This window comes from Cyprinus carpio, chromosome A13 (genome assembly GCF_018340385.1).
Source record: "Cyprinus carpio isolate SPL01 chromosome A13, ASM1834038v1, whole genome shotgun sequence".
Classification (NCBI taxonomy): domain Eukaryota; kingdom Metazoa; phylum Chordata; class Actinopteri; order Cypriniformes; family Cyprinidae; genus Cyprinus; species Cyprinus carpio.
The window spans coordinates 3,298,114-3,370,202 of record NC_056584.1 but is presented as its reverse complement, the minus strand read 5'-3'; the positions used below and the strand labels follow the sequence as shown (position 1 = coordinate 3,370,202).

The following is a 72,089-nucleotide window of genomic DNA, read 5'->3' as shown; positions in this document are numbered from 1 at the left end:
TTTGACTGTCCCTCTTTGCGATACATATTATAATGCATCCCTTGCTCGAATAAATCAGGTTATTAATTTCTCAGCGAAAAAACAAAACGTACTGAACTTACAAAACATTTAAACTCTATTATGTAGATTTTAACAATATAAACAATATATATTTTGCTAATCGTGGAACATAAAATTGAAACTGCCCTTTTTCAGCATGTTAACAGAGAGTAATGTATTTAGGGTTTATTAACTATACGAGTATGACTATGGTACTAAATGTGCATATTACTTTTGGCCTATTGCACATTAGTAGTAAAGTATTTAGCGTAATTCTTACAGTGTACATTGTAAACCAGTGGTTCTGCTACTTATGGTGGGCTTGATCCAATAAACCCTCATCAATTGCAATTGTAGTAAGAAAGTTGATAACCAGGGTTAGCCAATTCGACTGTCCATCATTAATATTGGTCCCTGTATTGGCATGATCACTTTCACAGGCTAGTGAACACACTTTGTTAGGTTTCACGTCATGCGCTCAGAACATTTCCTGAAACTCGTGGTATGGGGTTATGTGATCCTAGCGTCTTGAGCTGATAGAGATCACCCACCTCTGTGTTCAGGAGTAGCCGCTGTTTCGTCGGTCTTCTTCTGTCGCCTGGAGCTTTGGCAGATTGGCGCTCATTGTACCTCCTATCCTCCAGCTGAACGCGCAGACGCTGGAACGCGCCTCTGGAGCCATCAGCCTCGTCCTGTATCCGGTCCCAGACGAGCCGGTGAAACTTGTCTGAGCCGAATTATGTTCAAGATATGGTGCTTGTTATTCTCCCTCACTACGAAGGTCGAACGTGTTTTCATGCTCTTCTGTCAACGAATCACTTCCGCTACACCTTCAAAGCCAGACACTGACTTTTCTCACAAAGGCTGTGCGACCGCGGCTGAAGGTCAGCACATGCCCGAGATTCTTTATTAAGAAGCAATACGTCGCAAAAGCAAGACTTGGACTCCGTTATCTGTGTATTGTTTTTAAAAATAAAAGGCAAAACAAAAACGTTCTTAAAAAACTGACAAAAACAACAACAAAACAAACAAAAAAAACAACATATCCGATTGTATTAAAATATATTCAGTTGTGTTAAAGGTATGAAATATTTTTCTTTTTCTTTTTTTTTTTTTTTGTTATTGACGACTGCGTATTGCTAAAAATAGCTTGTGTGTTTATTCAATAAATGGTTCGGTTGTTTTGTGCACAACTAAATAATTTAAAGTGTGTAATACTGACGTTCATCACCAAAATGAACAACTATAACTTTCCGCTTGTATCTGGCTGCTACATAGAATAAATACAAGTATAGGCTAAATCACAAGTAGCCTAATAACACGCGATTCCAGAGTTCATTCTGTCTAAAGCTGCACAGGTTTATGTTGCTGTATGTTTAGTTGACATAAAAGCAAAGAACATGTTCTTTGACAAGAAAGATTGACAATTGATAGATTTGTGTGTTCCACCCATCACACCAAATTACCATAGACCATAAAGAATTGAAACAAGACATTCACCGACAAGAGACTGAATGAGCCAGAAATTTTTGCTATTACTAAGTGTGTCACCGTAATGTTAGAACAAACGACCGACAGCATGAAAGTGCCTTTTAACTGGCAAGACACAAGCGTTAGCCCTATAAAGGTAACCAATAAAAGTTAGGTTATTTTTGGTTTTAATTTGTTCTAACTGTAAGGGAATATGTGGCAAAATTAAGCACCATGGGCTGCAATGATAAGCACATCCAGAAATTATATAATTGGAATCACTTTCAGAAACATCAAACAACAAAAAAACCAAAAATAAAAAGAAGAAAAAACAAAGAAACATTTACAGCCAACCAGAATATTTCCTGTTGTAAAGAGATTAAACATTTAAAGTGGCAGACAACAAAACTGTATAATGATTTATAATCGTTGCTATGGGAAACCATAGCAGACAGCAGTCATACACTAAAAACCACGTCAAACACCTTCGCAACCAATACAGGGCCATTGGACAAAACAGAATGCTAAACAGAAAAAAAAAAAGCGAAAGCGTGCTTTTAAAAAATCACCATGCATACGTTGTATTCTTTATATTAATCCCTAAATAACCGTATAATTGCTTGTTACTAGCAGCCTTCTGATGTCGCATTCTGTACTTTGTTGCTAATAAAACCCAAGGAAGCCAAAGCATACATGAACGCCAAACGATGCTTTCCTCTAAGGTCCGCGCAGTACCAACGTTGAAACATGCGCTTCATACACGTGGTGTCCTGTGAGCGGAAGAGGTTGAGAAGCCCTGCTTTCTCTAGAGGCACAAAGAGCGGCGACTACAGGAAAGATAAGGGTGTCCTATCGCTCATGGAGACCAGAATCACTCAGGGCAACATTCAAGAGCGCCGCGCTAATTTCACTGGCACCGCCAGCCGCACAATTCTTATGGCATGTGAACACCCAGAGAGTCAGCAAGGGCCCGAGGCGCTTTGAGCCACAAGGTCACCCTCACCTCTGAGCCGGGACGCGCTCGCGGCCATGAGGGGCATAGTCTGGTGATTCTGGTGCAGAAGACATGTTATAGATACGTCTGGATGTTCAGCAAGGTTCAATGTTGGAGGGAAACAGAATCAAAAATAAAAAAAAGATTGAAAACACACACTTATGAAAAAAAAAAAAAAAAAAAAAGTCACCATAAGAGACACAGGAATCAAGGGACGGTGGACGTTAACGATCGGGGTAGACTGCTGAAAGTTCCAATTTCATTACAGAGGAGACCTGCACACCAGGCGAATGCTTCCCTTGATTCACTGTAATTGAAGAAAACCCTAACATGTTTGTGCTCATAAAATGTTGTGCCCTAAAAATTTTTGTGCACTAAAAAATGGTTGTGCCTGATCACTCAAAACCCATTGAGGAACGAAGTGTGCGAGATCTTTCATAAAAAAAAAAAAACATAATTACTTCACCTTTTTGAGCCTGTTACTCAGCTTGCAGGTGATTACTATATGAAGTCAAGTTAAACCACACAGCAGAGGACACGGGCACTAATTGTCCTAATTCAGCAAAGTAACCACTAATGTCGAACAAAACAAGAAATCTGAGATTGAGGTGGATAAAAAACAAGATGCTCTTCAGTGTTATACAAAACCGAGAATTCTGGGCACTTGATTATGTGTACGGTTACAAAACTCAAAAAAAGAAAAGATACCAAAACTGTACGGACGGCTCAGGATGGTACCCCTATCATCACTGATGGTTAGTAACTGATTACATGTACTTCTGGGATAACGCAATCAAATTCTAAAGCGTAGTGCTACTGTTCAATTTATATATATTTTTAACATTTTAAAATACTCGCAATCACGACTAAAGTGTTTCTTTTATCGATTATTTTGAAATACATATTATTTAACACAAATAGACACTTCTTCGTCTTTCATATGTTTAATGATCCTTTCCTAAAATATCCTATGCCACTTTTTTACCATTTCAGTAACGTCTTCTTCTAGTCTTTGTGGAACCCCAACATTAAAGATCAGTTCACATAGGTCAGACTGGGCTATAATTTAACAACAGACAATTTGAGAGGCCACACACGCATTTGACCACCGGGATATTAACAAAAATTCAATGTTAAGAAGATGTTTTCTCAACATTTCCAACGTAAAACTGCATCAACTACAGTGTACCACATTTCAATTTTTTTACTTTTTATTCTCAATCCCCTGGGATTAGTTTAACCGATTTGTGTCTATTGGAAGGCTTTTTTTTTCTTCTTCTTCTTTTTTTTCTTTGCAAAAAACACATTAAAATGCACAAATTCAATTATGTTTTTTCTTATTATCCATGTAATTACAGGGATTCCCAAACTGTTTTGTCAGCTGAACCTATATTTACTTGAATTACTCCTCCCTTTTAATGAAAATACGTTGCATGTTCACAAGTTCGTCTGTCATTAGTTAATGTTCCATGGCATGCAAACAAACAAATATTTCATCTTATTTAGCAACACACCCTTTTTTTTTTTTATGATTTATTTTTCTTTTGACATTTTCCTTCAAGAATCCAGTCCTTGGAAAACACTCAAAAATAATGTAATGTTTTAAAATGCTTTAATGTTGTGGGTAACAATGAATGTGAATATATTTTTTTCGCTCTTTGTATTTTTATATTAATATATTATGGGTATCTTATTAAACCAGTGTGATAAATGAGGTTAGGTCAAAAGTAATCAACTTTTTAAATCAAAAAGATATATTTCCTAAAATCTGTAATTTAATAGATTGTGTACTAACTACAATTTTTGTCACGTAATTGGAAATCAGCAATGTGCAAAGTAATCTGCTCAGGCTCTGCCTCGTCATACTGTACTAATACAGTCCGCAGCGGTGGACCCACAACACTACACATTTATGCATGTCTCGTTCATCAAACTCACCCCCGATTTATAAGCGTCACTGTGGCTTCTCGGAAACAGGGTTTGGCCTCACTGCTTTAAGATAGGCAGGACAATAAGGAACAAAGGTGTACCTGTTTGAAATAGTACCCACAACCGCTAGTTTTTTTACCTTTTATTCCTGAGGTTGCACAATTGAAGTTGAAGTATTATGGTAATGGATCTTATTGTGAACGTTCAGATCAGAAGTAGTGGTTTTTGTTGTTAGGGATGTGGACGCACCGATGTACCGGAACATAAAGTTTCATCCAAACACACTTTGCACATTCATTTACTCTTTCGTTCAATAGATGTCAAATTCACATGCTGTACAACCGCAAATGAATTTAACTGCAGCCAGTTGCCTTTAGACACGGGTTGCTATGAAGCTGCGTAAAAAAGCCTCGTTCTCAAGGCGCCTCCCTGAGATTTACGTAACACAAAAAAGAAAAACATGTACTACAAAACTTTGGGGTCCTCGGAAGAGTTCGTTTCTTTCTCAGAGGCTAAACAGTACAATCATTACTATGCAATGGATATATAAACTGAAGCTACTATATAATATATATGATATATAATATATATAAATTATACTATATAATATCTATATATTATATTATATATATAGATTGTACTTTCAACTGAGCATTAAGCACTACCTTGCGATGTTTTCCACCCTCATAAATACCATTAAGTACACCGCAATCACTGCTATAAATGTAAGTTGCCAAACAAAGCAATATTTTGGCTGCTGTGTCATAATGTCCTAAATGTTTTGTGTGTTGGAAGATGTGGTGTGTGGATGTGTTTTTGTGCTTCCGCTGCTGTTCCTCACATCTTCTGAAATAATGGTACCCATGTTGCATTTATAAACTTCTTGGCATCTATAATTCAGATCGCTTGAGCTATGTGAGTGTCCACAGCGTGCTCACAGTTGCTGATTTAAACATATGCAGCATGGACCACACGACAATAGGCCTGTTCACTGTAAGGGCTCAGAAAAACACTACTGTGCTGACCATCACATTTAAAATATGGTCCACCGTTCTGTCCTCTAGTGAACAGATGTAAGCTCCGCCAAAAAAAAAGCACCACCTCTCCAACAAGCAAGCCATAATACGAAAACTTATTTTCTGATAATATATAGCAAAAATAGGTTGAATATGAGTATATTCATTTATCAAAAAAAAAAAAACGGTCCCCACATTAGTAAGGGGGACCACTTCCTCACTATCCAACTATTAACTAGTGCCTTTTTTTTTGTTCCTTCCTCAATAAGTCCATAAATTTGCCCGCTTATTAATAGTTAGTTATTAAGTTTAGGTAAGGGTGTAGAAATTAAGGGATGTAGAATTGTCATGCAGAATAAAGGACTGATTTAATATGCACTTGTGTAAGTAGGCAGCAGAGTAGGGGGGTGAGTGGAGCCTTCTAATTACACAGGCATTCTGTTGTAATATTCATGCTAATAGCACAGTTACGGAGGCAGGAGGGCCAAGGGGTCGGCAAAAAACGTGAAAGAACGAAAAGCGTTTGCCCACAATTTCGTGCTCCTCCTTTCCTGAAATCCCTGAAAAAAAAAAAAATGCTTCAGAAATCTATTTGTATGTTAACCTTCCTGCTGTATTTGGACCAGTTCTAACCCAGCAGAGGTACATTTAAAAAAAAAAACAAAAAAAAAAAAAAAACATTTAAAAAAAAAAACAAAAAAAAAAAAAACACCTGCTTGGGATTGAATCTATGGCAAGAAGAACACAAAACATGCGCTTTGAAAAAGCTCAACAGGGCCATGTTTAAAATACTTTTATGATACTAGCCTTCATATTGTTGCAAGGTGTGATCTTTTGTAGTAAAATGTAATTTGCGGTAGTTTCATTTGGTGATGTCCTATTAAAGTAATAGCATCCACACTACATTTGTGGTATTTTTACATTTAAAAAAACATCAATTAATGAGTGGATTTACCATTGGGTTGGTCGTTCACTTCACTTGCTTGGTGTTTCTGTCTTTTGCTCACCTGGAACAATATTTCTCAGAAGAGCGTTTTAAGAAGTGCATACTAGGATTTTGTTGGTCGGCTCTCTTTAAAAATATTACCTTTTTTGTTTTGCACTCGTCCTTTGTGTGGGCGGTGACGTCATCTTTGCAGTGGACTGCATAGTAGCTTGGATTTGGTACTTCAAGGGTTTTTTCAAATAGAAACCTGTGGCGCGCTTTGCCTGCCACCATATTAAGAGCAAAGGGACTCGTATCCTCATAATCATGTTTATGTGAGAGAATTTTCTCTTGAACAATGAACAGTGCATTTTTCCTTCTTTCTTGGCCTGGGTGCTGTTAGCATCTTCTTTTACCTTTGCACCCTCATTTTGAGCAGACAATACAGAAGTGGGTTTTAAAGCATTTAAAGCACCATACTCTCCAGGGAATGGCATTAGAGACGGGCTGATCTTATAAAACCAGAACCATTCAGTATTGGACAAGCAAAAGCAGATGCTGGCCAGCACATTTGTAAGCTTTTGGTCAAACATGAGTGGTTCTGGCATTTCTGATCATACTAGAAATCCCCAATCCCAAGGGAGTTAACTGTAAATATCTGTGCCAATAAAAACATGTTATTATGCTGGGTAGCTATAAGTTTCACTACAATACAATACGTCCATTACAGTCAGTTGACCCTGAAAGCAAAAAAAAATAAATAAATAATAATCAAAAAAGGGTGTCTACTATAGCAAACTCTTTTGATTTTACTGAAAATGCGATGCTGCTATAACAAAACAAACTGGTACCAAACACATAGATTTAAGCTTTAGCAAAATTTGCAAGTTCTTGCATATGTTTCTGGCCTTAGGCTTCATGCAAAAAAGTTGGTAGCTTACAGTGCAAAAGGCCTCAAAGTAGTGTTGCATTTATAAAGAATGGTAAGTCACCGCTGAGTCGGCTGTCTACTGGTGATTTTTAATCACTGCTGAGGGTTTGAGTTATAGTGTGCTGACCATAAGAGCAGCCCCTGGCCCTGTGGTTATGGTACTTGAAAAGCATCATCTCTTGAGCGTGTTGGATTATTGCTTTATAATTCGCTGAGAAATGGAGTGGTCAAAAAAGGAAACAAGTTTGTTTGTACCTCTTATTTGAGCTGTTCCAACACCAAGCGTGTGCCGCGCTGCTCTTGATATTCACATTCATTTCTGTATCTGTAGGACAACAGAGAGTGTGTTCATTTTCAAGCACTAGTTCAATCATGTGTTGCATTAGGTTTATCATTTTCAGAGGCTCTTCTTTCTATCTGTGACCTGGGGTGCACTACAACATTCAGTCAGCAAATCAAAAAAAAAAAATCCATGCACACTGGTTCTTCATGAAGAAGGTTGTTTGAAACCTGTGTTTAGGGAGGAGATTTTTCTAGTGATCCCACCTGTTGAAAATTCACTGTCATTAGTGGGTCCTAAACTCTTAGTACAATTAACTATACCCTATAATCAGACAAAATGTAGGCTGTTAGGAATTTGTAAATCCCAAACCCTCAATCCAACCATGATCCTAATATTTGGATGATGGGAATTTTTTTTTTTCTAGGACTAAACAATGGGTGATGGCCCATAACTATGACATTTCACCATCGGAGAAAAAATAAATAGGTAGTTGTGACTTTTTATCTCCATAATTAGACTTTAATCACAATCTGAGAAAAAACAACACAACAAAAAAAAAATCAAAAAAAAAAAAACTGTGATAATGTTAACTACCGAATTATAACTAAATTGTGAGTTTAAAAAATCTTGTGTTCATTTGATTGTTATTTTATCAAGCAAGAGACCGAAACTGTGAGAAAATTCTGACATAAAAACAAATTCTTATTGGGAGGACAAAAAAAAAAAAAAAAATGTCGCCCCATGAATGACAAATTATGTTATAAAATGTAACTTGCTACGTAAAGCCCGACATGTAGGGTTTCTGGTTCCTTTTGCTGAATATTACACATACCTTTTACAAGTGCTCTGGCTGACTGACTTTACATTACTGCAGTTTAATTGGTCCAATGTTGACAAGTTTCTTTCCCTCAATGCCTGTAGGACGACATCTTTCTACTATTGTGTCACGGAGCGCACACTTGCGAGAAGAACTAATTACAGGATTCACCAAAGTTTACCAGGTAGTGGCATCAAATCTTAGAAATTCACAGTTTTATTAGTAAACCGCAGGCTGTAATTTTTGCAGCAGCGTTACTTAAACAGCTTTTTTCTGTTGTCTGTTTAATGGTATAATCTATTTCAGGTAAACCGGCCCCTATACCAACCTGTCCTCCAACCAATACGCCCGTATAGGTCGTTTGCCAAAATCCCTGAAATATGACCCATCATAGCATATACTACAATTGTGCCCCTTTCACTAGTTCACGCTTACATATTATTAGCTGAGGTATGGAATGCATATTTGGCGTGCTGTCCGGGAAGGACTCCCGAGCTCGGGAATGGCCCAAACCTAGAGTACCCCCCATTCCCCGGTTAGTTGTAAATGTGAACTTGAAGTGAGGAGTTGGCGCAGTGGCGGAGGGGATGCTGATAAACCGTTAATGGGATAGAGGTAAGTCAGTGGTATTCCATACTGTGGTATTGATTACTTGATTGTGGTCCACTGGGTTTGGAGTAAAAAAGTAAATGATTGTAAACCACACTAACCTACTTAATAAAACACCACTACAACAACAGGACGTTTTCATATTAATGTTTTGTACTCTTTTATTTGCATTATAATTTGCGTTTCGTGTAGCTCAGTTGGTAGAGTATTGCGTTATACGATGATATGTAATCATGTGACCATGGGTTCGATCCCACAGAATGCACGTGCTCATAATAAGTATATGCACTATCAATCATGATTTTGCAATGATTTCTGTGAGGGTTAGGTTTAGGGGACGGGTTAGGGGTGGTCATTCAAACGAATTAGCCACCTAGTAAAATATGTACAAATTACCGTGAGATCGGTGTAAAAAGTCCACACATTACATTTAAATAAACGCGCATTTTGATTGGTAATGACAGTTATACGTCATTTCATGACGACAGACGCAACATGTCATTATTTTTACACCCGCTAGGCGATTAACTTAAAAACGTAAATATAGGTCGTAATAAGGTGCTTGCACAAATGACCTATATGGTTGTTTTTTGTTGGAGGACAGGCTCCCCTATACAGTAATTAAAACCTCTTTACATGTACATGTCATCAGACAGTCCCTTTCATGCTTGAATATTGTCTGATGTAATTAAATGTTCTTGTGTTTAATCTATTAGTAAGTCGTTAGCAATCAACCACAGCCTATACTTCTGTTAAGGCCATTTTCTAACCTCCTGTTGTACTCATCCAGCATGCGTTCGGCGTCTTTGAGCTCCCTCTCCAGCTTAGCTCGGTTCCGACAGCAGTTCCCTGATGCGCTGTCTGTTGACGCTGATCTGCTCGCTGAAGGCCTCCTCCAGCCCTGGCGCCTCCTCCACATGCGCTGAAGAGTCTCCAGCTGTTTGCGGAACACAGCGTTGCGCTGCTCCAGCACGCCGCGCGCCCGGTTGATGTAACGCGCAAAGCGGGAACTGTTCACCTGTTCAGCTCCTGTAGGCTTTCCCAGCCCTGGACGGTTGCTGTCGAGGGCCTGCTGGCCGGAGTCGATTCCGTCTCTGGGCTGCTGGGCTCCTCGAAGACATCAGTGTGTTCGTACTTATGCTTTCGCCCCACTCCCCGGTGTACCTCATGCCGGTAGCTGGTCTTGAACATACTGCGTGTGTGATGGTTTCCACCTCCGCAATCTTTGGCTTAGTGCTTTAGTGGCCCTCAGCACCTTTAATGTGTGAAAACTGGGGTGCTCACCCTCTGCTGTCTCATGCTAGACTAAACTCTGCCCATTTGGGCAATGGGGACAAATAGCTAAAAAACTTTTCATCCTGGTGTTTCACATGATATCTTCTATGGATTCTTCCAGTAGAGTCCCGTGCACAAGGCCACCATTGTTGAGGGCTTTGTTGTGTTGAATGATCTTTTGAGATCTGCTTTTGTTTCCAGATCAGCAGCTCTGTCTGTGATCACAATGATGCGCTTCCACGGCTTTCTGTTCGACAATGAAAAATTGCAGGGCTTGCTGTTTCAGAGCACTTCTCGACTGCAGGAGTCTGGAAAAGGCATACGCACTGCCAATACTACTGTTAAGTGCATGTAAATACATCAACTGATGCACCTATACTGATAAACCTCTTTATGTGGCTATACATGGAATATCACACTTTGTGCATGGGAATAGGATTATAATTCTTATTAAAAAACGATTTTCTTTCAAGAAATCTGTATGGTCACACTTTTACATTAGGTGGCCTTAACTACTATGTACTAACATTAAAAGGTTGGGGATACAAAGCTGTTTCATGCATTCATAGTTGTTTTTACCACATTTAAAGAGTTGCATTCTCATGCTTAGCATGGACAAAGTTTTCAAAAAATAATTTGGACATATGACAGAGTATTTCTGTGCCAAAAATCTTACTACTTCGGGGTTTGTACAAGTTTCGGAGAGGGATCGTCTTCATGACGTAGACGAGGGTGGAACTCCTTATATGGGGGCATTTCTTCCAGAAAACCACGCTCGTGCACGCATCGACCAGAGCGAGAGCGAGAGATTCACACCATCAACATGCTTCATCTGGTGGCAGCGCTGCATGGGGACTTGCTGGGGAAGAAATGTCTCCAAAGAAATGTTTTTGGTTGTAAGGGAAATATAACTTTGTTCAGCTTCCTAAAGGACCCAGTGTTATGTAAACAGTGGATATGGTTTGTTTTTTTTCCGGAACAGCAATGGAGTTTTCACAAGTGTTTGTGTTGACGAATGTTTTATAAACAAGTCCCAGTTCGATGCTGGATTTGCACATCGTTTGAAACTGAAAGATGGAGCGGTCCCAGCTATAAAAGGTTGCGGGTCATGATTCAGAACTGTTGTTTACTAATAGTAATTATACTGTATTGTATCAAATTGTTAAGGCCACCTAATATAAAGTGTGACCAACAAGTTTAGTGATTATGTGTTAATAATGATCATAAAACAGCATACTTCAGGTTTTTTTAAAGTTATATAAGTTTTATGAGTTATAAAATATATTCATATGGTGACCAATAGAAAGCGAACATTATGGAAGTTATAATCTCAACGATTGTTAAAGTAATGGGTAAAGGGTTATTCTTAAACGTCCTAGCCCATGGTAAACTCAAGTTCAAACACAGTCTCTGTGGTTCATTGCTTTATTAAATGGCATCAACAGAAAATAAAGACATCTAGCAAAGCAAAGTGTATCAAGATGTTTGCTTGACAACGACTTGTCTGAATGTTTCAAAAAGTTTGAAGGTCAGTTTGAAAACGGAATGCCTTTTATGGGGTTTGAATGCTTGGTAAGTTTGAAGAGAAGATTCAAGCCTGGAGGACATATAGTAAATCTTCTGTACTATTAATACTTTTGCAGAAAATTTAAAAGGGATTTAAAGTTTGAATGGAAGTACAGGGCAGAAGATATTGCATTTGGCTGGAAAATAACCCTACTTTATAATTTGTAAAGTAGAATTTATTTGCAGAACTACATTTATTCATGTAGTTGCTGCCAGTTACTGACTGACATAAACTTGAAAAAACATGTATCTATATTGTTGATACCATCAGAAATGATATGACCTAATTTCAACTATAAACAAAACATTGTAATGATTTAATATCTCTTTTTGATAGAAGCTCAGTTTTTGGTAAGAAAATAAATCCATCCATCCATTCTCCAAAATGCTTGTCGTATGTTGTGTCTATCCCAACATCTCATGTCAAAGGCAGGGAAACACCCTGGATGCATTGTCAGTCCATCACAGATTCATACACACTCACTCCTGCATGCAATTTATTGTCTTACAGGCAATTTAATGCATGCCTGTGGACCTGTGAGAGTAACCGGAGCACCTGAATGAATGGGTGCTCAACAGGAAAACTCCACACAGAAAGGCATCCAGGAATCAATAGTTTCCATTTTTGTGCTTACAAGCTCAATTTATGGTTTATAATATATATTAAAAGGAATTATTATGATATGATAAAAACAATTATATGATCTGAACCAACAAATATGTTATGGACGTTTAGAAACTGCTAGAATTATTTAGGACTTTCTCTATTCATTCCAGTGTATTTATGGTCTATGGTCTTTGGTCTTTATGGAACTAAGGAAAACTGAGGGCATATAAAACACACAGGTAAACGATAAAACTTAACAAGACACGTGGTAGTTTATCAGTAACCACTGAAAACAAACTAGCAAATGGAACCAGAGGAACTAAAAAAACAGGAACAGAAACCAAAGCAGAATGTGATGCACAGGAATAAATTACATTTTACAATATATACACAATGAAAGAGTTCAATATAATTACTGTTTTAGTGTATTTTAATCAAATAAGTGCAGACTTGATAAGAGACTTTCAAAAACACAATTATTCCAACAACACTTTAGAGATAGAATTTAGAGTCCACTTTTGTTAAAAGCGGTTTGGAGCTAATCAGCTGTATGTCTGGCACACCAGGGGCTCTGTGGCTGCTGCTCAGGTGAAGCAGTGCATGGGTGAGTCATCCACAACAGGGCTTTGGGGTCTCTGCCATGCTCTGATTGGAGATGGAGCTCCTCTCTGTCATTATGAATTATTATCACACTGGAGCATCCTAAAGTGGTTGCTCAAAGCATAGGGAGGCAGAGCTGCCCTCTCCTGTTTTATGGGAGGAACAGTATGCTTTCCAAATGAACATGCTCTCTTCTGACATCGTGAGAGACGTGACTGGTTAGAAGCAAAAGGGAGGGCAGTGTACAAAGGTGTCGAGTGAACAGAACTGTGTTTAATGAGTGTTCATTCTCTTCCTTGTGCATACTGTGTTGTGTGAGTGTGTGTGTAGCTATTGAATCCTCACTGGGAGATCAATGGTGTTTTTGTCATTTGGAATTGATATTCCACAATGTGGAATATTCTAGTGTCAGACACTGTTAGCTTTCACAGTTATACACAGAACTTTGCCAAAACATGACAGCTGAACAGACAGCAATTTTCAAAGAGTGATCAAGCACTTTCAGAGCACTTGTAGCATGTCCACAGAGCAACATGAAACGCTTGTGTAAAGGGTTGCATTGAATAGCACATAGAGCTCTATGATGGTCAGGTTTTGGCTTTTATAACACCCTAAATAAATGATACTATTGTGTACGCTTCATGGGCGTAGGTTAAGAAAAATATCTGTACAAAATTTGAGTGTCTTTTTGTACCTGCTATTTAAAACAAACATCCTACCTTAGTGAAGGGCTAAACCTTGTGTTAAGTATTGCAATGCCTGACAGTCTCTCCTGGCTCATTGTGTTTTTAGTCGGAGCAAGCAAGAAAATTTTCTGACAATGCACTGTTCACTGGCACAGTCAAGAATAGCTTTAAAAGGTTGCCAGTGTTTACTAGACTAGCTTTGACTTTTTGAATACTGACAATTGTTGATCAAAACTTGCTTGTCCTGTCAATATAACGTTAAAAAAGTGACAGTTCTACACTCGTCTTCTCTTCCTTAGAAACAAATAAATGACAGGTCCTCTTCGGTGCACATACTAGAGCTGAGGATGTTGTTAAGTGCAATTAATGTGTTCATGTCATTTTCCTGAAATCGCTCATGGATCTCATTTATAGTATCCAGTGCACAGAAATGCAACTCCTTATGATAGTCCTGAGCTGAGGCTGGATTCGATCCATGCACCGTTGCTCTGTTTGTTCTCCTCCATGGATGTTGAGGGCCATGGTAGTTGTTTTTATTCGCACAGCTCGACCGTGAACTCCCAAAGCTGCTGAAAGTGGTGATCAGTTCTCATTGCTAAAAGAGCATATGTAATCAGTAATAAGTAATATAAGTGGCATATGTAATAAGTTGCTGTTTCATTCTCGCCAATTAAAATAAAAAAAAATAACGCATGTTCAATTTTTGTTCTGTGAACCAGCTCTCTCTCAGGACACACGTTGTCTGTGGAGGCTTGGCTAACCACTCCATGGCTGACATTGGCTTCACAGAGGGATTTTTCATCTTCTGAACAACTGACATTTGTCTGCTCAATTACCAGTCCTCCATCATAAATATCATTTTTTTTTTTTTTTTTGGAGAGGCATGTTATCCAGCATAGTTTCCTCTGATTTTCATACCAACAACAATAAACTAATGTGAATAATGCTTATTTTGTTCTGCCGACCCCTATCAACACGGAGATGTACAATACATATTGTTAAACAGTATTTTAACAGTAAAATCTGAAATTCCGTGATGGCAGTATGGGGGTCCAAGCACCCCAAAAGGGAACAGAGATCCCAAACTCAGCAGGATGGTCCACTCAGATGCACAGACACACATCCATCCAACCAGGGACGGACTGGGAGTAAAAAAACGGCTCTGGATTTTCTCCCAAATAGCCCCACCACAAGTACAAGCAGTCAATACTATCTCACAATATAACAGCAATCCTATCACATTTAGAACAAATAACATCACAAAACCCATGGTGACCCTGGTGACAAAAACAATAGAGACCATCACAGAAATTCGAATGATTTCCAATACAAATACCATCCAATACATTACAAACCATCAACCATTAAAACCATTAAATAATGGTTTCCTGGAGTGTGTTTTTGGGACATATTACATTAGAATTTAGTGGTTTTAAACAAAAGCCACCAACAGAAGGCAACCAATTACTAGTAGAGACCCACAGGCACCATTACAGTTTCCATCAAAACCAATAATAATAAAAATTTTAAAAAATTTTAACAAATCAGCGGGGGACTGAAATAAATGTATTATTGTATAAACTAAAATACTTGAAATCTACATAAAAAGACCAGAATGCAAAATGTATAATATGACAATGATAAACATAAACCTAGAATCTAGAAACCTGAAACAGAATTCTTCAATTTGAGTATTCATACAGTATGTCTGTGTGTGTCAAGTCAAGTCAAATTTATTTCTATAGTGCTTTTAACAGTACAGATTGTGTCAAAGCACTTTACAGTATTAAATAGGAAAATAGTGTGTGTCAATAATGCAAAATGACAATAGTAAACACTCAGTTTTACAGTTAAAGACAGTTCATCATTGAATTCAGTGATGTCATCATCCAGCTCAGTTCAGTTTAAAATAGTATCTGTGCAATAATTTGCAATCAAGTCAACGATATCGCTGGATATTAAGTGTCCCCAACTAAGCAAGCCATAGGCGACAGCGGCAAGGAACCAAAACTCCACTGGTGACAGAATGAAGAAAAAACCTTGGGAGAAACCAGGGCTCAGTTGGGGGGCCAGTTCTCCTCTGACCAGACGAAACCAGCAGTTGAATTCCAGGCTGCAGCAAAGTCAGATTGTGCAGAAGAATCATCAGTTTCCTGTGGTTTTGTCCCGGTGGTCGTCTGAGACAAGGTCTTTACAGGGGATCTGTCTCTGGGTCTCATGTAGTTGTCCTGGTCTCCGCTCTCTTTCAGGGCTGTAGAGATCCTTTCTAGGTGCTGATCCACCATCTGGGCTGGATACATACTGGATCCGGATGACTGCAGTGACCCTCTGACTTGGATACAGACTGGATCTGGTGGCTACGGTGACCTCGGAATAAGAGAGAAACAGACTAATATTATCACAGATGCCATTCTTCTAACGATGTAGCAAGTACATTGTGTGTTATGGGAAGTGTTCCCAGTTCCAGTTTACCTAATTAATCTAACGGATTTGAATATTAGAAATGTGTTAGTGTGTTATGTGTAAACCAGGTTAAAGAGATAGGTTTTTAATATAGATTTAAACTGCAAGAGTGTGTCTGCCTCCCGAAAAATGTTAGGTAGGTTATTCCAGAGTTTTTGGCGCTAAACAGGAAAAGGGTCTGCTTAATGCAGTTGACTTTGATATTCTAGGTATTATCAAATTGCCAGAGTTTTGAGAACTCAGCGGAGATGGAGGACTATAATGTAATAAGAGCTCATTCAAATACTGAGGTGCTAAGCCACTCAGGGTTTTATAAGTAATATAAAAGTAAGATTTTACAATCTATACGATGTTTAATAGGGAGCCAGTGTTGACAGAAAGGGGCTAATATGGTCATACTTCCTGGTTCTAGTAAGAACTTTAGCTGCTGCATTTTGGACCAGCTGGAGTTTGTTTATTAGTTTGTTTATTGTGTGTGTGTGTCATGTTAATCAGACTAAATATATTATAGGCTACTTCATTTAGGCTACTCTATTTTCTAACTCAGTATCTCTCAAATATAATCCGCTGTAGAATCGCTGCTGTTTCTTTATGAATGAATGGAATATTCATGTCAGACAATGCGGAGTAAAAAAATAGCAATGAACGTTCAGACTAGGGGTGTCCTGGGATTTTATTATAGTGCTATAGGCTAAATGCTCTAGTCTTAATAGTGAGATTGGAGGGCAAAAGGCAACCTTATGTAACCGTTCGCTTTTTTTTTTTTTTTAGCTTAGCTTCTCCCAATCGCATTTATCTTCATGTTTTTGCTTGCCATCAGGAGACCCACTCTCCTTCACATCAGTTTTGGTTTCTCATAAACATTAAGCACCTGTGGTCACAACGGAATATTCTAATATCCTATGACACATAAAAACATAAAAATTTTTAAACTGTGCACACAACGTCACAACTGCATATTTCCGTTTTGGACTTCTCCAGAACATCCAGATGGCCAGTCCGCCCCTGCATCCAACACTAGGTAGTGCTAAAATAAGGCAATTTGCATTTTGGACCATAACTTTGTAACCTTAAGGGCTGAATTATCGATTTGGGTCCCACAAAATGTATAATGTATGATGATATGAAAAACCTAATGTTTTAGAACTCCTAGACCGTTGGTCCAATCTTCACCAAATTTTGCACACAGCAGCTAGGGACAGTGGTGACAAAAATCAGCCATTTTAGTGAATTTTTTAGCTACAATTCACTGAAAAAAATGAGCTTCGAATTTACTTAATTTTTAATGTGTACATTGGTCCCACATGATCAGAACGTGGACAACTGGCAAAATTGTCCTCTTTTTTTCAGTGAATTGCTTGCCAAACCAAAATATTTAATTCACATTAGACTACTTAAGTCATGTTGTTTCAAGATTAAACATGTTGATTCAACATATTATTTGTAATTCCTGATTGTCATTACACAGATGCATTGTGTACTGTTAAAGTGATTTCATTATATCTCTGGTACCAGAGTTGTGTAAACCTAACTTGCTTTATTAAATTCTACATGTAATGTAGACATGTTCAAATGTGTGAATAAGCAAGAGTTGGTAGTTAAGTTTTGTTGTCATTTAAAATAAAGTCAAAAAGAAATAGTACATAGCAAAATTAATTAGGACAGAGCACAATAACTTTACAAATTTACAAATGGAGGACTGAGCACAGTTGCCATTAATTGATTACACAGAAGAATAATACAAAAACACTTTAAATGCTTCATCAGCAGCGTATTCATGTAAGACCTTTGTTCATCTTCGGAACACAAATTAAGATTACTTTTTTATGAAATCCGAGAGCTTTCTGACCCTCCATAGACAGCAATACAACTAAAATGTCCCCAGTCCCAGAAATGTAGTAAGGACATCAGTAAAATAATCCATGTGACATCAGTGGTTCAACCGAAATTTTACAAAGCTACCAGAATACTTTTTGTGCGTAAAGAAAACAATAATTTCGATGTGCATTCACGAGAGTACCACGACACACAAGCTGGCATTCTTACTTAGAACCCAGATGGGCTGCACCTTGTTTACAAGCAGAGGAAAGCACACAAATGCTGAACACACATCAAACAATCACATAAAAGAAAACAAATTCTTCATGGTAATCTCCATAATGGAGGAAATCAAAAATACCTTCATTTGTTTTCTGAAGATGAATGAAAGTCTTACAGGGTTGGAACGACATGAGGGTGAGTGATTAATGACAATTAAACATTTTTGAGGTGAACTATCTCTTTAATGCCTTCAAGGACAACACCAACGTCCTCTGGTTCATCAGAAGCATGTCATTTGAGAATGTAAATCCCAACAGTACTGTCTTCAATGGCCTCATTGATGCAGGCTTCATTCATGCCCTGCACAAAACAAACAAATGTAAATGAATGGAAATAAGTCCTATTAGCAAAGGCCTACTGAGAAAAATCTATTCTAAAAACTGTTTTTAATTATTTCTGATGTTGAAGATTTATTTGGAATGACAAAATTTATAATGCAACTGTATATTCTGAATTATGTATAACTTTGTAACAAAAATAAAGATTTAGGGCTTTAACAGCAATACAAAAGTAAATTAAAATACTTACCCATATAAAGCTTGAGTGTGTGCTCAAAGATGGACCTATGAAATATATATTTTTTCATAATCAGTAAATAACTGAAAGACAACATACAAATTCACAAAGTGAAGATGAACAGACTTGTTTTAAGGTTTTGTCATACGGCAATGAAAACACAAAAAAAACAAAATGAAAAAACATACTAAATCTAATATTCAGAACACTGCATCATTATTATATTATTATTATTATTATTATTATTATTATTATTATTATTATTATTATTATTATTTTTATTATTATTGTGAGAGATGGCGAATAAGCCAAATTTGTCAAACTGACATAATAAACAGGGCTTTTCTGCTGGTTGCATCCAAAAAGTTCCAGTTCTACCTTTTGTACAGTTGTTGGTTGGGGAGTTACAGACGGTGGAAACGACTCGCGGCTGCAGCTTTCTCTCATAGCAGAAGCGTTTTGTGTATATTGTAAATTAAGTATTTTATATTATATTTATTTTCAATATATTATAAATATTTTAACCGTGAAGAGATATGCTTATGAATGCCGGGTGCAGGAGCACCTCTTTTCACCATCTCTACGCCGCATGCAGCGAAATAGCCTGCGTTTTGACTCTCTCTAAATATATCTCATTGAAAATTAGCTAGAAAAAAAAAATTGTTAAAGTTAGACACTCGTGACTGGCACGTCCCATGTGGAAGGGCAATTTACAATGTCAGCAAAGTTTCAATGTACAGACAAAATGTAGAAAATAAACATAACATTTACTTTTATGAACATTACCTCCTTTTAAAAAGGCCTACTGACTGTTGGCCACCGGTTGTTGACGCTTAATGATAAACTAGCAGAGTGTTTAAGTGTTGGTAATTGACCATCATATACACTACGAAAACTTATCTACTGTAAATATCGCCTATTTGAAAACAAATATAAAACAATTTGCTGAACTTACTTTTCAGTAAATTGTTGTTCGTCTGAGATGAGGTGACTGCTGACTCAGCTGCTAAACCTTTCACAGACTGCATCCGAAAACTTAGGCTGCTGTCTTGCTGCCTCGCTGCCATATCAGGCAATGACTTTGGAGGCAGCATTTTTGCATGAAGGCACCTTATGAAACTGATTTCGGACAGACTTCTGAGGCAGTGTAACGGTTTGATGATCTACAACAAAATAGAACAAGTTTTTGTGATAACTAAATGACTATTTAATTACTATTAAATATATACGAATATACTAATAATATGATTTCAATGTGTGTGATGCATCAATGTAATTAGGACAAACACAACTAAGAAAGTTTAAACATTTTAGTCATTTTATTAGAAGGATAGTGCTAGAACATTATAAATAACAATTTGGTAATGAACACAATGTATGTTATTATAATTAACATAAACAAATAAATATTTAAAATAAAATTCTAAGACTGGAGTGCAAATAAAAAGTACAGCAACATTCAAATTACAGATTAACAAAATAAACGGCTTACAAAACAAATGTTTCACAACAGTGCAATTGAACATGACATTGTTACTGAGTAAAGGGAATTATGCCATCAAGAAAGTCGTATTGCTGTCAAGGCCTAAATTCTTGCCCGTCTTGCCTTTTTGTTTGCAAAATCATTTATTATATCATCATGGGATAACTGGTTGCCAACCTCATGATTGATGCTAATTATGGCAAGAGCACTTAGACGTTCTTGTGCCATTGAGGATCTGAGGTAGGTTTTAATAAGCTGTAGCCTTGAGAAGCTTCGCTCTGCTGATGCCACTGTCACTGGGAGGTGAAATGTGAAGAGCTACCCAAAGGTTTGGGTACAGCTCACATATTCCTTTATCATGCAGGAATGCAAGTAGTTCCAGAGCTGTCATTTTGTGTTTAGGGAAAGTTGGAAGGCTTTCTAATTCCATGACAAGGTCTTTCCAATCAATGTCAGACTCACTTCCAGTGCTCAGTGTTCTACCAAGCTGCTCACATTGATGCCTTATTGTCTGAGCATCAAGATTTTGAAAGTTATTTAGCACTCCAAAGTTGTCTCTCACTTTACTCAGGGAGCTGAAACGGTCCTCCATTCTTTTTAGAGCACCGGACTCTGGCTCATCAGTTGCTTCATAACTAAAGTGTCTCTTTGTGGTTCTTAACTTCCTCTCCTTGAGCACTGCTTGAACATTTATTTCTTCACACTTTTTGGTTGCTGTCTTGACTGCATAATTAAAGCCAGTAGCTCTGTAGCTCATGAGAGAAATTTTTGTCTGATGGATGCGATCTACAGCAACATCCTGCTGCATGGTAGCAGACTGAAGGAGTTTGCTGGTGACATTAATTTTTCTCAGAATATTGTACCAGACAACAAGACAGATTTGAAATCTGAAGGATCCAATTTGCGAGGCCATTACCATCCACTCCCATTATAAAGCATGGATTAGCCTGAACATTGTTTAATATAACTCCAATTGTGTTCGTCTAAAAAAAAGAATGTCATATACACCTAGGATGGCTTGAGGGTGAGTAAATCATAGGGTAATTAAAATTTTTGGGTGAACTATCCCTTTAAAGATGATTTTGGTTACTTTTTCTAGTTTAAGCTGCTCGTGAGACTGAAGAAAAAAAGACACCAAGTTAAAAAAAAAAAAAAAAAAGAATTTAGAGCTGTAACAACTTACTTTTCTTACATTTGGTCAATGGTAAAGTTGCCAGGTCTGCGAAACAAAACCAGCCCAATTGCTAATCAAAACTAGTGGACTTGGCAACAACTGGTCATTGTGTTTTAATGTAGTATGTAGAAATGTGTTTTATGTGTATTATTTATTTATTTCTTTATTGCTTTTTTGATTTTGATGCCAAACATTTTTTTTCAATTATATTGTCAATAGTTATGCGTATTGATGTAAATAAATATGATTTCCACCTCCCCCGTGAGTGTAAATTGGTTTGACACCTGAGATAGAAAAGCTTTATTTTGTCCGTCTAAAGCAGTGTTGCCAAATCTGCATTTTTCCTACGGAATTGGGCTAATGTGTTGCCTTAGTCCACACATGCACCACATTCTAATCTTGAGGGAGTGGTTTCCTTTGGAAGTCAGTTGTCTCTTGACAGCAGTGTGTATTGATGTAGTCATTTCATCATTTCCTGACTATCACCGAAGATGGAGTTACTGTACAAACCATCATAAGATACACATCAGTTGGATCACTAGCCATTCACATGGGTCACTGGTGCTTGGAACCTGCTGAATGCCGCTTGCAGTCATATCTTCTGTTTGTTTTTGTCTTTACTGTATGTCACTTATGATGTACTGCACTTTGATAGCAGCTGCCGATGTAGGTGTAGAGCCAATGTCTTTGAACACAGTCTCTAAGTGCCCATTTTGTCACAATGATAATAGCAGATCAAATAAATATCTGCCTTTCTATGATATTACCCTGCAGATGCAGTGTGAGTTTCTGAAATGACTTTCAGGACTGATAAAAAACTCACTAAAAATTAATGATGTCCGCTGGCTTTGGCTCTGTATGTGCGAAAGCCCCTAGACTACTACAGTTTTTCCAGCATTAATCACAAGACTAGTCAGGCAGAGTGATAAATCAATATTAAAGGGTTAGTTCACCCAAAAATGAAAATTAGCTTTTACTCACCCTCGAGGCATCCTAGCTGTAAATGAGTTTCTTCATTCAGATGAATCCAGTCGAAGTTATATTAAAAATTGCCCTGGCTATTCCAAGCATTATTATTGCAGTCAGTGGGTATTACAGTTGAACAGTCCACAAGACGTCAAATAAAATGCACGCATCCATAATAAAACGTGCCTCACACGGCTCTGGGGGGTGAATAACGGCCTCCTGTAGTGAATCCATCCAATTTCATGAGAAAAATATCCATATTTCAAACGTAATAAACACCTTTCTCTCACTTCGAATATCTGTCATACGCGGAATCCTGTAACTGGCTTACAGTGAGGCACTTCCTATATAAATTAATGTTAATTAATTAATGTATCACATTAACCATATAACAAAATAACTGGAAACCCAGATACAGGATACATATACTGCTCAATACTGGAAACCCAGATACAGGATACATATACTGCTCAATAATTAAGAACATTTTCATGAGAATGGGAGTTCACATGAAAACTTTGAAATGAAAACCCAAAGACTTGACAAGAATAATTAACAGGATGCATCTACTGCTCGATACTCTTCAGAAGAGAAGGATCAATACAAACAGAGAAAATCAAATCAAAACTGTTTTTTTTAAAACAATCATCGCCGAAAAAACACAAATAACTTTAATAAAGAGAACATCATACCTCAGAGACCGTTTGGATGCTACATGTGCCTGATATGTAGAATATAAAAAAATGAAATATTTAAATGTGAACAATCATGTCTTTGTCTTTCCATCCATTTGCAATTGTTTACTCCAGCAATGATGGCAGTCCTTTCACCCCATCTTTCATTCTGCATTTTATTTGCTCCGTGTAGCTCAAGTTGACCTCTGAAGGTACTTGATCTGTGATCTGACCCTGCAAGAGTAATGCCTGCTGACATTCTAGCACTCACCCACTGGGCCATTTAGGTCATCCCGTCTACCTCAATCCACAAGACTGAAAACACAAACCACAATCTGCAGGGTTTCCCACATGGATACACACACTCAGAAAGAGATGAGAAGATTGTAGCACTGGTTTATTGTTGTTATGCAGGACCATTTTAACGCTGGAACTAATTGTGTAAAATTAGTTTTTCATTGAGGGATGGAGAGATACATTTACTTGTTATTTGAGATATCATCTTAAAATGGGATCCCCCACCACCTTTATTATCTTCATTGAGTGCAAAAGCATAAATTGGAGAAAAAAATATGATTGTTTGGTGTGGCTCAATGGAATCCTATTGATAAAATTCCATCGAACCGTGCTGAGAGAATTGGTCTAGCAGACCCTTCGCAGCAGCATGAGGATGAGACTGGTGGTGGAGAAGAGGTTGAGCTCAGCAAATGCAGCGCAATGATAAGCCATCATGGACTTTTAAAGCTACAGCACACCTGTGATAGGCTACATTTATATGATGAATGAGTAATGGAGTACAAGTCTTTCTGCCAGGAATACCTCTTATGCTCCGTTTCTCTAGAGGTGGAATAATTTTATCAAGCAGGATGAAATGTCTTAATGAGACAAAAACCAAAAATTATACATGGAATATTTCTCAAAGGATCATTCTGTGTTCAATTTCAAATCAAGCTGAGCTCAATCAACAGCACTTGTGGCACAAAATTGCTACAGTGTTACTACAACAAAATTAATTTGACTTGTCCTCAAAGGTACTAGTGAGAAAATTACAATGGAAGTAAATTGAACCAATTTTTAAGAGGAATTTCATAAAATGTGAAGCTAATGATTTAATAAAAACATACTGATTTTGTAAAACGTGTATAACTTATAAATGTTTGGTCATTTTTAAGGCCATTTTACGTTTTTTTGGCTTTATGTTGTCATGAAAATTGCCTCTATTCACTGTAATACAGATCTTCTTCTTTATTTATTTATTTCATTTTAATTTTTAAAAAGAAATGGAGGGACAAGTCAAATTATGTTTTGTGGTAATAAACATTATTCCACATGTGCTGATGTCACGGAGTCAACAGCAACGCCAGATCCTTCAGCTCCTTCCACCCAATGATGCACTCCACCTGTCAACTCCAATCAAGCCCGGGATAAAGCCACTATCATATCCCTTCTACAGAAGTCGTTTCTCAATTCCAAGTACATAAAGTTCGGACTTGCGTCTGGTACTTCAGACTTCGCAAGTTCGAGTCTGGAGTGCGAACTGCTGGGGATGGGAGGACACAAGTCCAGTAAATCTGCAAATGGAACCGCAGTGTACTTGATAACGTCAGTCAGCTCACCTTGGCTACTCTGGTTATCTACACTGTATGTATACAATATGACGAAATATGATATCAAACATCACTGCCTCTTTTCGTTTTCATTTAAACATAATAGCCACAAAAATGTAGTTCAGGGAATGTACATACATTATAGTGACACTAAATATTATATCAAACAGCATTGCCTCTTTTCTGTTTCATTTAAAATATTAATAGGCTCACAAAAATGTGGTTCATGCAACGAATACACGCATTACAATAAAATGAAATGATATCAAGGTTATGTTTGTATCATGGTTTTAGAGTCACAGTTTCGGTATGGTTCGGTATGTGCTATGTTTCTGGAAAAACTATACTTTCAAATAAAAATAAAGATAAAACCAAGCAACAGCACAAATAAATAATAAAGAGTAAAGATACAGATAAAATAAACAGTGACTTTTCAGGTTTTTTTTAGGTAGGTCTAGCATTAGTTTTTAGGTACAGAAAATGAATAAAGTAATCAAATGTTATACAGCATTGCATATTTGACTGTATAAAATTAAAGATTAATCTTTATTAAAGAAACAAATGCTATTCAGTCAAGAGCAGTGAGTGATTTATTTGTTTCTGTTTGATTAATATTAAGACTGTCACTTTAAGAGAATGCACTAATCCAGTGCACTGATCCAGTATGTTCAGCCGGATATGTTTGCTATAGGATACTTACCAAGACGGGGATTTTGACATAATCTTTGTGTTAATTTGTCCATTCAAAAACAAAACTCCAGAGAGAGTTATATTTGCGCGTTCTGAGACACTGTTGTAATGTACTGGGAAGCAAGAATGCGCATCCATCAACAGAAACATACATTAGCCAAACCCTGTTTTTCTTTTACGTGTTATTTATAAGAAACCATAGTCTATTACAGATACGTTGTCAGATTTAAGTTGAACCGCGATCCTAGTGTGTGGAGAACCGAACGGTTTGATTTTTTTCCGCGAGCACAACTCTGCCTTTTGTGTTAAATGTTTGTTTTAATGAACAAAATAGCCATTATAAAAGAATAAGTATAAAGTATAACAGACATGTGTAATAGGAAATAAAGACAAAAGCAAACATTTCGGTCAAATGTATGCAACAAAATCAGCGTTGTATTACGATTAATAAATAAATAATTTATTAAACATAACTGTGCTCAGCCAAAACGATATGACCTGGAAGAAATAATAGATCCATGAGACCAAAGATTGTCTGTTAGATTTACCCAAAACAAATTTTACCTGTTTAACCACTACAGAGACATCAGAGCCAGCGGCAAATGTTAGAAGGACTAACCAAAGTGAGACTGCTCTTGGGGGAAACATGAGCACTGAGCACCTGGTGACTGTGTGGAGCTACGTCTCCATAATCGGCGAAGCACATTTTCAAATAGGCGCTATCTTTATAAAAAAACCGCAGATTTGAGTTTTAAACAACTACATTCTCGCCTGAAATACTCTTAGAACTGCATTTCATGACACAATAACAGTGATATTTTGACAATTATGCAAGTTTTCTCCTTTTTTAACGCTTGCTGGTTGGTGTGAAATGCATTCTGGGATACCTGGCTGCCTCAAGTTCACACAAGTCACCTCTGGATGCATCCTTGATAAAACGGACAGAGCAAGAACACATCCGGGATTTGAACTGTACTTGGCAAGATGTGAACTTTGAGCTGGAACAGTACTTGGGCAACAAGTCCACAAGAACACAAGTACAGACAAGAATGCATATTGAGATGGTTTTATGTCTTCTATGTTTTTATTTTGGATGACCGAATTCTTCTTCTTTTATCTGCAAAACAAATTTACCTGCGGGTATGAAATAAAGATACCTTACCTTACCTTACCTTACCAGGCCCCCCTATGCTTGGAATGGCCCTGATCGCAACACACAGCTATACAGTATAGTTCAAAACAATGTCGGGAAATGGATGAAGAAACACATTCAGAAAAACAGAGATGAACACAACAGACAAGACAAGCCAAATTATTTACTTTCTTGAAATATTTTCTGAACATTGAACGTTGACTCTCACTGAACATTGAACGTTGACTCTCAGTCTTTATTCACCTGTTTCTCATGGTTTTTCATTCAAATTCATGAAAAAAATTTAAGTAAATTGCATCGCTAATGTCAAAAAATAGCATAGCTTTAATAATAGTGGGTCCCATTGTAACTCGGTGTTACAATGTTCCCCATCTGCGCCACAAGTACTTCAGTTTAATGTCAGAAGAACTGGCTGAAGTGGCTGTGACCCAGATAGCATGTAGTAATTGGCCCGAGCTCGGCTGGCCCACAGCGCCCTCGGCTCAGACTTGGCATCGGCGAGTGTTATCCGGGCTGAGTGTGGCCCGCAGCTCACACTCGCGCATGTGTTTGTGATACGTTTGTGATAAAGCACTGACCCGATTCCTGCTCACCGTAACCGGCCGAGTCTGGCTGTAGAGTCCGGGCCACTTCTGTCAACCACTCGGCTTGGTTCAGTCATAGATGGTTACATTAATATAGCAATAATTAACAAAACTGTTTTAAACTTGACTTAAGACTTAAGACAGTTTCTTATAATGTTAACTACACGTTTAATGTGAATTTGTCAAAAACAACACTATAAGCAATTGCTGTAAATTTACAGCCAATTTTCAACATTAAAATACTGTTTTCATGTTAAACAGTTCAGTACTGTAGTTACCAATGCATTGTTGGCTGCTTAAATTGAAGCAACAAGACAGAGGCTCTAAATAGTATGCTGATGTTTTAAATTACAGGACACTACAGTATTTTTTGGAAACTGCGTGTTGACTGGAAAATTTGGAGCACGGTCAGAAATTAGGCTATTGCTTTTGGTCAATTTTCTTTAAAAAAATACAGAAATAATTTGCCATTAACTCCTGGAGGGACTTCGGGGACCATCATTTGGATAGGAGATTTTCCAGAAGAGGACGCACAATTTAGATGACGTGGTGCACATCGTTGAGTGTTCTTCATCAACATTCATCGGATCTTGCATCTACAAATTAAACGATAATTCAGATCTTATTCATATTTATTTATTTATTTAATTAGTTTATTTGTCAGGGACAAAAGATGTTTTGTACCAGAGTTAGCAAATGCAACAATACAAAAATCTTTAATTTAATTGGACTAAAATAAAAAAACACCACATTACAAATAACTGTCAGTAGCACTAACAAATACATGCAATATTAATTAAACAATGATCATTTAAAACTAATCAGATGTTTAAATGAAAAGCTAACCAAAAAACCATCACAACCTAAAATATATACAACATAGTCAAAAACATTTACTTCCATATTAAGTGTGCTGATGCTGACACAGCTGGTTATCGAGGATGTATTTCTTTAAGTTTCAAGAGAAATTATTCAGATCAACAGACAACTTTAGACTGTCTGGCAGTTGATTCCATTGTTTAATGGTTTTAAATGAGAAGGCTGTCTGTGCAAAGGCAGAGGATCTCTTCAGGATAGCACAATTTCTGCGAGCAGTGAAGCGGAATGTTCGGTTCGTTTGTTCAGAATAAAGTTTTATGATTTTTTTCATTGTTGATGGAGCAATATTAATAACAATTTTGAAAATGGTTCTTAAATTTGTATATTATTTTTAATATTTTATATTTACTAAGAATATTGCAGTGATGATAGCGAGGGGCTTTTCTGTCAAGCACCTTTAACGCCTGATTATAGACCGATCTGAGCGGTTTGAGTGTGGTCTCGTTGACCTGAGACCAACAGGACAAACAGTAGATGATGTGTGGAGAGATCATGGCATTAAAATACATGAAAGATGCTTCAGTCGTCAAACTATTCCTAATGTGTCTAAAGATTGAGATATTATATTTAATAGAGTTGCACATTCTTTTAATATGTTTTTTAAAACTTAGAGTTTGGTCCAAATGGACACCTAGATATTTTATCTCTGTCACAATGTAAATTTTTTGTCTATTAACATAAATGTTAGGCATATCTTTAACCTTATTGGACTTAGCGAAATACATTCCAACAGTTTTTTCGATATTTAGTGTTAAGCAAGAAGATTTAAGCCAATTACTTATTTTGTCCATGGCTAAGGACAATTTATTGGCTATTTGCTCCATATCCCTCCCATGTACGTAGATGACGGCATCATCTGCGTACATGATGATGTCTACACCCTTGCACACAGCCGGAAGATTATTGATGTAAATACTGAACAACAAGGGTCCCAGAATTGATCCTTGTGGGACCCCGGTTGTGCCGGGCTTCAGAGAGGACAATACATTTTTTACCCTCACACATTGCATCCGATTTGAGAGATATGATTGTATCCAATGCAATGTCTCCATGGACAGATTATACTTAGACAGGAGGACACGGTGTCTAGATATTGCCAAGAATGCTATCAAACTGATAGGAGCTTGTCTTGCTAGGGATTTGAACATGTCATTTAACAGTGAGGCTTAGATTTGAATAGCCAAAACAATATTACTTTTGGGTGGTATTTTGTTTAATTTTGGTAACGTTAGCTGAACTTCTGCATCCGAGGAACAACACTTGTTAACTGGCGAGAGAGAGAGCAGCCAATCGGCAGATGGAGGCAGCAGGAAAATAGCATTAGGATACTGTAATAATTAGCCTACATCTTGCCCAGTGATTAAGGATTTATTTCAACCAAACCATAGGATTATTTGAACATCTTCAAACCAATATTTTCAAACAGTTAACAATAATGTTTGTGTCGACTTTTAATGAAAAGTGTTTTACAAACAGTTAACAAGAAAATGAAGCTAATTGTAGTTCGGTTAAAGACAGTTGAATCGTCAAGGCTTTGCATTTTTCTGTTTAAACGGCAAATTGGTGTGAACATATTGGGCCTTATCATACACCCGGCGCAAAGCGACACGAGGCGCACCGCGACACGAGGCGCACCGCAAGTGTGTTTGCTAGTTTCGCATTTTCCAACAGCGCCACGTGGTTTAATTAGCAAATGCATTTACGCTCATTTGTGCGCCCATGGGCGTGCTGGTCTAAAAAAAGAGGTGTGTTCAGGCGCATTGCTGGCGCATTGCTATTTGAAGGAGCTGAAAATAGACTGCGCCATAGACCAACTCAAGTCTAAAGTCAAAGGCGCAATATTTTTGTTGTTACTTAAAGAGCGCGTTGGTAGAAAATGCGCCTATGGGCGGGTCCACAGTGCGCGTTAACTTTACACACAGGGATGCGCATCACACAAACATGCCAAATATTAAAAACAAAAGGATTACAGTGTAAAATAATATTATTGTGTAGGCTACATAAATATAAAAATGTAATGATGGATAGTCATTGCTTGTATTAGAATTAGCCTACCTATTTGCAATTCAGCCTATTACTACTTATAATGATGAATGAAATTCTACTTCATCCCACGCCTTCTTCACCTCGGGAAGCTTTGGTGGATTCCTGCTTGTCCCGTACATTAACTTCTCACGTGCTTTAACTGCTTTAACAGCTTTTCCACCAACAAATTCCGGCATGTAAATAGCGATCCGCCATGGCGCGAGTGCATCTCGCTCTTAAAGGGAATGGGAGATGACACTCTGGTTGGTTTATTGAACGTTACGCCCTATAAGAGAATAGGGACAACCCATTCCAAAAATGTGCCCTGGCACCTGCACCGTGCACTTTACACTTGCTTTTAGATCGTTAAAATAGGGCCCATTGTCTTTCTGGACTCTTTGTGAATGCATTTTGTTTATTTATCTGTCGCTGTGCATCTCACACAGCCAACTTCTCAACTGTTTTAGAGTATAGGCTTTGTCAAACCGTTTTGCATCATCTGTGGCTTTTCTTTCACAATATTAACATTGCAACTCGGTTAAAGTTAAACATTTCTGCGTGAAGACTGATAAGGTGTCACTAAAAATCAGCCAATAGTCGTAATCAAGACTAATGCATGTTTGTTAATGAAAATTTTCAATCTACAAGGAATTTACCATCGGGCAATAACAAAATGTATGTTAAGTATTTTGGTCAAGACTTGGTTATGGGCACTCTTGTCAATGACCTTAAAGATCTTGAGCCCAGTGGTGTTACCATGTCTGATGGAAAGGTTTACAAGGGAACTTTGTGTGCCATTGCAGGCGACAACCTAGGCTCACATAACATAGGAGGCTTTGTGGAGAACATCAGCAGGAGCTCACACTTCTGCAGATATTGTGATATCAGAAGAGAAGCATTCCATGCAGATCCTCTTATCCAGAGCACAAAACGCACAGTGCAGTCATACAGTGGTCATGTTCAGAGCAGTGAAGGACAGTCTACATCTAGTGGAGGTGTTAAATTTGACTCTGCATTTAATAAACTCAAATACTTCCATGTATGTCAGCCAGGGTTGCCTCCATGTCTTGGCCACGATCTTTTTGAAGGTATTGTATCCTCTGATCTGGCACTGTACATTAACCATCTTGTTAAGGTGGATAAAATGTTTATCTATTTTGAGTTGAATCGTATCTCGGTGGGATGCTAATGACTAACCGTTTGAGTTTAATCCAGAGGGTGGAAAACTTGGGGGACATGCTGTGCAGAATTGGTGTTTGCTGAGAATGTTGCCGTTTTGATCGGAGACAAAGTAAAAAATCCAGGTGAAAACCAAGTTTGGTTTTGCAACTTAGAGAAGTCGTGGACCTCAGTTGTGCACCTGCGATTTCAAATGGCCAGATAGCCTACCTAAGAGTTCTGATTGATGAATATTTGCATTGCCGAATTCAAACCTTTCCTGACAACCCACTGAAGCCCAAACATCATGTCAGTCATTATCCTGAGCTCATTATCCAGTTTGGCCCACTTATTCGCCTATGGACTTTAAGATTCGAGAGCAAACACACATATTTTAAGCAGTGCTTGAGAAAATTGCATAACTTTAAGAATCCATGTTCTACTCTTGCAGAGAGACATCAGCTTCTGCAGGCCTTTCTGAGTGCGGGTACCTTCTTCCCTCCAGATGTTTCAGTGGAGAGGGGCACACAGTTTTTCTCAGATGACTACAATGATGTAATCATAGAAGTAGTTGCACATCACAATTTTGAGTCCACAAACACTCTGATAGCCAATGAAGTGACTGTGAAGGGGACAAAATACAGAAAGAACATGATCATTGTGATTGATGATGATGATGAGGGTCTTGTTACTGGAAAAATTCAAAATGGTTCTCGTTCATAAGGATTCAGAAGTATATTTTATTGCTGAAAAGTATCATGCCCTGCGTATTCCTGACATGGGTGTTTACAGCCTCACACTGATGCAGAGAAGCTACTGTTGTATTAATCAGGAGAATCTGCTTGATTACTATCCCTTGCCTGAGTACACTGTCCATGGCACACCACTGATAATTCTTTCCCTCTAGTCCAGAATGATGCCGAACATGAGTGAAGAAATCAAAGAGATCATCTGCAAGACCTTGCCAAATCTGTCTGAAGAGACCCAGTGGCAAATAATATGGAAACTTCAGAGCTCCGACTTGGAGTCAAAAGAGGACTTAAAATATGTACAACAGGAAGACATTGCTGATCTGTTACCTGTTATCCAGCGCAGAAAACTCCTGGATGCATTTAAATTAGGTAATGTATGGTTAATTTAGTGTGGCATTCTCTTGTTATATTCTCTTGTTTATTCAGTTGTGGAATTTCTTTTTCTGAAACTACATAATGCACCTTTAAACTTTTCAAATATCCCTTATTATAACGAGAGTTTAGTAGACTTTTGGCCAAATGTCTGCAGTGACTCTGATATAGCTTATTAGTTATGTGCCCTAATTATTTTTTTGTTTGTTTGTTTTTTAGAAACCGAGACAGTTGCACTGGATTTACAAGTCATTCCAACTTCGTCACCATTGAGTAGTGATTGGTCGGTGTCTGGGTCTTCATCACCAACATTATGCACTCCGCCTAATTCTAGCTCATCACAGCTATCGGCCCTTTCATCATGGTCAAGCCAGGCAAGAAACAGCGAGCCAAGCAACAGACCTTCCACATCTCAGATACTGAAAACATTGCCAGAAATATTCCAGGTCCCTTGGGAACAAATGCCACAGGAAATTCGTTCTGCAATTTGCAGATGGCAAGAGACCTAAACCAGTGGAGTGACGCCAGATGGTACGAGTACTCGCGGATGAAATGTGAAGGTATGAAGCTAACCCCACTCACGCACAATGCCTAACTGTGGTTCGAACTATCATCAGGCAGTACCCAAAGAGTTTTGCTGATATTGCACCAGATGGGTCACTTCTGTGTGGAGGTTATACATCACTTTTGATTCAATTAAAAAACCGCATTGAGAATACGAACCGTGATGGAAGCTTCTCATGCCACCGATCCTCTACAGGCAAGAGGGGTCCAACTGACACATATGGATGTACACGATTTCAGCCAGAGCTTCCCCCAGAAGAAACTGATGAAACTGTGGAGCAGCACCGCCAGAGACTGGAGGAGATTTACAGACAGGAGGGTGCAGGTGGAGCAGAAAGAGCAGAAGTTAAAAATCTAATGGAGCTCACATTCTCTCTACAATATCGCCATATAAATACACATCCACCACCTGACATTGAAGATGTGAAAAGCAAATGGCCTTTTCTTTTCACGCCAAGGTATATATACGCGCATTTTGAGTTGCTCACAAACATCAATGTGCTTCGTAGCTTGGAACTCAGTATGGAGGAATGTGGAAGAGCCATCACAGAATACTTCAGGGGAAAACCTACCAACAAAGATGTCAAGGATATCCTCTCTAATGGTGAAGATAATGAGATGGCACTTCGTGTTGTTCAGCTGCTCATGGCACACTTTGGAGAGGGCCTAACCATGCTGATCCTTCTTACAGATGTAAGTTTTATTTTTTCTTTCTAACCCTGTTTTAAAGGGTGACTCCACCAGTCTTCAGTGTCCAGACACCTAATGTGTGTACTAGTTTTGGGGAGTACTACTACATATGTGAAAACAGAGGTGTAAATTATTTTGTGGCTCAGAGGAAGCTGGGTGTAAGCTGATAAATTACCTCCATGTTGTCACACAGTTGCTAAATTGCATTATGGGTAAAGTAGGTGCAAGGTTTTAAAAAGTATTTCACTTGTCTTCTTTGCCCTACAATGACACTGTTGAATGTTTTAAAAGCAAATGATCTAATCAATACAGCAGAAACACAAATATTAACTTTTTTATTCCACATATTCTTCTTCCTTTTCAAAACCTGGTGCCTATATTATCCACAATGCAACTTGACCACTGAGTGACATCACTGGAGGCAATTTATCAGATTATATGCAGTTTCCTCTAGAGCCACAAAAGGGTTCATACTACTTTTTAGACGTTTGCAGTAGATCTCCCAAGACCTGTAAAAATAAAATTGTTACCCTTTAAATTTTAAATGCCAAATCTATTTAGCAGTTTGATTGTAGGTACTTCAGAAGCCTACCTCATTCGCCTCTAGGTTACTCTCACCTAGTGTTTACTAATTATTGTCCTTTTTATAAAATTTCTTCTTAAAAATCTTATTATGGTAAGGATAATATATTTGTTCCCTTCAGGTGTCTGCCACTGCATCTGACGTTGAGACAACTCTCAGTCTTCCTGCAAGTCCTCCCCTGATACTGCCTGGTAATATACATTTAATTTAGATTCATTGATAGACACATTGTATATCATATCGGCCATTCATCTTGAGTTTACAAATGCTTACACAAGGTAACAAGTATTCCCATTTTGCTGAGGGCAAGTCACAATTAAGGGTTGGATGATCACCTTTGAGGGCCGTGTAATCTCTGAGAGCATCACACCAACATTTGCAATGGGACTTGCTGCTATGTTTGCAATCTACTACATATTCAACCTTCAGTATCAAGATGAGGCAGCCTGCACTCTGGAATTCATTCAAAGGTAAACCCCCTTCATTCCCTGTCATCATTATATGGATATATACAATCAAATTAATGTTATCATATATTTTATTTTATTTCATAAAACAAAATTAGTACTGTACATTTCAAGCCTCAACACACACACACACACACACACACCTACACACTTACACACACACACACCTACACACACACACACACACACACAAAGGGTTCACTGTAAAAAAAAAAATCTGTGACATTTACGGTAAAATACCGGCAGCTGTGGTTGCCAGAATTTCACCGATAAAAATATGGTAGCAACATTGTAGGCTTTACAGACTTAACTTAAATTCACAGTAAAAAAAATTTATTTCATTAACTGATGTAATGTTAATAAACCAGCAAATCTGAAGTACTAATATCTGTTTTGAACCATTGTAATACTGATAACCACCAACAACAGGTGGTGATGAGAAAGTCATCAAAAGCTCATCACAAACAGCTCTTCCACAAACTGAGAAGGGATATACCACAACTAGAGAGAGAGAGAGAGAGAGAGAGAGAGAGAGAGAAAGATAGAGAGAGAGAGAGAGCGAGAAAGAGAGGGTGAACAGTGTCATTCACACAAACACTAAACACCATCATGGTAACACACAAGATAATGAAATAATGCAATAAACATTAATTTAACAACATTAGATGTAAGATAAAACCTAATGTACACAACTGATAAGAAAAAAAAAACTAAGAAGAAATGGTTATTTAAAAAAAATAAAAAAATAAAAAAAAATAAAAAAAACTTAAAACATGAAGTGTCATGCAGGGAATTCTGGGAGTGTCAATTTACGGTTTTTCACTGTAAATTGTAAAATTGCTTTTTCTTTTTCACTTCCAAGAACTTAATTTTAACAGTATTTTACTGTAAAATTACATTAAATGTAATTACAGTTATTCACCGTATATAGTATGGAAATTTACTGATAACCAATTAACAGATTTTTACTGTAGCATTTTACAGTCTTTTATTATTAAAATCACAATAATTGTTTACAGTGTATAGGCTTTATTATAATTCCATTTGATGTCATTCAATCCACTCTGTTTGTACAATGAAGAAAGAAAAAAAAAAAAAAATAATAATAATTAATTGCATTTAATTGCATGTACAAAAAACAGTATGTTGTTGCAACCCCACTCTGATCTTAGACTATTTTGATTTCAGGTGCTTCATTGGTATAAATCCAGAGAGAGGGACAAAGGCCAAAAGGGGCAAGGTTGTTTCCAAGAAGAAAGGTGTGATCGTCCAGAAGAAGTCTTTTGCAGTCAATACACACGTCGCCATGCTACTGAACAATCTCCTTGACTTTGAATGGAACTTCATATAGATCGGTGAGCTCTTTAATCTTTCTCTATTTTTTTTTTTGACAGTCTGGCATTGCCACATTAAGCCACAAGAGAACTGGTATTATTAACTTTATAAGCATTAGCTTGGAGTGTATACTGTACAATCCCTGATTGTATAGTTTATTTATTATTATGATTATGATTGTTTGTTGTTGTTTTACAGTGGCAGCACTGGAATAATGCTGCAGAGAGGAACAGCGGCTACCAAAGTGATGGTCATCTCTCCTGGATCCACAAGAACTAAGATGTAAAAACACAAGCCTATCTCACAGGACAATTTTAAGAGGTAACCTGCAAGTCTAGCTTGCAGTGGCACAGGTGCCTACCTTACAGTTTCATCCCTAAATGTTTTTATTGATGCATATTATTGATACATCCTGCCAAAATGTTCTACTATTCTATAATAGTTTCAAAATGGCCTTAATGCACATTTTCAAAATGTTCTTAAGTATGTTTTTAAAATGTTGCCAATTCTGCATATGTTCAAATGTTATTATGAAAGTATATTTTTACAGACAGCAGAGAATATTGCAGATTACATATATAAACTTTTAAGTTGACTTTTGAGGAAATTTTAATCTAACTGCCTGGACTATGTTGAGAGGAAAAACACGAGCCTGTGGGCTTTTTTTCCCCAAAATGTGCCAAAGATGCTTGCATGCTGAATGTTCTTATGCATGTAATCAAAAAGGTCTTAATGTTCCTTTAATAGTGTGTATTAATAGTGTAAATAGTGTGACCTATTGTGTTATTCAAGGTAAAGCTTAAATTACTGTAGGTAAGATAAATCACTTATGACAAGAATTTGGTAAGTGTTCAAACTTATATGTCTTAGATAAAAAAAAAAAAAAGTCAACTATAGGTTATGCCCTTCACAATTGGTAATGACTAGGGGCAGTCTCTGACAAGCAATTTAAGAATGCAAGTTTATTGCCATAGTCTAAAGCAGACACAACTGTTTCTGTTTGCTACTAGAAAGCTCTTCTCAGCATCGTCCAATAGGGTTTTGAAATAAAGGTATACAATATTATTTTAGTTTCCAAATAAATCACAGAAATATGCTGCATTTAGTTTTTTTACTGTATTAGACTGTGAAATCATTTAACAGGGTTACTACAGAAATATACTATATTTCTGGTTTACACACTACTACCGTAAAGTCATTTTACATATGAATACCGTAAAAATAACGGTATACTGCTGGCGTCTCTGCTGCCAGCTCTTTACTGTTATTTTACAGGAAATTTTTTACAGTGAAATTATCTGCGATAAAATGTTAAATATATTTGCTATCCGTGCTACATTTGTTTGTGCAGTTTTTTGGATGCAAACAAAACAATATATTATTTACCAAGAGATTTGGTTGTATGGACTCATTTTGATAAAACACTTCTGGTAAGTATCATTGAGCATTTATATTAAATATTTTACTAGTGCAAGCACTCATAAGCTCATAAAGGAACTCGCAAAGTTTACCTCACATGTGAGACTGCAGCGAACGTGGCTTTGTGCGAAATGTAATTTAAAAATAAATGACCGATATCTTTTTCATCTTTGATCTAAGTATTGTTGTGTGGGTCTAGTGTGTTTATGCTGCAGAAAACTGAAGAGCAACACTACAGTCCTCCAACAAACAGATTAGGAAGAGGAGGATGATGGCGGTCCAGTATATACAAAGAGAAAGGTTTGTATTTTTATCTTCCACATTCTTATTTTTCAAATGCAGTTGCAATAAGCAAACATTGTTTTTTTCCCCAATATTTCTTTAAGTACGTGAGAGTGAAGATTTGTTTTAGTGTTTATAGGGTCATTGTTTTCAAATAACCTCAACTAAATACATAAGCTAATAAGCTAGTTTCAGTTATTTTTATGATGAGAATGTACTGCAGTCACATCAGTATGTCTGAGATCATCTGCAATATCTCTGTTCTGCTTTTACAGAGGCTAAATGTAAGCAGACTATGTACATATGCTCACCTCTGCCAAAACGCATGTGACTACAACACAAACACAGCATCACAGTTCATCACTTTACTTTAATTGCTTCTTCACTTAATAAACAAATTATTTCTCTTAACATGCTACACATTTCTTTTAATATTTCTATGTTTTGTAGTAACCAAGAGAAGTGTCATCGCTGAAGGAATGGCAGACGTTACTCAGACACCTGTGAACACAGCAGTGTTTGGAGTCCAAGACAGTGAAATCATCTTTATTATACTCCTGACTGGACTAGCAAGGAGCATTAGAGCCAATGAGAAAGTAAGTTCAAGTAAAATGTCTGCATTGACCATTTCACCTTGTTATTTTCTGCAGTAACTGCGGGGAATATTAACTGAAGATACCTGATCAACTGCAAGCTTTGGATCTACTGAATGTGTATTTTTCAAGCATTTTATTGCAGAATTCACTGTTATTTTTTTTCTGCTTAGCGATGACTGGTGAAAAGTGTTTATTAATTTACTTCAATGTATAGTTAACCAGAATTCTGTCTTTTATGTTTCACCAAACCTCTTACTTTTGTTTCTCTGCAGAACTCAGAAGAAGATACTTTGAAGAATGCTGGTAATCAAACCCAACAAGTTTGTCAGGTATGGACAGTATGATGGGGACTAAATGATTTTCATATTTTGGGTGAACTCTCTTTAATTAGCATGCTACACACTAAATATTAATCATGCTGGGCACAGCCTCTTATTGTGCTGTCACTGCAGTTAGTGCTGTAAATAGTCTGTAAAATAACAGGTACATTACTGGAACATAAATTTACTGTAATTCACAATGACGCATTACGTTAGACCTTTACTAATAGATACTTGTATATTATTTGTTCTTTACAGGTACAGAAATTAAAGCTCCCAAGCAAAGATGTCACCAGATTAAGAAGTAGAAAGACATGTTACACCACCGCAACCATAAATCCTGAGCGATTTGAAAATGGGCAACAACCAAGGAAAAGTACTCATTGTTTCACTTAGAAATGATCCATGGTAATAGTAATACTAAATTATTAGATAAATAAAGTACAAAATGTGTTTAGTTTTAAAACTTTGCAATTTACTAATGTGTTGTTCAAAACACTAAGTTTTGGTGTCTCTTTATAATAAGGTATCTTTAGTTAATGTGAGTAAACGTTGAAATTAACATTAAATAACAATGAGCAATACATTTGTTACAATATGCATTCATCTTTGATACTGTTAAAAAACAACAACTGTTCTTTGTTAGCTCTGATAAATAATGTCAACAGGCACAACTTTTGTTCTTTATAATGTATTAGTAAATGTTGAAATTAACTAGGTTAATATATTAACTACAGTTAACTAAAGTTAATGTTAGGTATTTGTAATGTTAGTTCATGTTGGGTAGGTAACATTAACAAATGAAATATTGTTAAGTGTCACCTGAGTGTTTTTGTTTATACTTAAAAATAAATAGCTTCAATGCAAGGGTAGTTTGGCTAAATGTTATGTTTTATATATACTTTCTGTATAACTTTTCTTTCTCTCTCTCTCTCTCTCTCTGTAATTGCATAGTTTTGTAAAAAACAATTTTCTCATGCCAACTTAGTGAGTTCTTAACTTGAAAACATGCATTCATCATAAGGAGATGTTTACATATTTATAAATACAATGAAAGTAAACATTTTGGCTGCGTATTAATTTTAAATGAAAGATTAGTGATCAGTAAATTAGATATTAAAAATGAAGCCGGGCCACGTCCGGCGCGCTCTGCTCTTTGGTGTCGGGCCGATACAGGTGTCCTGACATTTTATCCTACCCGTCAGATTTTCCTACATGTGTTTACTGCGCATGCGCACAGCAATATTGCGTCCTTTTTCTCATGCTAAACAACAATATTTAATGTATCTGCATCACTGTAAGGGTAGGTTTAGAGTTGGGATAGGTATAGACTTTAATAAAACACAATCTTATAGGTAGGAAAAAATATATATTTATTGTTGGTTTCCTGTAAATGTATCCCTTCTAGCTTCAACCGCGAATATAACACATAATAACTGTATTTGCATTACTCTAAGGGTCGGTTTAGGGTTATGATATGTGTAGATGTTAATAAACCATAATTTTATCGACAGCATTTTCGTTGTCGAATTGTACTACCCACTGTTTTAATGGGAAGTAGGAAAATCTGACAGCGTAGGACAAATCGACAGAACACTGGCTCGGATGCGGCAGTGTCGGCTCGCTGACGGCCGCAGCATCTGCCCTGACTGAAGCGGGCAGTGAGTCCACAGGCATCCGGCCCGAGTGCGGCAGACGGAGTCGGGCCGAGTAAGTCGCCAGCAGGCGAGAATCTAACCGGAACTTGCCCGAGTGTATTTTGCTATCTGCGGAATGTTCACTGTTTAGTCTCAGAAGAACTGATTGGTTTGTAACAGCCTTTATTTGTTCAAAAATGTAAATAATATTATAAAAATGTTGAATAGTAAGGTTGCATTGTTTAGGTTCACAGCAGAGAACTAATAAAAATGTGGAGATTTGCCATCTTGCTGTTTCAAAGACCAGGTATTTTTTTTTTTTTTTTTTTTTTCTCTCTCAGAAGGTCAGACGGCAGAGGACGAGCAAACTACTTACAAACTGAGCTTTTAAATGAAGTACTGCATGCAGCTGATGTAATTTGCCATATTGCAGAGGCTCTTGGATTTGCGCGACACTGTAATTTAGTGAAAGACGCGTCACACCTGCACAACGAACAGCCGGGAGGAATCCGCGCTCGAGGACTGAAGACGTCAATGATCTGACTTTCACATTTGCCACAAGAGGGAGAGAGAATGCTGATGTGTGTGAAGGACTCGCGCGCTGCACACATCTGCATGTGAATTACACAGATGAGACTGATGAAACATCACACACCGGTGACAATGACAAGCGTCTCTCAACTTCTGAAAGTCGGTAAGTTTATTCACAAACTTCGTCGTTCGGCACAGGGTCATATTTATATTCAACATCATGTTGGATAAAGTGCTAAATGTTTAGTTGTAACTGTTACAGCTCGAACTGTGTAATATTTAATTACTGATGTCTATTTGTGCTATTTTACTTCATGAACAGCTTGCAGCATAAACCGCTCTAATCTAATTAAGTGAAAGGGCAGCAGTCAGACTCAGAATTATTTATTTTAATTTCAAGAAAACTAAAATTGAAAGAACGGCTACGTACATCATGATACCTCTTCTGATTATACCATTAAAGCATATGGTGCATCATGACAAAATTCATATATCATGTATCCATATATCATTTAGACCATGATTAGAATTATTTTTGAAAATATATAAAACATTACATTATGTATCATAAGGCAGTATGGATACCTTTTTAATGCATTGTTCATGCATGTTTCATATAAAGTGAAAGCAGAATGTTTATAGGATATTGCATGTTGTGGTGGTGCCAGGACGGCAAAATGCTTAATAATGTAAAATTATATTTATTTCTGCTATGAAATAAGCATCACACTTTTTTAATCTTGAATGTACAGAATATAGTCAAAGTCTCTTATTGCAAGACCTTAATCTGTTTAAAGAGAAAGACATTGTCAAAATTACATATTTTACAATCCAGACATTTTTGTTTGCAAAGATGTATCATTTTATTACTGCTTTGTAGCCTTATTTATTTATTATTTTCTTAAGATCTATGATTATTCACTCACCCTCATGCCGTTCCAAAACTTTGCATGACTTTCTTTCTTCGAACACAAAAGATGAAACTGTGAAGAATAATCTGGTTGCTTTTTTCCGTACAGTTATAGTGAGGTGGAAGTGAGGCTTTCAAAAAAAAAAAAACTAAAGGCATCATAAGAGTTCTATAAAAGCTATTGCAAGTCTTCTGAAGCCATGCGATAGCTTAATGTGAAAAACAGAAATTATACTTATTACATTAGTTGATGAGTTCTTTTAAAGGCTTTTGTGAACAGATTTACTTTTGAATAAGACTTCTTTTTTAGAGACATGTTTCATTTTTGATTGAACTGCTCTTTCAACTCAGATAGAGATAATATTATTTGCCACAATATTTTTCAGTTATCATGAAATAATGTCAGTGTTTATGTTTTGTGTTTCATATGTGGCTTGTCTCCTGCTTTCTTCTACTGGAAATACAATCTGAAACCATTTCAGAAGACAAGAACATTCCTGGGTCATGACCACTGACTGCTAGAAAAAGACTAGTGAACTTTGCGACCCCTTTTGAAACCAATCAGAAATCAGCAGCGCTCACAGGCTTCTCTCGAATTCTCTGTCATGGAGGACGCAAACATCACTCACTTGGCAGCCATCTTCGTAAACCCTCATAGTCAGGTGCCCGTTCTGGACGTTCACGACACTTACACAGACTTCTACGACATGGACTATGGTGTTCCTGCAGAGGAGATGCCGGACACCACGCAAGGACTGGCCTACTTTGTGGCCACCATCGTCATCGGAGCCGTGCTCGTCTGCATCATTCTGGTGTGCGGCTTCGGCAACTTCCTCTTCATAGCCACTCTGGCCCGATATAAAAACTCAGGAACCTCACCAACCTGCTGATCGCCAACCTGGCCATCTCCGACTTCATAGTGGCTGTGGTCTGCTGCCCTTTCTTGATGGATTATTACGTGGTCAAGCAGCTCTCCTGGGATCATGGGAAAGTGTTGTGTGCCTCTGTCAACTACCTCAGGACTGTCTCTCTCTATGTGTCTACCAATGCCTTACTGGCCATCGCCGTTGACAGGTTGGTGTGATTTAGATATCGTACCTCAGTCCCGCTAGACAGTTGAAAGGAAAAGGAAAGCCCGGGGTTGGGTCGCTTATTCAGCGGGCAAAATATTGTTGACTTTCAGATTCATGCATTATGAATTGAGCTTCCTGAACAAAGCACTTGACAACATACTGCTCAAATAGATGATTGTGAAAAAATTTTTCCTGCTCTTCAACAAAAGCTTTCCAGTAATTGAGTAGGATTTAATAATCCACTGTGCATTATCCTTCACTGGCATCAAATCAAGTGAACCTCTTCACTAGGAAATATACAGCTGTACTTAAAAACAAATATAAAGGCTATATTCAGCCTAAAAGCAGAAAATTAAAGCAATAAGTCATTTGAGAGGCTGTGAGTTATTATTTACAGTAAAGTAAATTTCACAATAAACAATACAAAATAAATCATTAGCCTAGCTGAAAGCTTTTTACAGTTGTCGAACAATGGAACATCCCCAAAATATAATTCGTCTCATTGTTTGCTTTTTTTTTCTAAAACCATGTGAACCATTTTTTTGTGAGTTTTGCTCATAAAAGGATAATTTTTAAAGAATCATTATGCAGCTCTTTTCCATGGTGTAATACTTCATAAGAGCAGCACATAAAAATAGTTTAAAAACTTTGTGTAGTGTTTATTCATGAGTATGCTGTCTTCTGATGCTATACAATAGTTTTGTGTCATAAAGAAACCAAAATGTATGCTTTTATTCGCTCACAATCTTCCCTTTTGCCAAAGTCTGAAATCTCATTCACATCTGCATTCATTAAAATGCACCATTCCAGGCTTGATGTCAAAGTTTGGAACAATAACAGCATACAGGTTTGGAACGACATAAAAGTGAGTAAATAATGATTAAATTAAAATTTTAGATTAACTTTTGGTTACAGTTTCTATGAAGCCTTTATTTGTAATGCAATAAATGGGTATTCTTACGGCATTATAATATAGGCAAAATGCATTATAAGCCTTAAATATTGATGTTGTTCAAGATCTGCACAGTATCTCCCTGCATCATGAAATACAAACCTATACAAATCTTCTTGTAAACAGGCTTTATAATGTGGTAATAATATTTATTAATGGTCTTTGCTTTGAGTAATGTAACCTGAGTTAAGTCTTCTTTAAAACAGCCTTAAGATATCATCAATGGGTTATGACACATTTGTAATTATCATTTCTAATTTTAATATCCACAAAACCATTTTTCATTGTTTTGCATGTAAAATGGTTACCAGTGAACTCACATTTACTTCACAGGTATGAAGAAACACTCCTAACCACTCATAAGATGTAGTAAGAAACTGCGCAGATCCTAATGTCAAGATATGAGACTTATAATACATGGTTAAAATGGTTAAAAATCTTCATACTCTTAAAAGTTATAACCACAAATATTTAATTAGATCCTTCATAATGTACTACTATGTATTTTTCTACTAAGTATTTAATAAGGAATTATGCATCTATTACAACGTCTTAAGAATACCTTTATAAAACATTATAAATAGAGGCTTCATAGAAAGTGTGACCAAACTTTTCAAATGTGTGGTCACAGCTGTGTGTTTAATAGCTTCGAACACATCACATCCATTCAGAATTTTGAGTCTGAACTATGTTTTATTCAATAAAATCTCCAGACCCATGTCAGAATGTAGAGACAGTGCTAATGGTGACATATGGAGGACTGCTTGGAATATTTCTTTAATAATGTGAGTGGATCTCTTCAGGCACTCAGGAAACTGTTTAAAATGCTGTCTGTGTGGGCTTTCTATCATCCTTTCCCTATGAAGGAATAAAATATGGCCAGAGGAAACAACACTTATGTGCTCTTTACTTAAGCCTACTCAAACAGCTTGAAATGGAATAAAATGTTGAAATATTGACACTATTAATGATTAATTTTGTCCTGTACCAGAGAACTACATTTTTGCTAAAATAAGAGAATAAAGAGTACATTATGAATTCTGTACTATTTCTATGGCAGCTAGATGTCAGAAGCATTTTATTTTTTAAAGCCAAACAACTTATGAAGATGAAGTGTCTGGGGAAACTTCAAAAGTCATTTTTAACAGTTCCATTTTGACAGGATGAGTTTGTTTGAACATTATCACATTATGTATTTTTTTAATTCTGATAATTTGATAAGCGTATAACCCACTTATAATTAAATCTGCCTCGCCGTTCGACTTGACTCTAATGACAGTCCATAATTAAGCAAAATTCAATTATGGATGACTTACAGATGCATAAGCTTCTGATCTATTGATTGAAATCTTTAAATAAGACAAACGGAACACATTGAACTAGATTAGCATTTCCTGAGGGAAACTTCAGTGCTGGCAATGCAACAGAAGAAATGTGTTGAAGTGTTAGGGAACTTCTGGTTTCACACAAGACTCATAAACACTGTCACCGTGCAGCACAAAAATATACAGTATATACGTACCTGAAGTTGGCGTATTTTGCAGACATTACTCCACCCTTTACTGTATATGCATTGGTGGGAAACAACATTACCATTTAACATTAACTGAGTAAAAGTACAGATACCATAATAAAAATGTTTTTCCAGTAAAAGTACTCGTTTTCCATTTTACTTAAGTAAAAGTACAAAAGTACTTGATTTTAATATACTTAAGCATTAAAAGTAAAAAGTACTGATCAATGAACCATGTGTATTATTTATTTTAGCCAGTACTAGTCAGACTAGTCATTTAGTGTCTATTAGTGCAGACATTTAATGTGTTGATCTGCAAATAATCAGTGGTGTAATTTAAAAAATTAATAATACTTAGTCACAGTACTTAAGTATTTTTTGGGAGAATATATACTTTACTTGAGTTTTTATATTTCTCTCAACTTCAAAATTTATTCCATTACATTTCCAAATTAAAATGTAAACTTATATACTCTGATACATTTCCCCAAAGCATATTTGTTACTTACCACAAAAATAAAGTCGGAAGAACACCGACTGCAAGGGGGCAGGTTTGATGAATCCATGGTCTGGTGCTTGCAAGTTAGACTCCTTAAAACCACCTTTGCTCATGTGCAAACAAGTGCTTGCACAATCGCAGATGATTCATTTTCAACTCAAGTCTAGGATGGGGTGTGCGATATACAGTATATTGTCTGCGATAATATGGAAAGTGTTGTTTTAACGATGTGCGATCTGACATTATCGACTATATAAAAAAAAAAACATACACAGAAAATGTACGCATAAACTACATGATGTAGTCAATTAAAACACATTTAGAATAATCAAAATTCAAGTAATTCTAAATTGTAGGCGGCTCTGTATGTTTTTTATATTTATATAATTTAATTGTCACCAAATAGGAGGACAAGACAGATAAGTTAAATTCAGCAGTTAAGTTTATTTATTAATTAATAGTGGTGGATAATGAGGTGAAACAGGTGAGGTGAGTTAATAGTGAGGTGAATTGGAGCAGATTATTGCAAACTGTTTTGCTGAGGGAACGGGTGACTCTGTGCCATTAATATAGTTAATCTATATCACATGAAGAGTGCGGTTTTTCCCCAGTGCTAAAAAAAAACAAAAACAAAAACAAAAACAGCTAAAACCAGCCTATGCTGGTTGGTGGTCTTAGCTGGATTAAAGTCGGGGCTACATGTTTTGCCCCTGGGTGAAGGTGTCGGTACATCCCGCGGCAGACCCAGTGTCTCATTCGGGGCTACAGATGAGCATAAGATGTCCATCGTAGCATCAGAGGAGGAGCTTTTGTCATGTGATGCTGAAGATTCTGCTGAGCAACCCCCGGCAATAGCACCTCCATCCCCCGAGCACTCAAGGCTGGATGATTGATATCTGGGCAACGGAAGTTAATGAAGAGCTCACTAAAATGTGAAAGGCACCTTACAGCACCCGGTCAAGTTTGAGCTCTTTCCTCCTCACCACTGTGGACATTCCCCAAGTGAAGCGTGTCAGGTCCTTCTCAAAAAATTAGCATATTGTGAAAAAGTTCATTATTTTCCATAATGTAATGATAAAAAATTTAACTTTCATATATTTTAGATTCATTGCACACCAACTGAAATATTTCAGGTCTTTTATTGTTTTAAAACTGATGATTTTGGCATGCAGCTCATGAAAACCCAAACTTCCTATCTCAAAAAATTAGCATATCATGAAAAGGTTCTCTAAACAAGCTATTAACCTAATCATCTGAATCAACTAATTAACTCTAAACACCTGCAAAAGATTCCTGAGGCTTTTAAAAACTCAGCCTGGTTCATTACTCAAAACAAAAATCATGGGTAAGACTGCCGACCTGACACCCTCAGGCGAGAGGGTAAGACACAGAAAGAAATTTCTGAACGAATAGGCTGTTCCCAGAGTGCTGTATCAAGGCACCTCAGTGGGAAGTCTGTGGGAAAGAAAAATGTGGCAAAAACGCTGCACAACGAGAAGAGGTGACCGGACCCTGAGGAAGATTGTGGAGAAGGACCGATTCCAGACCTTGGGGGACCTGCGGAAGCAGTGGACTGAGTCTGGAGTAGAAAACATCCAGAGCCACCATGCACAGGCGTGTGCTTTTGAACCAGAAACAGCGGCAGAAGCGCCTGACCTGGGCTACAGAGAAGCAGCACTGGACTGTTGCTCAGTGGTCCAAAGTACGTTTTTCGGATGAAAGCAAATTTTGCATGTCATTCGGAAATCAAGGTGCCAGAGTCTGGAGGAAGACTGGGGAGAAGGAAATGCCAAAATGCCTGAAGTCCAGTGTCAAGTACCCACAGTCAGTGATGGTCTGGGTTGTGCCATGTCAGCTGCTGGTGTTGGTCCACTGTGTTTTATCAAGGGCAGGGTCAATGCAGCTAGCTATCAGGAGATTTTGGAGCACTTCATGCTTCCATCTGCTGAAAAAGCTTTATAGAGATGAAGATTTCGTTTTTCAGCACGACCTGGCACCTGCTCACAGTGCCAAAACCACTGGTAAATGGTTTACTGACCATGGTATTACTGTGCTCAATTGGCCTGCCAACTCTCCTGACCTGAACCCCATAGAGAATCTGTGGGATATTGTGAAGAGAAAGTTGAGAGACGCAAGACCCAACACTCTGGATGAGCTTAAGGCCGCTATCGAAGCATCCTGGGACTCCATAACACCTCAGCAGTGCCACAGGCTGATTGCCTCCATGCCACGCCGCATTGAAGCAGTCATTTCTGCAAAAGGATTCCCGACCAAGTATTGAGTGCATAACTGAACATAATTATTTGAAGGTTGACTTTTTTTGTATTAAAAACACACTTTTCTTTTATTGGTCGGATGAAATATGCTAATTTTTTTGAGATAGGAATTTTGGGTTTTCATGAGCTGTATGCCAAAATCATCAGTATTAAAACAATAAAAGACCTGAAATATTTCAGTTGGTGTGCAATGAATCTAAAATATATGAAAGTTTAACTCATATCATCACACTTTATTTTTTTTTTATTTTTGGAATTTTAGAATAAATTGTAAATTTATCAATCATGATAGACATTCCCCAAGTGAAGCGTGTGGTTGTGGTGTACTTGTGCATGCAAAACATCACCACTTGGAGTAATCATCTGTGGCTCCCAGGTCACGGCGTGGTCTCTTGGGCAGGTGATGTCTACAATGGTAGTCCAGGAGCACCATCTATGGCTGAACCTAGCTGAGATGCAGGACACCAACAAAGTTTGCTTTCCTCCCTGTCAGTTACGATGCTTTTCTTCACCACAGGCCAAGAGTATGCGGATGCAGAATGCTTTGCTTCCTCATGCTTTCCTTGCCATTTCACAGCGGGATTCGGGGAACCTGGTAAGAGCTCCTTCTCTGCCTTTAATTTTACGAAGCTATGCTTCCAACGTTGGGCACTCTTCCTCCCCCTGCTGCACAACACAGGGTATGTCAGAGATCGTCTCTCTGGAGCTGCTTTCAGAGATTCCCCTGCCATGTATGAGGAGATTGCAGTCCTCCTGGCAAAGGATGCAATAAAGCCTGTCCCTCCAGTCGAGATGGAGGTGGGGTTTTACAGACTTTACTTCATCGTACCCAAGAAAAGTGGTGGGCTATGACCAATCCTGGATCTTGAATCAGTTTTCCTTCACAGGTTTCCACTCAAGACGTTGATGCAGAAACACATTCTTTCTTGAGTTCGACACCAGAATTGGTTTGCAGCAATTGACCTGAAGGACATGCATGTCCTGACACTGCTTTGACACAGACCATTTTCCCGGTTTGAGGGTCAGGCTTGTCAATACAAGGTCCCCTTCCTGCTGTTCCTGTCTCCCCACATATTCACAAAAGTTGTGGAGGGTGCTCTGTCTCCATTACGGGAGAAGAGCATCCGAGTCCTCAACTGGCTTATATTAGCTCTTGAGATCTGTTATGTGAGCACAGGGATCAGGTGCTTCAGCATTTCAGTCAGCTGGGTCTTGGGGTTAACTGGGAAAAGAACAAGCTCTTCCCTGTGCAGAGCATCTCTTTTCTCGGTATTGAGTTGGGCTCGGTCAATATGATGGCACATCTCACAAGCAAGCGTGCCCAGTCAGTGCTGAGTTCTTTCAGGGGAAAAATAGTGATTCCTCTAAAACAATTTCAGAGGCTTCCGGGGAATATGGCATCATCAGCACCTATAAAACAACTTTACAGCCCACAAACACACCTGGAAACTCACTGGCTGCACAGCTGAGTCCCGAGATGGGCATGGCACCGTGGCATGCATCTGGTGATTGTTTCATCAATTTGTCATTGTCTTTTCAGCCCCTGGACAGGCCTTGCTTTTCTTCGGGCAGGGGTGCCCTTGGAGCAAGTGTCGAGGCATATTGTTGTTATAACAGATGCCTCCAGGACGGGCTGGGCAACTTAATGCCCTTCAGTGGCATATTAATTGCCTCAAATTGCTGGTCATACTAATTGCAATTTGCTGTATTCGACTACTGCTACAAGGGAAGCATGTGCTTGTCCGGACAAACAACACTGCGACAGTTGCGAACATCAACCATCAAGGGGGAATACGCTCTCGTCGCATGTCACAACTCGCCCACAAACTCCTCCTTTGGAGTCCGATGCAGTTCAAATCGCTGTGTGCCATTCATGTTTTGGGGGAGCTCAACCATGCAGCCAATGCACTCTCCAGGTAGCTTACCCTCCTGGGAAAATGGAGACTCCATCCCCAGGTGGTTCAGGTAATTTACAGTTGATTCGGGGAAGCACAGGTCGATCCGTTTGCTTCCCAGGAATCCTCCCATTGCCAGTTATTCTATTTCCTGACTGAGGACCCCCTCAGCATGGATCTGCTGGCACACAACTGGCCCTGGGGGCTGCACAAGTATGCCATCCCCCCAGTGAGTCTCCTTGCAGAGACACAGACCAACCTCATGCTTCTCGTGACAGCCTTCCTTGGAGAATTCCCCTGAGGAAAGACCTTTTTTCTCAGGGGCAGGGCACCATCTGGCACCTGTGTACCTATCTCTGAAACCTGCATGTTTGGTTTCTGGATGGGATGCAGCAGATTTTCCTGGCTTGCCACAGGTTGTGATATATACTATCACTCAGGCTAGAGTCCCCTCTACTAGGCAGGCTTTTGCTCTGAAGTTTAGCTATTAATTGGAGTTATTCACAGCTATAATACCCATCAAGAAAACCAAAAATTACAACCAAAACACCCCCACAAAGCAACCAACCTTTGAAGATGAGAGCTCATTCCAATTGGAGTTTGGCCTCTTCCTGGGCATTCGCACACGACGCCTCTCTAGCAGATATCTGCAGAGCTCCGAACTGGGTGACACCTAATACTTTAGAGAAATTCTAAAATATCAGAGTTGAGCCAGTCATTGGCCATTTTATGTAATGGTCAAAGGTGATTGGGGCTCCCAAGTGAGACCCCTAACGTTTATGTTGACAAAACGTCTTTGTTCCCTTCTTTAGGAAATGAGAGTTACATAATGTAACCTAAACAAAAAGTTACATAAGGTTTTTTTTTTTTTTGGGGGGGGGGGAGAATCAGCTCATGAATGCATCTTCAGAGTGGGTGGTTATTTTTAAGTTCAAAATAACTAGGATTAACTTCGTGTTATGAAATGTACTGGAGTAAAAAATTATATTGATATTATGCTTTGTGATGTAATGAAGTAAAAAGTAAAAGTACAAATTTCCAAAAAAAAAAATATATATATATAAAGTAGAAATAGTAGATAAAGTACAGAAACTTGAAAAAATATACTAGTAAAAATATTCCATTACTGTCCACCACCACTACTTGGCATATACCACTGACATCTAAACTCACATATCATGACTGTGCTGAAAACAGTGACTATGACTGAATGTAAATGTGCATGGTACAGCACTAAACCATTGCAGACTGTTAAACAGTACCTGGTTCAACAGGATTGTAAGTGTTTAAAATGCAGGGGTTTAGTGAATTTGCCCCATAGAGAAAGGAAATTGAATGGAATCCCACTAATTGTCATTGTTGTGTTTAGGTATATGGCCATTGTTCATCCCTTGAGGCCCAGAATGAAGCACCAGACAGCATACTGTCTCATAACTGGGGTGTGGATTGTCCCAGTGCTCATTTCTATTCCCTCTGCGTACTTTGCGTCCGCAACCAAAGTCCCCAATGGAGCCAACCGCAGCAAGACCTTCTGTGCCCAGATCTGGACGGTGGACCAGCAGCTGTACTATCGCTCATATTTCCTGTTTATCTTTGCCGTGGAGTTTGTGGGCCCAGTGCTCACCATGGCCCTGTGCTATCTGTGCATCTCCAGAGAGCTCTGGTTCAAGAGTGTGCCAGGTTTCCAAACGGAGCAGATCCGCAAACGCCTGCGCTGCCGGAGGAAAACTGTCATGGTGCTGATAGGCATTCTCACAGCGTACATCCTCTGCTGGGCTCCATACTATGGCTACACCATCCTGCGCGATTTCCACCCCACATTCATCTCCCGAGAGAGGAACTCCCTGGTGGCTTTCTACATTATCGAGTGCATCGCCATGAGCAACAGCATGATCAACACGTTCTGCTTCGTCAGTGTAAAGAACAACACTGTCAAATATTTCAAAAGGATCGTTCTCCTTCGCTGGAAATCCACCTACACCTCAAGGAAGAGCGCAGATGAGACAGACATCAATCCCCAACTGACCGAATGTAGAAAGGGAGCTGAGCTGAGTGGTTTTAATGTCACCCATATTACAGATGATTAAAGTGAACTGATGATGCTGCTTATGGACATTGTTCTGCAGGTGAATATCGCTTGACAGCTGTTATATTTTTAAATTAGTTAATTATTTTTTTTTCCTGTGAAATGTGCCATTTTCATACTTTGTATGTATAATGTGTTTATGATACAGCAAAAATTATTATTTGAGTTGTTTAATGAGTGAATTAACTACTCATCCCTTAAAGCATTGAGAATGACAAAGCAATGGTTCAGTAAAGAACTACTGACTTAGTTATTGATTATAGGTATAGAAACTTTTTTTTGGGGGGGCTTGGGGGGGATATTTAGATACAATCATTTAAGCATGTGTCAGGAGAATCAACGCCATTTGCAATGCTTTGTGAGAATGGCTCTGTATGCTGAAATTTTTAATTGCAAATCTATGTTGTCATGGTAACAGCCTTCTCTGATTGGTGAAGGGTTTACTCTGGATTATGGGTAGTGTAGTTATTTACATTAAAATTGTAACATTTTCATATGGTACGTTCAGATGGTATTGTTAAAAATCAATTTCTCTATGAAGAAAATGAGTGGGATATTTACAAAACTGTTATGCTCGATTGTTTAAAATAACTAAATACAATCATTTTCAGAAGTATTTGTACAAATACATGTATGGCCTCATTGAACCACCACTCAATACTTTACTGTTACATAATATAGATTATTTAAAAACCAGTCTGATTAGCGTGGTCTTTTATCAGTGTATGTTTTATATGTAAAAATGTATCTTTACTTGGTTCTGAAATGTGGTTGTTTGCTGTCTTTTGTGTTGGTTGGTACAGTATCTGCATGTATTCTAGCCAAATAAAGTAGAACCTGAGAACCAAGCCATGTGTCATGTAGAGTCCTTGAAATTTAGAGTAATAATTCAAGAAGCAATATTGACGAGTTTAGAGGTAATGTCTGGATGTTCAATCTCACATAACCTACGAGTTATATTTCTGCTTGCTCTTTAAAGCAGGGTCTATTTATCTTAGGTTCAGGGACAGTTCATGCATAATTTCTAGATTCTGTCAATACTCAAACTCATAACTTGAATTTTTCGATCATAATATGAATTGTGGTCATGTACCAGTGTAATAATAGCTCATGATGTCTAAATCTGGATCAGATCTGTTTAATATTTACTTTGCCATTATAGCAGTGAATTTTAATGCAACTTCCACAAAACAATTGTATCTTTACTTATTTTTATTTTATATAGCAGTTCATCTGTCATCTGTTCTCTTGGCTATGATAGTCCAATCAAGTCAAGCCTTAAAAATTTTGCCACCATTTACCCACCATGTAGCTCTCATCTTAACTGTATTCCTTTGAATCTTAAAAAGAGATGATATCAAAATGCCAAAGCTGCTGTTATTTCTGTACAATGAAACTGCATGCCAATAACTGCCTATCAAGTTCTGCTGCAATTTTTGTTCTTTTGTTTCATGCCAGGACTGCCATTGGAGCTCTCAGTGAGGGGTAAAAAGCATATAATGACCATAAATCTAAAACAGACACATATTTGATAGCTGGTAACATTTTTCTTTCAAAATTATTTTATGGTGACACTTTAGTTTGGGGACCAGTTCTCAGTATTAACTAAATAATAACTACGACTTTCACCTCAATAAATTAATAATTTGCTCCTTATTAATAGTTAGTAAGCTAATTGTTAAGTTTAGGTATGGGATATGATTAAGGGATCTAAAATATTGTAATGCAGAACAAGGCATCAATATGTGCTTTATAAGTATTAATAAACAGCAATTATGCTAGTAATATGCATGCTAATAAGCAACTAGTTACTAGTGATAATTGGTCCCTAAACCAATTTAATCCTGTGTGCTGTCTTGAGAAATACTAACACTGTAGCAGGAAACATTTATTTCACATCTAGATCAGAATTCAATGTAAAATTTTCTTAAAACACACACACAGATAGAGAGAGAAAACCAACCAACAATTCACAAACAATTGTAACAATGTGTTTATCATAGATTTGCAGAGATGCACAGAAGCTGGTCTAAACCTGACTGAACCTGTTTTAGGATTATGGAAGGCAACTGTTAAAAAAAAAAAAAAATTCTTCAGACCAGCAATCACAGACCCCTCTAAAACTTCATAATTATCATAAAATGCTTTAGTATAAAATCCTATTTCACTTCTGTGCACAGTATAACTGGATTCATTTGATCAATTATGGAATAAATGGTAATTTCTTAAATTCTGATTGAATTAGCCACGTTCAAAGTGGTTACAGATAAACAAATGCCGTTACTGAAGTTACATTGCCTGGCAACCTTCAATTGCATTTAGTTTAAGCTAGTTCACACCAAGACTATAAAGATAACATAAAGATTACCATGATACCTGACCATAACATTGTTTAATATAAGCATGCTGCATGTATGTTGTCTGCTGCTTTAAATACTTGAGCGCTTCAATATCGTTCTCCTCTGTTGTGTTCACCATAGTTGTGGTGTTGTGGATGATTATTAAAACTTATCGTTATAGTATTTGTTAAAGTTTTCTTCCTTGGTGTGATCGGACCTTTCGATTAAAAGACATATATTACTAGAAAATTAGCTTATTCTATTCATTATTATTCATATATTTATGGAACATTGGTGTCTTTTAGCATATTGCTGTTGGGTCCTTTTTTAAAGCAGTAAGCCATTCGAAGCCATGCTGTGATTTTACCACAGTTAAGGGGGGTTTAGTTACTCCACTTCTTATCATGCAGAACAATAACCGTCAAGTACTTGAAAGGCACTAAATAAATGGGGGAAATCATAAATTCAGAGTTAAAGGCTATATTGAGAGAGAAATTATGCAGAAATAAGGATGTTACTTTTTATAGGACAATACTTAGGCACATAATTTGTTGTTGGAAATAGTAATGTACCGGATGCCTTAATCAAAACTGATCTACAGAAAATGTAACCCTGGAGCTTTCTTTGCTGGAAGGCACGTAAATGGCTTATGACTTGATTATTTGACTAATTTGATTATTAATACAGATTATATGGAAGAAATGTTTGAGCTCATACTGAGGCATTTGACTTGGTGCACACTTTGTAAAGGTCTTGAGATCACTTCTGAAATTTAGAGGAGACAAATGTGAGAGCTCTCGAGTCTCTAGTTAAGGAGAAAAATCTGAGCACAGTGTGTAAAGTTGTTGAAATCTATTTTAAAGCTTTAAAGAAGACCATTGAGAGATAGTTTTTGTCTCAGGAGACAAGTTTGAGAAGCAGGAGACTCAAGCAAAAGTTTCCATTCAGTCTTAAGGTAACCTCATTTCTGTCTAGGAGAAATATTTGAAATGGTAAAGAGATCTCTTTTTTTATTTTATTTCTTCCCTCTGGTTAGCTTCAATGTCATTTATCTACACCATTTCAATCAAAGACAACACATGAACATGAAGTTGTTTTATGTAGACAGCGTTTTATTGCAACGCAATAATTTTAACAGAGGAACAGAGGAAACCATAACCTATTTACATACATGCAAAAATGGGCTCTACAAGACAAAATTTTATTAATAAACAAGCAAAACAAACAAACAAACAAAAAACACTAGTGTTACATTTGTTTAAAAAAGGTACAGTTCTTAGACTAAACAACTTGTAAGTCCTTTCTAGTCTGTTTGGAAAATGTGGTGTATACAGTGCTGGACATTCAACATTTATAAATTTAAACATTTAAACTAGTGACCCTTGATATTCTGAAATGTTTAATTCTATTTAAATTATAATTTTAGCATTTATAACATTAGTAAAAGTTTAACGTTTCTCCTAAAATAAAACTGAAGACATCTTAAGACAAAGCTGATATCGCAATGAGACATATTAGAGAATCACACTTAGTATCCTGAGAGTAGAGTAACCTTCATTAGAGCCATAGCTTTGTGGGCAGCACATAGACGTGAAGCACAACTGCACCGCAGACAGCATGAGTTTGAATCCCAGCTAAAGGTACTTTTCTCCTGTTCAATTCTCACCTGTCCAATTGTTTCCTGTCTCTATTCCTACTGTCCTGACCATTAAAGGTGAGCACTTAAACATTTTTATAATGTAGTCTTGCAAGAGATTACAGCAAGACAATAAGAGATCTCCCATGTTTCTCACACGTTTCTCTCCCATTGTCATTTTGGATTCCTTTCTTTCAGAACTTTCTCATGTCTCAGTTGTGTCTACTTTTATTTCTCCTAAGGATTTTTAGGAGAAACATCTGAGACACTGTTGAGACTAAAATGAGAAATACATGAGAATCACAACTATGTCTCCTCCTGAGGTTAGAAAGATTAACCACTGAGCAATAAAATATTCCTATAATGGAGTCTTGATAGACAATGCAGCAAGACAATAAAGAGATATTCTGTTTCTTCCTCTACATTCTCTGTTTTGACTCTTTTTTTCTCAAATATTTCTCATGTCTCACTTCCATTTGCTGCTCATTCTAGATCCACTGCCTGAATAAGTTCCCACTGAAGAAAGTTCACAGCTCTCACAGGGAGATGAGAAGGGTGGGTGCATTTTATATGGAGGGCAAACGGTCAGGGGTTTGGAGCTAAAAATACTCTAAATTTCCTCAAAAGAAATACAGTTTTTAGCCAAAATGCATCTTGACAGACCTATTATTTTGAAGAGAAAAAAAGAAAAGAAATGAAAAGAAATGCACTAAGTTACTGTTACCATGGAAATGGCAAAAAATTAGCAGCGACCTAGTCACAAATGAAGTAATTGCTCCTGTTCACCTTTCTGACTTGGTCATCACAGGTACAGTACTTTGGTAGCTAAAGTCTACCTCACAGGCAGATTCATCAAGGTCTTATAGAGAGCAGGGTGTGTGAGTCACATCACATAATCACTGAGGTGCCTCAAGGTTCAGTGCTTGGTCAGCTCCTTTTCTAGACAGAGCCCCTTCTAATTTCTGCCAATCCATCGGCCGACCACAATAGAACTTTCACACTGCGTTTAACCCTGCTTATCATTGTTCTGTCCCCATATTTAATCCTGGGTAGAGGCATGTTTCACACTTGTCATTTAGAAGCAGCACTAGCACTGGGGTTATGAAACCCTGCTCCAAAGCAGGATAAGCTCTGCTTTTGTGGTGTTAACCCTGCATAACGGTGCCAAATGTATTCAGTGTGAAATGATTTGGTGTTTATGTTAAAATGTTATCATTAGATGATTTTATAGTATGCATCAAGGACAGGCGCTTTAGGAAGGCGCTTTAGGAATGTATAGTGGGAAACGTCAGCTTATGAATACACAGGATCAATTGTTAACCCCAGGTAAATTGTGAGCAGTGAGAAACATGACGATAACTTACTCCACAACACTAATGCAAACAAGACAGCAAGGAACCTGGGAATACTGTTTGATGATTCACTGAGCTTTACCACTCATGGTTGTGCATGTTTGTGCATTACATGATCCGGTCTTCAATCAATCCAAAGAGAGCCAGTATCACACTTCTCCTGATTTCACTCCATTGGCTACCAGTTACTGCCAGAATCAAATTTAAGGCTTTGATGCTGGACTGCCACTGGAAACACATTCTCCAACATCAATATAAAGATATGCACGATTAATATAAATAAAACTAAAATCACAATTTGACTTACAGGACTGTGAGTTTGAGTTGCTTATAACCTGCATTTGAAAAAGCAACACACGCTTAACATTTTACCAAACTTGCAATGAGAAATGTTTATAAAATCTGTTGTCCAACAAAATACAACTTTTGATAACATGTTTTACTCCAGTGTTTAAAATACTGTACCATCATTTTGTGATCTGTTTTGATTTTTTATTACAGAATGAAGCAGAAAATATATTATTTTCTAATATTCTAAATCAGTCAACTCTTATCCTGGGGACCCACTGCTCTGCAGATTTTGTATTTCTTCCTTATTTAACACACCTGATTCAAATCATCAGCTTATCAGAGACATCCAAAAATGTGTAGTGTTGGGCAAAGTTACTTTTAAAACTAATGCATTATGATATTGTGTTACTCCCTAAAAAAGTAACTAATTGCTTTTTTTATTAATTTTAGGAATAGTGAATCTTTTTTTTTTTTTTGCAAGTGAGATGAATAAATGCATGTTGACATTTAGTAAGCATCCTGTTTCCACAGCACAGAGAACGCCTCTGCAATTACTCCCAATTTCTCTCAACATGGGGACAGGAGTGCTGTCAGTCAATAAATGGTAAAAAAATGTTATTGGCATTACTTATTTGAAAAAGTAACTCTAAGATATTTTCTTGTAAATTAAAAAGTAATGTGTTACTGTACTAGCTACTGTACTAGAAAAAGTAATCTGATTACATAATGTGTTACTTTTAATGTGTTACCCCAACACTGCTGAGAACAACTGTTGTCATATCACTGGCATTATTTTTCTATGGTATTTATTAAATACACAGTTTACTCATTTACTTAATATGAAACGGAAACATTTTGTTCTGTTCTGTGTGATTTCTGCTGCCAACTCATTTCTAAGGATTACATTAGTTTAAACAAAACTTTAAATGTAAAAAAAAAAAAAAAAAAATAAAAAATAAAAACATTTCTGCAACTGTTTAACTATTATTAATGATTATCCATTTTGTTTGACGTTGGATTTTTATTCATGTGTTATAAGTCTTCATTTAGTCTCACATAGCCGGACCTTCAGACTGACGGCAGAAGGTCTGGGAACCTTGGCCGCTTTGAATGGCAAGGACCACCCAAGAGGCCATATGACTGACAGATAAAGCAACCAATCACGTTTTGGTTTATGCCGTGTCATGTTTAGGGGCGTAGAAATGTGCCCACAATGACAGACCGTGTTTAAAATCTCTTGAACGTATTTTAAATATTCTATGCCTTGATCATTGAATATTTCACATACTTTTAAAAATCCAGTGTTTTGATCCTTATAAGCGCTCATTATAATAGCTGCAAACACAATGGCTTTCTTCTAACATGAGGGGCTTTGGCATCACTGCATATTTGTTTCCAGGCAGAACGTTAAAGAATGCGACACACACATCTCCCGGAAATCTTATATAATTCAACCAATCAGATGACGGCTTCGAAACTTCTGAAGTGTTTCCCATTTTTTTTTTGCCTTGTGCATCAGACGTTCAGCCAACAGTCTGGGTGTGATGTCTGAGGCTGAGACTAAGCCTTCATTTAGAGATCTTCATCTCCATCCTCAGCAGTGACCATAAGCATCAAACCCCACTATAGGGTGGTCAGTTTTGTGATTGACCGCACAATTTCAACACATTTTTATTTTATTTATTTTTTTGTATAGTATTTGCATATTAAAGTAAAGTATCATACATTTGTTCTTTCTGTAGTTCAAATGATTGTATGACTGATTTCATTGCAGTGGTTAACATTGTATCTACTTTTTGTGTGTTTTAATTATTTTATATTTAGCTGCTATACTTTCTCAAGTATGACATTATGATGTGCTGTGGTCAATTATACGAGTTAACGAGTTGATGTGTGCAGTCAGTAATGATGTAATTTCCAAGAGTGTCTTTTTTCCTCCATGTACGCTGCAAATCAATTTCCCTGCTGAGAGAGGGAATAAAATTATATGACACAAATACATAGTGTTCAAATTACACCCTGTAAATCAGTGTTTCTCAACCCTCGCCCTGAGCGCCGCCCAGCACTGCACATTTTGTGTGTCTCCCTAATTAAACACACCTGATTCAACTCATTAGCTCATTAAAAGAAACTCCAGGAACTGAAATAGGTGTGTCAGATAAAAAAGACATACAAAATGTGCAGTGTTGGGGGGGTGCCCAGGACAAAGGTTGAGAAACACTGCTGTAAATCAGACTTGGCCTGTGACAAAGATGGATCTGCTAATCTCCAGCAGGATGGCAAAAGCTGTGCCAGTGCTGTTTCTCACCTGTATCTCCTAATCATCTGAAGCAGCAAAGAAGTTTCAGCCAGCTAATACAAACACCAGGGCCGTGCAAAGTGGGTGGCCTGGTGGCTAGAGCCACTGCCCCTTTGCCCTCATCGGCTGAGTTGCCCCTCCTACCAATCCCCCCATTAACCCCAGCTCAGAGCGGTCTGTTCCCGCTCCACTAAAGATCTGCTGATTCCGCTAATCCACTCTGTGTTTTCCCCCCACTTCTCCGCATCACTCACAATCTGTGTGCCCCTCTCTGGAGTGGAGACCACAGTCCCCAAAGCTCGTTGCTTTAACAGGTAGATGCATTACAATCCACATTACAGTCAGTTGATGATTCGCTGAATTAGTAATTTGGTAGTTTGTTTTTGTATTTCTGTCTGTAATGATTTGCTCTCAGTCTTTTAAATGTGATAACAACAAAATATCCATGTTCTTAGAATTAGAATGTGTAATCCAATTATTGTACCCGATCAGATCTAATTTCACTGTTGTTGGCACACTTTGTAGACAAAAAATAAAAAATGACAAAGAAAAAAAAAATACCTTTACAAAAAAGAAGACAGAGCCAGAGAGAGAAAGTGCGAAGCGAGGCTGCTAAGTCAGTTCAACATTGCAAACATGAATACAAATCTCCAGCAGGTAAATCATCATATAGAATATTTAGCAGTTTGTCACACTTTAATTCTTGTAATTAAGTATATTTCCCATTATAATCACTTGATACTAGTAATCTATAACACATCATAATTTATCAAAACCATATTAATAATAGGCCTATAAATAGTTAAAAATAATATAAATGTTCTAAATGGGTTGTTTATTAGTATATAATATAGATTTATGCTATAGAATATTAAATTAAATGACTAATACTTATAGGGGAGAGTGGAGTAAGATTAGCCATTTTTTACTTATGTTGTCCACAAGATAAGTTAAAATGATGCAGACGTACAATGAAAGTATCTATCCTATCCTGTCCTGTCCTGTCCAAATGAAAGTATTCCTATCATTTTAAATGATCAGAATGTATCTATGACAAAGAGTTCTAAAAATATGGCTTCTTATTAAAAAGTGTTCATGGCTCAGTTTGCCCAGGGTTTGGGGTAAGTTGACCCGAGTCGAGTCAGTGGGTAAGATGCACCATCTGGGTGTAAAATGACCATCTGACCAAGTCTGATTCAAACCCATGTGAAATAAATAATAATTTAAAAATGAATTTAATAATTTCCTTTTACAAACAGTCATATTTATTTTTTTAATGAAGATAACTGTAACATTAAACCAACCAAATGAAGTTTCAATTTCAATATTTAATTATTTGCATTTCTGAAACAATATGTTGAACACCAAAGTTGTAGCCTTCCTAAAAACGGACTAAACAGAGAGTTTGTTGGCCATTAGGGACTACGGGTGTAAAGATATATCTGATTATAATGTGATGAAAAGCAATTTCTGGTTCATATCAGAGAAGAATTTGGTGCACTTGTACACTGTCCCTATCAACTATAAACTACAAATAATATGTATATATGATAAACTAAACAAGTAATTTCACATTAAAACATCAGTTTATAATTCAGAGATTTAACTTAACTACAGTGCCTTATGGTGGGGTAAGTTAAATTTGGCTCACTTTGCCCCATAGCTGCCATTTTGGAAAAAATAGCTACTGTTGATTATCAGTTCAGGCTAATATTTAGCTAATTCATTTGCATGGTTTTATATGTTGCTAAATCACCAATATGTATCGTTTAGACCTAGATAAATTTGCTTTGATGTAACAACCATTACATCTGTTATGCTAAAATTGTACTTTGACAAGCCAAAAACAGTTTTTCATGTAAATGGGTGCCTTCCATTCCCCCAATTTATTTCTCCTTTTCAGTCTGGCAGAAATGATGGGTGGTCCCAAAATACATGGTCACAAGACAGTAAAAGTGTACAGTTGCCAAGAAACAGACTTACCCCACTCTCCCCTACTTCCATTGAAAAAGGAAATATTACAGAGTGTGCTGACATCTCTGTTAATTGTATTTTTGTAACAACTGGATAATTTGTATTAAAGAGCAGGTCATATAGGTTTTTGAAAAATATCTCTTTTGCAGTTTGTAGCTATCCTTAAATGAAAACAATCTGCAAAGTTGTTAATCAAAAAAGTGCATGATAAAGATATTGTCTCTCAAAAGAGAGTCGGTTTTGAATCACCTTAACGAGTTGTTATATTTTTGAATCTTTTGCCTGTTACGGGTATACGTCACTGGGTAACACATTTGCATAATCCCCACCTGCCCATGAAATACGAGTCTGACCTGCCCACAAACACTTCCGCTAGTTAGTGTGTTTACATCATGTTGAGAAGACGCTGTGTTCAAGGATATATAGGAGAAATTGCTTTTCGACCTGTATCTCATATACTGAAGCTGCCTTGCTGTTGGAGAGTCAGCACTTCAAAAAACAAGCAAATGTACCGGCACACACTATTTAATATATTAAACTGCTGTTGTATGGAAAAATAAAAGAGTTGTGAAAAAAAATCCAAGAATGAAATTAAAACATATAGGTTTTAAGTGATGTGAGGGTCAGTAAATGATAACAGAATTTTTATTTTGGTGTGAACTATTTCTTTGCAAGCATTCAGTAGTAGATTCATGCACTGGTTCATTTTATTGTTCATTTTAAAGTGGACAGAGCTGAGGTGTCGAGCTGTTTCTTATAGGCCTTGTTGACTGTGAGTGGAGTGTGCTTGGAATGCAAAGTGGCTTTCTGATGCTAACATGCCAATTTAATGCAAATAGCACAGTGCATCAGAAGCAAAGTAACAACAAATTTGTAAATTGTGGCATTTTAGTGACACATTTAATATGTTGTTCCAGACTGTAAAATGATGCACACAAAAGGTTTTGTAATGTAACACAGTGTCCTAGTTGGTTTGTTGTTTCTGCTTCTTTTGTTTGTGAACATTACAGTTTTATTACCACTAAGTGCACAAGCAACATCCGGCCATCACTTGTCAAAGAACAATGATATGGACAATGACATGCAGACATGCAGCATTTATTAAGTCAACAGGCATATAGAAAGACTAAAAGTAATAATAATAATTAAAATATTATCCTGTGTAATGCACTTTCCCATTTGTTTATCAATATGCAAGAAGATAAAGGCACGCAATGGCATTTAACGGCTTAAAAGTCAACTTAAAACATTAATGGCACGCCCCTTGCTAAATTACCCTCACAGGTGGAGAATGAACCAAATTAGTGCAATTTCTTCATGACAGTTAAGTAAACTGATACTGATTACTGGCTGAGGGGACTGAGTGATTTCAGATTGCTGTAAGTGAAGTGCTTTTCTAACTCGGTTGGAATCACATACTGACAGGGACTCAGCGTTTAAGTTCAAGGTATAACACAAGTGGTCATTGTGATGGTACAAGTTCAGTGTCACTTGGAAACATCTTTGCGGCACACTGCTGAATATGTATTGGCTGTATGTTGTTAGTACTTGAGAAGAGTGGTGCATTCATTGCACAGATGGTCTCCATGAGTTTCAAAGCTTCCTGTCTCAAGTATATTCAGACTTGTCAGAAAACACTGGCAGCCATGAAATCAGACAGGCACTCTACGGTTGACTTTTATTTATGCATTGCTCTACAGTCCTTTCAAATAAACTCAATGGCTGGAGACATATGGGCAGAGTTTTCAGATCGGTCACTCAGGAGAGCTGGATGCGTACAAATACATTGTAGTCAGGCATATAAGAGCACTGTTATTAATGTTCTTTCAATTCCTTAATTGTCGTGGCTTAGATGCTAACTGTCATCTTAAAACAATCTGAAAACTCCTCAGTAGAGTCCATCAGTGAGACACAAATGACTTGACTGAACTGAATTCTTTACATCTTATGTAAACATGAATTAGTTCAAACATACCTTTATCTTTCTTCAGCTAATTCACATGTAAATCTCTTTTAATGGAAGAATTTGGATGGTGCGGCTTTATGTAAGTGAGCTAAAATTGTAATCGGAAGACCTGCAGACCATTCATTAAAATTGTACAAGCTGTACTTGAAACAAAAAAAAAAGAGCAGACATGCCAATTCTTAACAAAACATCCTCTTTGGCTCAAAAAACAATAACAACAATAAAAAAATAATATACACAAAGAAACGTGTCAGGGCTGGGCAGGACCTTCAGCATAGCAGCATAGCATAGACCATCAAACTCCAGCGACATTTAACTCTGCGTCCACAAGCAGTGTCAGGTGTGTCAGCCAAACCCCTGCGAACACCTGAATACTTACAAAACACACAGCCTAGGCTGTGTTAAGTGGATGTTAAGTGGATGTTGGCTCAGTAGCATTTGTTTGCTGTATGCAACACCAACTTTAACTTTAAAATCATTTTTAAAACGTTATGTAGCCAGGAGTCATTTTTTTTTTATTAAGTACATCTTTCAAAATTACTGGAGCTAAAACTAAAAAATCCCACACATCTTGAGGGTTTTGTATTGCTCTATGTAATTATGGGGGAAAGAGTCACTTTGGGGAAAAAAGGATGAAGAAGAGGGGGAGGAGGAAGTGATAAGAGATTAAATTCCGATAATTAACTTCAAAGACAAATGACCAGAAAATGGGAAAATAAAAGGGGTATTAAGAGAAGTGAATGAAATAATCAGGGCCTCTGGAAAGAAGCTGGAAAACTTACTTACACCCATGATTATATGTGAGACTATAATGTAAGGAAAATGTGTTTTTCCTTCTTTGAAGGTTACTAAACATGACTTTTTCAGAATGATTTAATTGGAGGAATGCAAAAGTACATTTCTAAGAACTTGATATATATACTTTAGACTTATAAGAGCAAGGCCATATTTATGAATGTGAATACAGGTTCTGCTGATTTATTTGGAGTTTTCTTGATCACTGGTTGACAATTCTGTACATTTCCCCACACCAGTCTAATAATGGTCTATAGTAACTCTATATGGTAACTCACTATACCTAACATTTAAAAACAATGCAAACTGAGGTTGTTCGGTTGGTTGGATGCAAAGTGGATCTGTCGGTATGCTGTCAAAAATTACCCAAGACAAACAGGTAGACAGGTCTTGTTTATATAAATCATAAAAAGGAGTGCATTTCACATTTTTATCCTTGAAGAATTGTGACATTCCATAAAAGATGTGCTGAATCAGGTACACACACACTGCTCCTCAAGCCATTCCAGTGTTTTTTTATTTATTTATTTATTTTTTTCCAGAAGACCTCTAAGCTCCCATCTGCCCTTGCGGGATGTGAATCCTTATGAATGCAGGCAGCTTGCCCACTTTTGTTGTTCTATCAACATGATGGCCACTCTCAGTCTGCTTCAGTCATCTGATGCCACAGCACTCTCAGTCCATCAGTGGTGACTCAGTCGGTGGCCCAGTGTACAGATGAGAACACAGTGTACCATTAACAACCTCCAGAGTCATTGAACATGCAGCGTTCTGGTCTGCTGCCTCGGCTTTTAACACAATAAATCAGACTGCTGCCTTCACTGACTCCCTGAAGATCAGCCGAATGCTCCTCGTCCCTGCGTTGCTCTCCATGTCAGGGAATTCCTTAGAGAACATCAGAATATGCTGTCATTTTTCATCTGCTGTAGCACTGACAGAACTGAACGACCCCATGAAATCAGAACAGAAGTGTTGTGGTTTCTAGTCACATTCTGGAAAACAGATCAAAACAATGATGCCTCATCTTGTTTGCATAACTTTGGTCAGTGGCGTGCTCAGGGGAGGCCCCTTTAATCGCTGATGCCTGTTACCGACTAGCTAGTAGCAATTCCTGTTTTTATTATTTTAAAAAAGTCTACATAGCAAGTAATTTGTACTTCTGAAACTATTGTTAGGATTTTATTAGTGAATTTACTGTGTACTGTAGGTACGTTTTTTTTTTTAAGTTTTTGTTGTTGTTGTTGTTTTTCCAATGAGCCTACAGTATGTTGATTTTCAAAAGGGACCTCAACGATGTGAACTGTGCTCATATTAGCCAAGATTTCCAGGATATCAACTGATCAATTGATCTGAGGTATGCAGTCCACTTTACTTTTATAGCTCTACACTTATGTCTTAAATACTTTTGTATTTGTCTTTTCATAAGTCTCATGATGTATGAAAGATGAAACCAACAATAAAGGAAACAAAGTGCTTGAACACACAGAATTAACAGAACTGAAACAGTGAGTGGAACTCAGTTGGAAACCATGGAAACAAACAAGCAAAGGGAACACAGTCATACAAGAACTGAACCAAAACAACATTCCTTTCCTCAAAAATTAATTTCTTTCTTTTATTAGAAGTATCATTTATAATATTTAGAATGTTTAATAAGTCCCTTTTATTTAACGTTTGTACCTTCATTCATTCGATTCAAGATCATTTTGTGCTTCCAAATTTGTGGCAACAATTTGAGACTTTCACTGATCCTGCATTCCTTATTGAAAAATCATGCAGAACTTTAATTTGTTTCTGTCAGACATGTCATATCTGAAAGCCCTAAATGACTTCATATGGAAATAGTGATGTCTGGTTTGCAAACTAATCATTCTTTTGAACTGGTTAATTTTACTGAACAGTAGAGTTTTGATTTAAATTTCGACTTTAATATGATACCTGACTAAAATACCTCAATACTACTACTGAACCGATACCATGAAAAAAATAAAAAATAAAAATAAATAAAAGAAAGAAATCTGTCACTTGACCAGTTATCCTGCCTTGACTTTTGAGCATTTTCTTTACTCCTTAAAAAAAAAAAAAAAATTCCACATGCCAGTGCCACCACACTACTACCAGTCTATGACTATGATACAGCCGAGCCTAAAGGAATGTATAGATCTTGTCAACATGGGTAAGTTAGCTTAGGGCATGAGCTAGGGGTAGGAAATATATTATTCGATGCTAGGAGTATTTTTATTTCACAGTGCAATTTATATCATGATATAGTAGTTTTTGTTATTAATAATAAGAACATAGATGCAAGTAACAAACACAAGGACAAATACAGTAAAACAAAGACACAAATGAAATAAATGGTGCTTTCAAGAACAGGTCTATTTAACAGTACCATTCAAGAAAGAGATGATGCAGAAATTGAATAAAGTAATCAAAATATAAAAGTAAAGCACTGTATAGTCTTCACTGTATGAATGAAACATTCATACGTACAATTATCCTTATTAAAGCTTCTAAAGTTAGTCAAGATTAGTGAGTGATTTTCTATTTTTCTTGATTAACACAGTAGAAACAGACAGCAGCAGCAGGAATATCAGTCTGCTGTCACTTTTAAGAAGTGCATGGACCCAATTTGTTGATACATGCGTTTTCTTTCTCAGCTGGTTACGTTTATTTCAGTCATAAACCAAGACGGGCATTTTAACAGAATTGTGTGTGTGTGTGAGACCTCTGAAGTGCAATAACTGTGGAAAGAGATCTGAATTCCTGATTGCAAGAGAGAGTCATCGGACTAATGTCCACGTGTCTCAGGTGTGTGATAGCGCGTGAGTTCTTTTTCGAGGTTTATTGAGCTTAAGAACAATTTTTTAACATCAAGCACGCTTTATTTTCTCATTCATGCATGTTTCTTATTCACTTATAAATTGTCGATAACTTTAAGGGGATAGTTCATCCAAAAATGAAAATTTGATGTTTATCTGCTTACCCCCAGGGCATCCAAGATGTAGGTGACTTTTGGCACTGGTACGACTCGGCTCGGCATGGTATGGTATGGCTCGGCTCGGCACAGTTTGTGTTTCTACTGCAGTTTAGTATCGCTTTACAGTGGGTGGGATTATTCACATGTCATTATAGTTGCGACGTCTCTTCTGCCACGACTCCTTAAAAAAAACTTCTTCATTCCGCCTCACCCCATCAAGCTCTCTCTGGATCTGCTCCTCTGCTATCCACGAGAGGAACGTCTGTACTTCCTCAACAGACAAAACTTCTTGGTTGTTAAAAAAAGGTGCGCTCGTTCAAAACAGTTGCATTCGATCATTGGCTGGCTGTGCTGATTTAAATCTAGCGGTTCTTTTGTGTTTGTGTCGCAAGATCAGTGATGCAAGTAGTGACGATTCTCTCCGGCCAAAACGTGATCAGCAGAGCTTACATGTCATGTTTTAATAATGGTACGGTTCACTTGGAACCTCAACCGAGGTGGTACTAAAAAAGTACCAGGTACTATACCCAGTGAACCATACCGAGTCGTACCATGCCGTACCATGCAGTGGAAAAGCGCCATTTGTTTCTTCAGAAATTTTTAACTCAAACCGTTGGAGTCTGTCAGTCCTATAACGGAAGTGAATGGTAATCACAGCTTTGAGAGTCATAAAACATACACAAACAAAACCAAATTAAACACTGCGGCTTGTGATGATACATTGATGTGTAAAGCCCGGGACACACCAAGGCTAGTTTGTTTGGTGTGTTCCACTCGTTGGCTCTCGTCGGGCCCACATTGGTGGCAGTTTGCCCGATTCAACATGTTGAATCGGCGTCGGGGCCTGTCGGCGAGAGTGAGAGCTCTTATTGAATGTTCAGTTTAGTGAACGAGTCAGTGCCAGAATTAAAGCAAGTTATCAACGTTACTGATATTCAAAATGATTAGCAAGTGCTGCTTTGTTTACATTTCGTATATCTGCATTTATCTCATATATCTTTGTTTCGGTTTCTCCTTTTGAATGATGTATATATACTTTTAATAGCTGCCGATATGAACAGCTTGTTCCTCTCACGCATGTGCAGAACGCACGTATTAGTTAGCCGTCGGCTGTAGTCTGTGCAGTGTGTTCCAGCACAGCTTTTTGGTCCGACGCTGCCCACACGAGGTGACAACACCATCAGCATTCGTCGCCGCTAGTTCTTTGAAGTGGGCTTGGTGTGTCCCGGCATTAAAGACACAAAACGAATGGTCTGTGCAAGAAACTGAACAGTATATATATATAAGTATATATACGTTTTTTACCTCTGATTTTCAATGCAATGTCTGAACTGTCCTGAGCGCGTCTCTCAAACGGACCATTGACACTCCTAATTGAGATTGTAGATAGTGTCAATGGTCCATTTGAGAGATAGGTGGTGGTAATGCACTTATAAGTCTGCGATCCACCATAAAGCAAGAAGAAGAAGACACCTCACGCGCAGGCTGAAGAAGAAGACATGAATGCACTCAGGACAGTTGAGACATTGCGATGAAAATCAGAGGTAAAAAATGATATAAATACTGTTCAGTTTCTTGCACAGACCAATCGTTTTGTTTCTTTACACATCAATGTATCATCACAAGCCACAGGGTTTAATATGGTTTTGTTTGTGTATGTTTTATCTCTCTCAAAGCAGTGATTCCCATACGGCTCTTATTGAAACTGTCATTCTTAAAGTACCGGTAATAAAGTGAGGAATCGTACCGTTTTCAAGATCGGTTACCACTACACCTTTTTAGTACTGATATATCGTGCAACACTATTGAACTCGATGACTAAGTTCACCAATCTGTACTGAAGCATTTAAAACAGCACAGTTAGCCAACAGTCAAGCAGAAGGAAGCCCGACATGAAAACTGTCTCCTAACGATTTCATAAAGGGGGCAAAACAAAAGTACCTATAACAAATGTACCTATAACAAATACAATGTATTGGAAATCTTACAGTGATCTTTCAAGTGCAAGCTGGTGTTTGAACTCACTGACACTCTTCGAAACTGGAAATTCCATGCAGAAGAAAGCTGTTGCTAACAAACACAATAGCCGTGGTTTTAACTGAAATTCAACAGTTGTGTGTGTGTTTGGGTGTCCACATACTTTTTAAATTAAAGTTTTAGAGATAATTTAGGCTAATTGTGTTTGACTGGAGAAAAAATACTTTTTAAAAGGTCTTTAGGATTAAGGTCAGTTAGAGGATGATCTAGCTAGAGTATGACTTCAGCTTGTTCTTGCAGTCATATCAAACCCACTGTGACTGTCATCTTATGATTAGAATAACGATGAAGAGACTTCCATTTGATCTCCATCGAAATGTCAGGCATTCATATCCTCATATCCTATGCACATACATTTTCACAAACATGTTGCCATGGTAACTGTACTTGTAAAGTATCTCATATGATTTCCTTAGAGCCTCTTGGAAAATATCTGCCATTATTTTACATCAAAACAATTTTGTATATAAGCACTGATAGGCATGAAACAATCTAAACAATCAGCCAAATTAAAGACTCAAAAATCATTATGCTCATGTCACATGGAAAATGTAACTGATGTGCAAAAGCTTTCATCATTGGTGAGGATGGGAACTGAATTTGTACTGTATCAGAGATGCATGTCCTTCAAAGCTACCATGTATGGCCTATTCTGCAAGGCAATCTGAACAAGCATGTGATGGCTGCAAGGGGTGCAAGAATAAACAATGACGGCCTAACCATTAGCAAAAGACCTCTCAGTTATTTTCTATTCTATGTATCAGCTTTGGTTCAAGTATATCCTTAAACACATTTAGGTGAAATAAAAATGTAAACAAATAAGAAAAGTTGTTGACAAGAGAATAGTACTATAAAAAAAGATATTAAATCTCATCTCAATTGTGATTTGTTTTTTAGCCATAGTGCTCAAAATTATCCATACCCTTGGTAAATATGATCAAAGAAGGCTGTGAAAATTAATCTTTATCATCAATCCTTAAGACATTTTATTGTAAAAATTTACTAAAATCTATCCTTGCGTTGGAGAATAAGAATTTAAAATGGAAGAGAAATCTCATTATGAAATAAATGTTTTTCTCTAATACACATTGATAACAATTAATACCCTTTTATCCAATATTTTTTGCAACCTCCTTTTGCCAAGAGAACAGTTCTGAGTCTTCACCCATAATGCCTGAAGAGTTTAGAGAACATCTGACAGGAGATCAGAGACCATTCTTTAATACATAATCTCTCCAGAGCCTTCAGATTTCCAGCTGCATGTTAATGCTTCTTCTCTTCAGAAGAAGCATTACACAACTGCACAACTGTGGGGCATCTGTGGCCTAATGGTTAGAGAGTTGGACTTGTAACCAGATTCGAGTCTCAGTGCCGGCAGGAGTTGTAGGTGGGGAGAATGAATGAACAGTGCTCTCTTCCACCTTTAATATCCATGGCTGAAGTGCCCTTGAGCAAGGCACTGAACCCCCAATTGCTCCCCGGGCGCTGGAAAAAATAGCTGCCCACTGCTCTGGGTGTGTGTGTGTGTGTGTGTGTGTGTGTGTGTGTGTGTATGTGTGTGTGTTCCCTACTCACTGCTGTGTGTGCACTTGGATGGGTTAAATGCAGAGCACCAATTCTGAGTATGGGTTACCATACTTGGCAAATGTCACGACTTACAGTACTTTCTTCAGTTCACCACAATCATTTTCTATAGGGTTCAGCTAAGGGAACTGGGTTGGCCAGGGCAGAAGATTGGTTTAGTTCTTAGTGACCCATTTTTTGTTTTGATTTTGATGTTTGTTTATGGATCATTGTCCTGTTCTCCAGTTCTCCAGCTGTGATCCTTGGAGTCTTTGGCCACTCAAACTCTCCTCCACCATGCATTAGGACAATATAGACACACGTCCTCTTACTGTATTAGAGAAAAATATTTATTTCATAATCAGACTTTCCCCCACTCCACTCTACTTTTTTTTTTTTTTTTTGAATGAAAGTGGATAAACAATGCAGATTTATTTTTACAGCCTTCTTTGATCACATTTACTAAGGGTATGAATAATTTTGAACTGTATGTATTACTAAACTAAAAATGTCTTGCTTACATTTCTCAGAAATGGTCAAGCCAAATGTTTTTTTTTTTTTTTATACTCTTCAGTTCAGTCCTTGAAATGCTCACTGTGAGTTTGTAAGATTTTGCAGTCAAGGTTATATCAATGTTCCCTGTTCACTGTGGTGGCATGCTTAATGACAACTTTGATATTTTAAAGCCTACTCTCATGATAGAATAGAATTGGCCGCTGGCTAATATAAAGTTTGTAAAAGCACTGTCTGACCTACAGCACTGCATTAACCTTTATACATACTGTATGTTCTATAGCGCTAAACAGAGTGAGAACAATAAAACTGACAAGCAGTCATAGGTACAGTTGAGCTTGGGGCGAGTTCAGATTCTTTCCAGAGCCATAAC

The 72,089-nt window shown here is 37.4% G+C and overlaps 1 protein-coding gene and 1 long non-coding RNA gene across 2 annotated transcripts; both read left to right on the top strand.

Moving 5' to 3' along the window:
- Nucleotides 1-32,871: 32,871 nt before the first annotated feature.
- LOC122147175 lies at nucleotides 32,872-36,531 on the top strand. The gene is made up of 4 exons (XR_006161450.1): nucleotides 32,872-33,600; nucleotides 34,302-34,650; nucleotides 35,836-36,002; nucleotides 36,181-36,531. It is a non-coding gene; the product is annotated as an uncharacterized LOC122147175 (long non-coding RNA).
- A 21-nt stretch (nucleotides 36,532-36,552) lies between these two features.
- Nucleotides 36,553-52,021, top strand: LOC109065372 (prokineticin receptor 2-like). The gene is given in 8 exon segments (XM_042768411.1): nucleotides 36,553-37,701; nucleotides 37,959-37,967; nucleotides 38,134-38,279; nucleotides 38,552-38,608; nucleotides 40,578-40,930; nucleotides 42,160-42,535; nucleotides 42,538-42,751; nucleotides 51,255-52,021. Coding segments are annotated over 3 exon segments (1,185 nt in total). The 5' UTR covers nucleotides 36,553-37,701; nucleotides 37,959-37,967; nucleotides 38,134-38,279; nucleotides 38,552-38,608; nucleotides 40,578-40,930; nucleotides 42,160-42,282; the 3' UTR covers nucleotides 51,973-52,021.
- The last annotated feature ends 20,068 nt before the right edge of the window (nucleotides 52,022-72,089 follow it).